General features: G+C 43.9%; 1 long non-coding RNA gene and 1 pseudogene across 1 annotated transcript; one reads left to right on the top strand and one right to left on the bottom strand.

Annotated features, from left to right (window-relative positions):
• Positions 1-25,075: 25,075 nt before the first annotated feature.
• Positions 25,076-53,607, bottom strand: LOC130307856 (uncharacterized). Its single transcript, XR_008857002.1, has 4 exons — positions 53,441-53,607; positions 38,030-38,144; positions 25,526-25,591; positions 25,076-25,149 (listed from the first exon to the last, which is right to left on the bottom strand). It is a non-coding gene; the product is annotated as an uncharacterized LOC130307856 (long non-coding RNA).
• Positions 38,103-40,986, top strand: LOC130307824 (protein spinster homolog 1-like; annotated as a pseudogene).
• Positions 53,608-72,089: the final 18,482 nt, after the last annotated feature.

A 72,089-nucleotide genomic window follows, 5' to 3' on the forward strand; every position in this document is an offset into this window, starting at 1 on the left:
AGTCAAATTTTTTTTTCCCGCTTAATTTACGCAAGTTTTCAGTTTTGACTTGCAGTGGTCAGGAATTTATTAACTGAGACAGTCGCAGTTGCGCAATAAACTGTCGCAACGGCCGTAAAAATTGACTAAATTTACTCCAGCTCCAACATGGAGCAGGAAAAGCTGCTGCCGCCCGGGCTCCGACATACTTTCTCCCCGCTACCCTCACTGCGCTACCGGGGCACTACAGTCACTACAGTGATTTACATCCCACCCCTCTCACCTGCCAGCGCCACACAACTCCCATCTGTCTGCTGTTGCAAGACTACAAGTCCCAGCATGGCCTTACAGTGAGGACACGCTGGGAGTTGTAGTCTTGGAGCAGCGGGAGCTGAGCGGCGCGGGCGGGAGACAAGGGGGGGGGGGGGGTAGCGGGGAGGCCGTGTGAGGAGCCCGGGCGGCTGCACTGTAATGTCAGCCCGGGCTCCTGCCCTGAGAGCCATAGGCTTTGGCTGTCAGGGCATGCTGGGTGTTGTAGTTTTGCAACAGCTGGAGGGCCACAGTTTGCAGACCACTGGTGTGTGGTCTGTACACTGTAGTCCTCCAGCTGTTGCAAAACTAAACAGCTGAAGGGGACCGGCGAAGAAGTTCACTTACCCTTCCGAGGCTCCAGCGACGATCGCTGACGGAGATCGTCGCGCGGCACTGTCGCGCGGCAGTGTCGCGCGGCAGTGTCGTGCAGCGCTGGATCCTACGGAAGCCGGTAAGTTGCGCAAGCTTCCCAACCAGGGTGCCTCCAAATGTTGCAAGACTACAACTCCCAGCATGCCTGGACACCCTTTGGCTGTCCGGGCATGCTGGGAGTTGTAGTTTTGCAACAGCTGGAGGCACCCTTGCTGGGAAACACTGGCCTAAAACAGTGTTTCCCAACCAGGGTGCCTCCAGATGTTGCAAGACTACAACTCCCAGCATGCCTGGACAGCCATTGGCTGTCCGGGCATGCTGGGAGTTGTAGTTTTGCAACAGCTGGAGGCACCCTTGTTGGGAAACACTGGCCTAAAACAGTGTTTCCCAACCAGGGTGCCTCCAGATGTTGCAAGACTACAACTCCCAGCATGCCTGGACAGCCATTGGCTGTCCGGGCATGCTGGGAGTTGTAGTTTTGCAACAGCTGGAGGCACCCTTGTTGGGAAACACTGGCCTAAAACAGTGTTTCCCAACCAGGGTGCCTCCAGATGTTGCAAGACTACAACTCCCAGCATGCCTGGACAGCCATTGGCTGTCCAGGCATGCTGGGAGTTGTAGTTTTGCAACAGCTGGAGGGCCACAGTTTGCAGACCCCTGGTTTGTGGTCTGTAAACTGTAGTCCTCCAGCTGTTGCAAAACTAAACAGCTGAAGGGGACCGGCGAAGAGGTTCACTTACCCTTCCGAGGCTCCAGCGACGATCGCTGTCGGAGATCGTCGCGCGGCACTGTCGCGCGGCAGTGTCGCGCGGCAGTGTCGTGCAGCGCTGGATCCTACGGAAGCCGGTAAGTTGCGCAGGCTTCCCAACCAGGGTGCCTCCAGTTGTTGCAAGACTACAACTCCCAGCATGCCTGGACAGCCTTTGACTGTCCAGGCATGCTGGGGCTTGTAGTTTTGCAACAGCTGGAGGCACCCTGGTTGGGAAACACTGTTTTAGGCCAGTGTTTCCCAGCCAGGTTGCCTCCAGATGTTGCAAAACTACAACTCCCAGCATGCCTAGACAGCCTTTGACTGTCCAGGCATGCTGGGACTTGTAGTTTTGCAACATCTGGAGGCACCCTGGTTGGGAAACACTGTTTTAGGCCAGTGTTTCCCAGCCAGGTTGCCTCCAGATGTTGCAAAACTACAACTCCCAGCATGCCTAGACAGCCTTTGACTGTCCAGGCATGCTGGGACTTGTAGTTTTGCAACATCTGGAGGCACCTTGGTTGGGAAACACTGTTTTATTCCAGTGTTTCCCAGCCAGGTTGCCTCCAGATGTTGCAAAACTACAACACCCAGCATGCCTAGACAGCCTTTGACTGTCCAGGCATGCTGGGACTTGTAGTTTTGCAACATCTGGAGGCACCCTGGTTGGGAAACACTGTTTTAGGCCAGTGTTTCCCAGCCAGGTTGCCTCCAGATGTTGCAAAACTACAACTCCCAGCATGCCTAGACAGCCTTTGACTGTCCAGGCATGCTGGGACTTGTAGTTTTGCAACATCTGGAGGCACCCTGGTTGGGAAACACTGTTTTAGGCCAGTGTTTCCCAGCCAGGTTGCCTCCAGATGTTGCAAAACTACAACTCCCAGCATGCCTAGACAGCCTTTGACTGTCCAGGCATGCTGGGGCTTGTAGTTTTGCAACATCTGGAGGCACCCTGGTTGGGAAACACTGGCCTAAAACAGTGTTTCCCAACCAGGGTGCCTCCAGATGTTGCAAAACTACAAGTCCCAGGTTGGGAAACACTGTGCCCGGCCTCCGCCCCACCTTACTGTAAGGGCATGCTGGGAGTTGTAGTCCTGCAGCTGGGGGCAGGGGACAAGCTTGTCACATTTATTATCACCTGCTCACACATCTCCTGCACCACACAACTACAACTCCCAGCATGTCCTTACTGTAAGGGCATGCTGGCAGTTGTAGTCGTGCGGGGCGGGAGATGTGTGAGCAGGTGATAATAAATGTACTAACCCATTTTTTTTGTTTTCTTCTCATTTCAGATCCGTTTATCCTGTGGACTCCTTCGGATTCGGTGGACTACTTCGATGACCAGCGTTTTTCTTTGTTTGATTTTAATAAAATGGTTAACGAGGGCTTGTGGGGGAGTGTTTTTTGTAATAAAAATTTTTTAAAACCTGTTGTGTTTTTTTCTTACTTTACTAGACAGGCTTAGTAGTGGAAGCTGTCTTATAGACAGAGTCCATTACTAACCTGGGCTTAGCGCTAGCCACAAAAACAGCTAGCGCTAACCCCCTATTATTACCCCGGTACCCAACGCCACAGGGGTGCCGGGAAGAGCCGGTACCAACAGGCCTGGAGCGTCAAAAATGGCGCTCCTGGGCCTAGGCGGTAACAGGCTGGCGTTATTTAGGCTGGGGAGGGCCAGTAACAATGGTCCTCGCCCACCCTGGGAACGTCAGGCTGTTACTGTTTGGTTGGTATTTGGCTGAGAATGAAAATAGGGGGGACCCTATGCGTTTTTTTTTTTTAAATAAATAATTAAATATATTAAAAAAAACGCATAGGGTCCCCCTATTTTTATTCTCAACCAAATATCAACCAAACAGTAAGAGCCTGACGTTACCAGGGTGGGCGAGGACCATTGTTACTGGCCCTCCCCAACCTAAATAACGCCAGCCTGTTACCGCCTAGGCCCAGGAGCGCCATTTTTGACGCTCCGGGCCTGTTGGTACCGGCTCTTCCCGGCACCCCTGTGGTGTTGGGTACCGGGGTAATAATTGGGGGTTAGCGCTAGCTGTTTTTGTGGCTAACGCTAAGCCCGGTTTAGTAATGGACTCAGTCTATAAGACAGCTTCCACTACTAAGCCTGTCTAGTAAAGTAAAATAAAAATAAAACACAACAGGTTTTAAAAAAAATTTATTACAAAAAACACTCCCCCACAAGCCCTCGTTAACCATTTTATTAACATCAAGCAAAGAAAAACGCTGGTCATCGAAGTAGTCCACCGAATCCGAAGGAGTCCACAGGATACACAGATCTGTAGAAGAAGTAACCAAAAAAAAAAAAAGTGTAAGTACATTTAGGGAGAAAAAAACTGTGTTAAAAAAATGTAATAAACACACACACACACACACACACTAAACGCCGTTTACCACTTCTGAGCCATGACTACAATTTACAGTGATCCCTCAACTTACAATGGCCTCAACATACAATAGTTTCAACATACAATGGTCTTTTCTGGACCATCGTAAGTTGAAACCAGACTCAACATACAATGCTACAGACAGTCCAGATCTGTAAAACGTGTCAATGGCTGGAAGAACCAACCAATCAAAATGGGCATTCACTGGTAAAACCCCTGTATTACTGAAGTGTATGCACTGACTGGTATTACATGTTCTGTACACTTTACCTGTATCAGGGTTAGCTGCTCTTTTGGACACCAGGTGAGGGCAACTCCATTACTTGTTTTGGACATTGCCTGTACTGTACAGGACCCCTGAAGAAGCTCCTGTCCTCTACATAGACCAGTGTTTGCCAAGCAGGGTGGCCCCATTTTTTGCAAAACTACAACTCCCAGCATGCCCGGACAGCCTTTGGCTGTCCAGGCATGCTGGGAGTTATAGTTTTGCAACAGCTGGAGGCTCCCTGCTTGGGAAACACTGACATAGACAGTGATTTACAGCTCCCAGCAGATCTTTCTTACTTTTATATGTAAGGATTTGCTTTATCTATATCAGTTATCTACTTATTTTTCTTTGTCACTTTTTCCTATTTTTGGATGACATTTTGGTGCCTTTAGAACCAATTACCCTGTTTCCAGGTCTCAACATACAATGGTTTCAACTTACAATGGTTTTCCTGGAACCAATTAATATTGTAACTTGAGGGACCACTGTAGTTATTGAATTATTTAGATGTGGTGAAAAAGCTAAAAAAAAAAACTCAAAAACAAAAGATCCAGAAGGAAACCTAGCAGCCAAACCTATTCAGACAGCAGGAAAAAGGAACAGACTATTTTTTCTACTACATGAAGTAAATTTCCCACTTTTGCCTATGTGTGCCAAATTTATTAATGCCGTGCAACAATTTAGTAAATTTGTCGCACATAGTCAAAAATGAAGTAGAAAAAAACAGGGTAAAAACCAGACTACATAGTAAAAGATTAGTAAATGCCCCCCTAAATTACCAGCAACTAGAATACAGACTGAGCTGGAGTTATATAGGCACACTCACCTTGCAATTGGATGAAAAGCTTAACTCTTCCGCGCCTGGAAAGGAAAGCACAGAAAAACAGATAATGAATGAAAAACAAGGTCTGAACAGGGCCTAAAACGGAAAAATGCAAAAACAAATAAATGGACATTACAGATCATAGGGAATTCATGTGGTATGATGTACTTGTACCACACAATAGGTGGGTACAATAACCCTGAAGGGCTCCACTGGAATAAGGAACACAGAAATACAAAGTTCACAGGCAGCAGAGCGACACTTAATGTCCAGAGTGTATCCAAATGTACTAATAAGTGACAGTAAGAACACTCAAACGAGTCACTGTATCCCAGGCAAACATAAACTGTCACACACCACATGTTACAGAAATATAATGATATGGCATATTAACACATAGCCACCTTGCAACACTATATGTCAAAGTAGCTGCAGTATAATTAACAATCTAAGATTGCCTACAACACCTTAAAAAAACAGCAGGTCACTCTAGTCAGATTGTATAGTTCAAAAATATGTCACAGCTCAAATGCAGTAATAATGTAATGATTTAAAAAAAATCACCTGCATTCGGAGGGCAATGTATCGTAAAAATAACACAAAAGGCCTGTGAACAAAAACCCAATAAACAAAATCATAGATGAGTGTGTCGAATAAATGTACATGGTTCCCAGTCTGAATGGGCATATTGTACATCACAGAGAACATCTAGTTTTGAGGTGACATGTAAAAATGATAAACCAGAATTAGTACAATGAGAAAGAGAGAGAAAGGATAAATAAAAAACTCAATAGGTCTGATACTTAACCTCTTAAGGACGCAGGGCGTATGGATACGCCCTGCATCCCGAGTCCTTAAAGACGCAGGGCGTATCCACACGCCCGTGGGAATTCCGGTCCCCACCGCTAGCCGGTTGGGGACCGGAGCCGGATGCCTGCTGAAATCCTTCAGCAGGCATCCCGGCATATCGCCCAGGGGGGTCATTATAACCCCCCATGTCGGCGATCGCCGCAGATCGCTGGACAATTCAGTCCAGCGATCTGCGGCGATTCCGGGTCAATCGGGTCTCCAGTGACCCGGTGACCCGGAATTACTGGCTGTTCGGGGCCGTCTCTGACGGCCCCGAACAGCCAGAGCCTGCAGGGGTGAGGTGGCACTGGTGCCACCTCACGATCGCCCTGATTCGTCGGCCGGATTACTGGCCGACTAATCAGGGCGCCTGCTGCGGGCGTCACTCCCGCACCCGCTCCGCCCCTCTTCCGGAGGGCGTGAGCGGGTGCGGGAAGACGACCCCGGGTGCTGGGGACCCCGATCCCCGGCGTCAATGTTGGGATCGGGGTCCCAGGAGCGACGGCGGCGGCGAGGGACAGTCCTGTGATGAAACAGCAGCAGGAGGTGAGTTACAGCCTCCTGCTGTTGCTTAGCAACAGCTCCCAGCATGCAAAAAGGGCATGCTGGGAGCTGTAGTTATGCAACAGCAGGAGGCAGACCACCACAACTCCCAGCATTCCCTTATGGGCATGCTGGGACTTATGGTTTTGCAACAGCTGCAGGCACATTTTTTCTATGGAAAAGTGTACCTTCAGCTGTTGTATAACTACAACTCCCAGCTTGCACAAACAGCTAAAGTGCATGCTGGGAGTTGTAGTGGTGCATCTGCTGGTTGCATAACTACAACTCCCAGCATGCCCGTTGGCTGTCGGTGACTGCTGTGAGTTGTAGTTTTGCAACAGCTGAAGGCACACTGGTTGTGAAACTTAGAGTTTTTTTTTTTTACCTAACTCAGTGTTTCACGACCGGAGTGCCTCCAGCTGTTGCAAACTACAACTCCCAGCAGTCACCTTACACCATGCACCATACATGCTGGGAGTTGTAGTTTTGCAACAGCTGGAGGCACACTGGTTTTGAAACACTGAGTAAGGTCACAAATTCCGTGATACATAACCAGTGTGCCTACAGCTGTTGCAAAACTAAAACTCTCAGCATGTACAGTCTGTCAGCGCATGCTGGGAGTTGTAGTTTTGCAACAGCTGGATGTCCCCCCCAATGTGAATGTACAGGGTACACTCACATGGGCGGAGGCTTACAGTAAGTATCGGGCTGCAAGTTTGAGCTGCAGCAAATTTTCTGCAACAGCTCAAACTGCCAGCGAGAAACTACTGTGAACCCCCCGCCCGTGCGACTGTACCCTAAAAACACTACACTACACTACCACAAAAAATAAAATAAAAAGTAAAAAAACACTACATATACACATACCCCTACACAGCCCCCCTCCCCTCCCCAATAAAAATTAAAGCGTCTGGTACGCCACTGTTTCCAAAACGGAGCCTCCAGCTGTTGCAAAACAACAACTCCCAGTATTGTAGGACAGCCGTTGACTGTCCAGGCATGCTGGGAGTTTTGCAACAGCTGGAGGCACCCTGTTTGGGAATCACTGGCGTAGAATACCCCTATGTCCACCCCTATGCAATCCCTAATTTAGGCCTCAAATGCGCATGGCGCTCTCACTTTGGAGCCCTGTCGTATTTCAAGGCAACAGTTTAGGGTCACATATAGGGTATTGCCGTACTCGGGAGAAATTGGGCTTCAAATTTTGGGGGGCATTTTCTGCTTTTACCCTTTTTAAAAATGTAAAGTTTTTGGCAAAAGAAGCATTTTAGGTAAATTTTTTTTATTTTTTTTACATATGCAATAGTCGTGAAACGCCTGTGGGGTATTAAGGTTCACTTAACCCCTTGTTACATTCCCCGAGGGCTCTAGTTTCCAAAATGGTATGCCATGTGGGCTTTTTTTGCGGTCCTGGCACCATAGGGGCTTCCTAAATGCGGCATGCCCCCAGAGCAAAATTTGCTTTCAAAAAGCCAAATGTGACTCCTTCTCTTCTGAGACCTGTAGTGCGCCAGCAGAGCACTTCTCACCCCCATATGGGGTGTTTTCTGAATCGGGAGAAATTGGGCTTCAAATTTTGGGGGGTATTTTCTGCTTTAACCCTTTGTATAAATGTAAATTTTTTGGGAAACCAAGCATTTTAGGTACATTTTTTTTTTTTTTTTACATATGCAAAAGTCGTGAAACACTTGTAGGGTATTAAGGTTCACTTTACCCCTTGTTACGTTCCCTGAGGGGTCTAGTTTCCAAAATGGTATGCCATGTGTTTTTTTTTGCTGTCCTGGTACCATAGGGGCTTCCTAAATGCGGCATGCCCCCAGAGCAAAATTTCCTTCAAAAAAGCCAAATGTGACTCCTTCTCTTCTGAGACCTGTAGTGCGCCAGCAGAGCACTTTTCACCCCCATATGGGGTGTTTTCTGAATCGGGAGAAATTGGGCTTCAAATTTTGGGGGTATTTTCTGCTTTAACCCTTTGTATAAATGTAAATTTTTTGGGAAACCAAGCATTTTAGGTACATTTTTTTTTTTTTTACATATGCAAAAGTCGTGAATCACCTGTGGGGTATTAAGGTTCACATTACCCCTTGTTACGTTCCCCAAGGGGTCTAGTTTCCAAAATGGTATGCCATGTGGGGTTTTTTGCTGTTCTGGCACCATAGGGGCTTCCTAAAGGTGACATGCCCCCCAAAAACCATTTGACGCTCCTTCCCTTCTGAGCCCTCTACTGAGCCCGCCGAACACTTTACATAGACATATGAGGTATGCGCTTACTCGAGAAAAATTGGGTTTCAAAATTCAAGTAAAAATTTTCTCCTTTTTACATCTTGCAAAAATTAAAAAATTGGGTCTACAAGAACATGCGAGTGTAAAAAATGAAGATTGTGAATTTTCTCCTTCACTTTGCTGCTATTCCTGTGAAACCTGTAAAGGGTTAAAACGCTTACTGAATGTCATTTTGAATACTTTCGGGGGTGCAGTTTTTATAATGGGGTCATTTATGGGGTATTTCTAATATGAAGACCCTTCAAATCCACTTCAAACCTGAACTGGTCCCTGAAAAAAAGCGAGTTTCAAAATTTTGTGAAAAATTTGAAAATTGTTGCGGAACTTTGAAGCCCTCTGGTGTCTTCCAAAAGTAAAAACTCATCAATTTTATGATGCAAATATAAAGTAGACATATTGTATATGTGAATTAAAAAAAATTATTTGGAATATCCATTTTCCTTACAAGCAGAGAGCTTCAAAGTTAGAAAAATGCAAAATTTACAAATTTTTCATCAAATTTGGGGATTTTACACCAAGAAAGGATGCAAGTTACCAAAAAATTTTACCACTACGTTAAAGTAGAATATGTCACAAAAAAACAATCTCGGAATCAGAATGATAACTAAAAGCATTCCAGAGTTATTAATGTTTAAAGTGACAGTGGTCAGATTTGCAAAAAATGGCCGAGTCCTTAAGGTGAAAAAGGGCTCAGTCCTTAAGGGGTTAAAGGGGTACTCCGCCCTTAGGCATCTTATGCCCTATCCAAAGGATAGGGGATAAGATGTCTGATTGCAGGGGTCTCGCAGCTGGGATCCTCCACAGTCTACCTGCAGCACCCCGCGTTTGTTTAGAACGCCTTCTGCGGCGCCAGAGGCTCATGACATTGCGGCCACAACCCCTCGTGACGTCAGGCCCCCCTCAATGCAAGTCTGAAAGGGTCTGAAAACTTTCCCAATGCAGTTATACAATGGACTTCTCTGTGTAAATATTTGTGTACTCATTTTACATAACTATGTATATTTTAGTTGCCAATATATGTTTTTATATGAATAACAGGAAGTGATAAAGATTCATGATATTGTAGTGACGTAAATGGCCCTGCAGTACTATTTTAAAATCTCTTATATTTATAATGTACTGTGTTTTTTATTTTAGTTTTCATGTGTAATATAGTTTTCTATTTTCATAAAATTTACTTTAAAATCTTCAAATGTACTTAAAATCTACATTACTATTAATTGATAGAGGTATACCTTAAAGAGTAACTGTCAACAATCTAAACTTTTAACCCCTTGGGGACGGAGCCCATTATAACCCTATGGACGGGAGCATTTTTTGCAATTCTGACCACTGTCACTTTAAGCATTAATAACTCTGGGATGCTTTTACTTTTCATTCTGATTCTGAGACTGTTTTTTTCGTGACATATTCTACTTTATGTTAGTGGTAAATTTTTGTCGATACTTGCATCATATCTTGGTGAAAAATTCCAAAATTTGATGAAAAAATTGTAAATTTAGCATTTTTCTAACTTTGAAGCCCTCAGCTTGTAAGGAAAATAGACATTCCAAATAAATTATATATTGAGTCACATATACAACATGTCTACTTTGTGTTTGCATCATAAAGTTAACATGTTTTTACTTCTGGAAGACATCAGAGGGCTTCAAAGTTCAGCAGCAATTTTCGAATTTTTCACATTTTCAAAATCGGAATTTTTCAGGGACCAGTTCAGTTTTGAAGGGGATTTGAAGGACCTTCATATTAGAAATACCCCATAAAAGACCCCATTATAAAAACTGCACCCATCAAAGTATTCAAAATGACATTGTTAGTGTGTTAACCCTTAGGTGTTTCACAGGAATAGCAGCAAAGTGAAGGAGAAAATTCAAAAACTTCATTTTTTACACTCTCATGTTCTTGTAGATGCAGTTTTTGAATTTTTACAAGGGATAATAGGAGAAAAAGCCCCCAAAATTTGTAACCCAATTTCTCTCGAGTAAGGAAATACCTCATATGTGTATGTGAAGTGCTCGGCGAGTGCAGTAGAGGGCTCAGAAGGCAAGGAGCAACAATGGGATTTTGGAGAGTGAGTTTTTCTGAAATGGTTTTTGGGGGGCATGTTACATTTAGGAAGCCCCTATGGTGCCAGAACAGCAAAACAAAACAAAACACATGGCATACTATTTTGGAAACTACACCCCTCAAGGCACGTAACAAGGGGTCCAGTGAGCCTTAAAACCCCACAGGTGTTTGACGACTTTTCGTTAAAGTCGGATGTGTACATGAAAAAATTTTTCACTAAAGTGCAGTTTTTCCCCCCAAATCTACCATTTTTACAAAGTGTAATGGGAGAAAATGGCCTCCAAAATTTGTAACCCCATCTCTTCTGAGTATGGAAATACCCCATGTTAGGATGTAAAATTCTCTGCTGGCGAACTAGAATGCTCAGAAGAGAAGGAGTCACATTTGGCTTTTGGAAAGCAAATTTTGCTGAAATGGTTTTTGGGGGGCATGTCACATTTAGGAAGCCCCTATGGTGCCAGAACAACAACAACAAAAAACACATTGCATACTATTTTGGAAACTACACCCCTTACAAGGGGTACAGATAGCCTTAACACGCCACAGGTTATTGACGAACTTTCGTAAAATTGGGACGTAAAAATAAAAAAACAAAAAAAAAATTTAATTAAAATGCTGGTGTTAGCCCAAATTTTTCATTATCACAAGGGTTAATAGGAGAAAAAAAGCCCCCAAAATGTTTTAACGCCATTTCTTCTGAGTATGGAAACACCCCATATGTGGATGTAAAGTGCTCTGCGGGCAAACTACAATGCTCAGAAGAGAAGGAGCGCCATTGGGCTTTTGGTGAGAGAATTTGGTTGGAATGGAAGTCAGGGGCCATGTGTGTTTACAATGCCCCCATGGTGCCAGAACAGTGGACCCCCCCCCCCCCCCCACACACACACACACACATGTGACCCCATTTTGGAAACTACATCCCTCAAAGAATTTAATAAGGGGTACAGTGAGCATTTACACCCCACTGGCATTTGACAGATTACATTACATTTTTCATTTTTACGGACGACTGTTCAAAAAATCTGTCAGACACCTGTGGGGTGTAACTCACTGCACCCCTTGTTACATTCCGTCAGGGGTGTAGTTTCCAAAATGGGGTCACATGTGGGGGGGGTCCACCATGGGGGCTTTGTAAACACACGTGGCCTTCAATTCCAGCCTAATTCTCTCTCAAAAAGCCCAATGGCGCCCCTTCTCTTTGGGGTAACACCAGCATTTCTGGGGGGGAAAAAACACATTTTTTATTTTCATGTCCAACTTTAACAAAAATTTGTCAAAGACCTGTGGGTTGTTAAGGCTCACTATGCTCCTTGTTACGTTCCGTGAGGGGTGTAGTTTCCAAAATGGCATCACATGTGGGTGTGTTTTTTTTTTTTGCGTTCATGTCAGAACCGCTGTAACGATCAGTCCCCCCTGTGCAAATTACCAATTTAGGCCTCAAATGTACATGGCGCTCTCTCACTCCTGAGCCATGTGGTTTGCTTGCAGAGCATTTTATGTACATATATGGGGTATTTCAGTACTCTGAAGAAATTGCGTTAGAAATTTTGGGGGTCTTTTTCCCCTGTTACCTCTTGTGAAAATGAAAAGTATGGGGCAACACCAGCCTGTTAGTGTAAAAATTTTAATATTTTTACACCAACATGCTGGTATAGCCCCCAAATTTACCTTTTCATAAGGGGTAAAAGGAGAAAAATCCCCCCAAAATTTCGCAATTTCTCCTGAGTACGGAAATACCCCATATGTGGCCCTAAACTATCGCTCTGGAATGTGAGAGCGCCATGCGCATTTGAGGCCTAAATAAGGAATTTGCAATAGGGGCGGACCCGGTTAAAAGGATGGGGCTTGTCTCCATCAATACCCTACAGCAGTGTTGGAGCTGGAGGCTCCGTTTAGGAAACACTGCTGTATGAGACCTTTTTCATTTTTATTGGGGGGGAGGGGGGGGATCGTGTAAGGGGGTGTATATCTAGTGTTTTACTTTTTTATATTTGTTAGTGTATTGTAGTGTTTTTAGGGTACATTCACACAGGCGGGGGTTCACAGTAAGTTTTCCGCTGGGAGTTTGAGCTGCGGCTGTAAACCCGCCCCTATGAATGTACCCTGTACATTCACATGGGGGTGTGCCCCAAACCTTCAGCTGTGGCCAAACTACAACTCCCAGAATGCACTGACAGACCATACATGCTTGGAGTTGTAGTTTTACAACAGCTGTAGGCACACTGGTGGGGAACCACTGAGTGAGAAAACAGACCCTATCTAGCTCAGTGATTCCAACCCGTGTGCCTCCAGCTGTTGCAAAACTACAACTCCCAGCATGTACGGTCTGTACATTCTGGGAGTTTAGTTTTGCAACAGCTTGAGGCACACAGGTTGGAATCACTGAGTTAGGAAACAGACTCTAGCTCAGTGTTTCCCAACCAGTGTGCCTCCAGCTGTTGCAAAGCTACAATTCCCAGCATGCACAGACAGTCAGGGATGCTGGGCATGTAGTTCTGCAATATCTGGCCCTTCAGATGTTGTAGAACTACAACTCCCATCATGCCTGGACAGTCTGGGCATGCTAGGAGTTGTAGTTATGCAACAACAGGGGAAGAACAGTTTGGAGACCGCTAAGTAGTGGTCTCCAAACTGTAGCCCTCCAAATGTTGCAAAACAACAACTCCAAGCATGCCCAGACTGTCCAGGCATGCTGGGAGTTGTACTTCTGCAACATCTGAAGGGCCAGATATTGCAGAACTGCATGCCTAGCATCCCTGACTGTCTGGCCATGTTGGGAATTGTACTTTTGCAACATCTGGAGGGCTACAGTTTGGAGACCACCGTAAAGTGGTCTCCAAACTGTGCCACTTTAGATGTTGCAAAACTACAACTCCCAGCATGCCCAGACAGTCAATGCATGCTGAAAGTTGTAGTTTTGCAACATCTGGAGGACCCCAGTTTAGAGACCACTACACAGTGTGACCCTCCAGATGTTGCAAAACTACAACTCCCAGCATGCCCAGACAGCCTTTGGCTGTGTAAGCATGCTGGGAGTTGTAGTTTTGCAGCTTTTAGAAGGCCACAGTGAAGATCACTTACCACGCTGCACCTTCCGGCCGCCCCCCCCCCCGCCACTGCACCGAATTCCATCGGCGGGCAGAGCGGGGAATATGAACTCTAACTCCCCTGCCCCCAACTGCCACTGGTCATTAGCCTGATCGACCAATGGCAGGGGAAAGGAGGAGGTGCCAACACTGCCACCTCGCTCCTGTCCTTTAGGATGGTCGGAGCTGTCTCTGGCAGCTCCGATCATTATTATTTTCTGGGCGATCGGGTCACCAATGACCCGATTGGCCCAGATTGCAGCAAATCGCCGGTCTGAATTGACCGCCGATTTGCGCCGATCGCCAACATCAGGACCCCCCTAGGCATTGCCACGGGATGCCTGCTGATAGATAATAGCAGTCATCCCGGTCCGATCACTGCCCGGCGAGCTGCGGTGATCGTAAATACAGAGGGCGTATGGATACGCCCTCCATCCTTAAGTGACGGGGAGCGAGGGCATATGCATACGCCCTCCGTCCCCAAGGAGTTAATATATTGTTCCTTATGTAATTATTAGACACTTTGCTATTTACTTGCTGTTAAACTAGGTGGCTCTATTCTGTTCCCTGATGCAAGTCCGTTAGTTTGGTCTCCTCCTAGCCTGGAAGGAGACCAAACTCAGGAAATGCGTGCTGGGTATGGTGAGGCACAGCTCTAGCAGGCTTCAGTGACGTCACGCCTGCTGGGGAAAGACCACTTTCTCCTGCCTGTAGCTCACATGATGTGAGCAAGGGGAAAAGTATGATACAACACTTTTAAAAGTTTGGAAACATTTTTTAGAGGCAGGAGAGGTGTTAGGAGTAGTTAGGGAATATAATCTGAGTTAGTTTAGAAAATATGGTTTGATAACAGGTACATCACCAAGCATATAAGTGGTAACACCTTTTATTACCTTTTTTTTATTATTCAAGTACCGTACTTCATTATTCCAGTATCCCTCTGAAGGCAAGGCCAAGACTACTCATATTAGTACTGTTCGAGTGTCTAGAAACATTGTGCAGTGATTCATGTATGTGCAGTAAAGTGAAATAGCTGGGTTACCATATTTTAGTGTAGAGTAGAGACTCCATAATTTCTGCCAGGGGTTTAATCTGAGAATCAGGCTGTCTTGACCCTCCAGCTAAGTAAAGCTTACAAGAAAACTCTATCCAGAGGGCCAGATCTGGACATCCTCTTCAGTGATGTCATGAAAAATGTTAATGCTGCCAAAATGACTGTTTTGCTTAGAGTAAAATTCAGAGGAATATAACAGCTTCTCTTGTCTTATGATCCCAGTTCCAAAAAAAATCCAGGAAACTGTACTCTGCAAACATACACACTGAATATGTTTTTATTTTCTCTTTGAAAGTGATGCCAAGCCAGATGACGCATTAGGCCCTTGCAAACAAATGTCCTTAAAGAAATCCATCTCTATTAATGTGGGCACTTTTATAGATAGAAAAGTCTTATTTTTTGTAGATTTTCTTTGTTCATAAAAACAAATACATCCATGTGATTAATATGTCTAATAAATTCAAACCTTAGTGTCATATGTATGGCCATGTCAATACATCAGTCTTCAGAAATGGTTATACTAAGCTCATATTTAGAGATGAGCGAATTTTTTAAAAATTCGATTCGTCCGATTCGCCGAATTTTCCCCCAAAATTTGTTTCGGTACGAATTTATTCACGGCGAATCGCTATTAAAAATGGCTATTTCTGGCCTACAGAGAGTCTCAATAGAACACTTTGCCTTGCTGTAACACGCATAGGGTTTGTGCTGGGTTAGTAAATTAACATGCAGATCAGAGGCGTTGCTATTAGAATCACTGTGGCAGAACGGCACAATGACAGAGTAAAACATTTACAACGGTGTGCCCTGCTAACATATTTATTTATTAATTTTTTATTGTATATAGATCATCCTTGTGTGTATACATATATGAAGTACTGGTGCACTTTATTGACAAACCCAATTTGGGTGTCAGTACTTAAATACTTCTGGTCACCTGCCCCCCCCCCCCCCTCCTGCATTTTTAAGTTGTCTATTGTCTTGTTTTTATGGGTTTCAGTTGGGGTTTACTTTTTTGTCTCATTGTAAATCATTGTTTTGTGTAATAAAGATTGTCAACTTTGAACTTGATATAGTGCATGTTTTTTCATTGATTGAGGTCCGTTTGTAGGAGTGTGCAGGTATGTACTTTTGCCTGGCCTTTCACAGTATCTAGGCCCTTAAGACTTTAACAAGAACAAAATGGTACACCTCTTAGATGTACGTATGTGGTATGCACTTATGAAGGGAGGACAATGCGCTCTAGTGCCCTTAAAACAGTATTTGTCTACAGCACCAGCAGGTGTGTACTTTTGGCTGGCCTTTCACAGTATCTAAGCCCTTTAAGACTTTAACATGAACAAAATGGTACACCACTTATATGTACACACAGGTTACACTTAATAGAGGACATTATGCTTTAAGTGCTCTGTTCACCCTAACTGGCTGGCTACTATTAGCTTTTCAGTTGTTGTACACACCAGTGCTGTAGCACACAGTTGCTGTGTACTACACCCAAAATTGCACTTTCTCTCTCAATCTCACTCCTTACCCTATCAGTGCTTCTAGGCTGGATTTGGGCTTGAGGTAAATTGCTGCTGTAAAAAAAAAGTTTTTTTGTACAAACCACTGCTCTTTGTCCCTCTCTGCAACGCTGATGTGACTGGAAGGTGAATCGATGCTGCAAAAATGCTTTTCTGTGCAACACACACTTCTGTCTGTCCTCTCTCTCTCTCTCCTTCTCCCTGCAATAAAAGGCTGAAGTGACTGGCTGCAAGATGGCTGACGATTATATAGGGCTGTGACATCACAGGGATGGCTGGCTGCTGATATTCTGCATGTTGCATGTGATTCATGGTCATCCAGCCAACCCTTGTTCCCACCTTCCCAGGATTCCTTGCCCCATGTCCTTACATATGGATCTGCCATTTTAGATGCTCTGGAGCCTGGACCGCACTAAATGGACTTTAATGAAGTGATTCGCATGATTGAATCGCGGCAATGTTCGCATTCGTTGCAAATCGAATCTTTCCTGAAATTCGGAACAAATTCGGATTCGTCAGATTCGATTTGCTCATCGCTACTCATATTCTCACAATCTCTACTGCACTGCAATGGTTTTTTTTGCAGTTTATTGTACTGGTGTCTTTACAGATGTGATTGAGTCAAGAAATTGTGTTATATGATAATAAGGGGAGGAGCAGTAATCATTTACATCTACTTTTAGGACCCTGCTGTACGTCAATTGTACAAAATACATTATATGAAGCATCTATTTTGCTCCCTTTTTCTGCTTACACATGCAAATAATAAGCTTGAAATGCTGGACCTTCAGAACTCTGCTGTACTGCAAGTGTTATAAAGACATCATAGGAAGCATCAATTTTCCCCTCTCCTTCTGCTAATACAGTGAGTGAAATAAGTATTGAACATTGAAAAGTGATATTGCCATGAAATTTTCACCATATGTTGGTAACAACCCAAGTAATCCATACATACAAAGAAACCAAAACAAATAAACTCAGAAATTACATTATGTATAATAATGTAAATTGACACAGGGAAATAGACAACAGCTGATATCTATTGAAAAAGCAATCCAACCCCATTTCAGTGCAAATTAATATCAGCTGGTTTAGTCTCAACTGATGGCCTACAAAAATGTATCATTGCCAAAGTGTCACACAAGACACAAATAAAGGAGGATGTTTCTAAAGTTGGTATTGATTCCCCCCAATTGATACCTCATGTCATGTCCAATATAGGATCACGTGATATTGCCCAGAGTGATCCTATTGTTGTTGACAACCCTACAATACATAATAAGAACAAGAGTTTGATTGTCCCTACATATAGTGAGACAGTACAGAATATAAAGAGTAAACCTGGCACCACAATGGATGTTTCTGAATTCAATTCATCTCTTTTTACAGTTCATGATACTCAACCTAATTCATTATCAGACTCTGAGATTACAGTAATAGCATCAGGGTTAAATACCACCAATACATCAGCCATATCTGCAGATTTTTTAGACTCCCGTCCTGTCCCGATTCACAGTGCTATCAAGGCACCTGTGAGATCGGCAAAACCACAGACGATCCCACATTATTTTGCAGCAGGACAAATGATAATTCCGAAATTACACGTATCGGGAATACGTTACCCCAAATGAACCCCTCATCATTTAAAAAACACCAAAAGAAAAATCGACCACGAGGAAGTAGATGGGCCGTCAGAAAAGAACCAAAATTAACCAGCAGCCCTATCACCCAGTAAAGATTTTAAATGTATCATCTTATATTTTATCTGAAAATAAATTTTTACTAATATCCAAAGGTTTATAGTTTTGTCCCTCTACCCCCCCTAAAACTTTTCAACTATTCCTTGATTTGAATGAATACACCAGAAAATTAACCCTTGAAAGTTTTTTTACCACTACGGAGAATAAGAAAGGTGTACTTTTATCAACTGAGGTACATTCAACTGCTGATGAATGTCTTGAGAATGATATTATTAAGCATGTGGATGTACAAAAAAAAAAAATCTATGTTTTATCCTCTTGGACACAGAGGAAATTTTGTGGAAACTTTTCACTCCATGGTTTGTGATGAATTTCGGAAATTAGATGAGACCCCTGTAAGATCTAATTGTGATAACCTGACTATTGCAGAAAGAACGGATCTCAAATCCCTGAAAAATAATAGTCCTATTATTATTATTATTATTATTATTATTATTATTAAACCTGCGGAAAAAGGAGGGGGGCGGGCTGTAATCCTTGATCGGTCTGGTTATATTGGATATATTAGAGAAGCGCTTAATATTTTATCTGACTCTGAGTATTATTTATAACCATCAACTGATCCTTCCCCTGAGTTTTTTTTAGAACTTATAACCAGCTTATACAAGATGCTATGGATTCTAATATTTTAAATAAAAAAGAGGGGGATTTTTTAAATATAAAAAATTACCAATTACCTACTTTCTATCACCTGCCGAAGGTACGTATGAGTAAGTATGAGAAAACACCTCCTGGCAGGCCCATCATTTCGGGGGTACGATCAATTAGTTGTCATTTGTCCCACTATATTGATCTTTTTCTTCAGCAGTATGTAATGAACTTAGGGTTTCTACTCACCTCATTCAGGAGCTTGATGCTTTTTCTTGTGACACTGATTTTCTGTTAATCTCCCTTGATGTCGGTGCTATTTACTCTAACATTTTGGAGGAAAAGGGCATTGAATCAGTTAAATATTATTTGGATATTGATAATGATATGAATGAGTAACAAATTATATTTTTGATCGATTCTATTAAATTTATTTAGCAACATAATGTATTTCTCGGTCGCTCTTCATTGGGGGACACCTAACTGATGGGGTATATGCTCTTGACACTAGGAGGCGCTGACACTAGGAAAAAGAAAAGTCGGCTCCTCTCTGGCAGGATATACCCGCCCTCCTGCAGTGAGGTAACCAGTTTTAGCTAGTGTCACTTAGGAGTTAGACACACAGGTCTGGAGCTCTCCAGACCTGGTCTTTTTTATTATTTTCTAGTAAGGGCTGTTTAGTCAGGTTCTTTACTCCTTTTTGTTTCCCCTTTTCAGGTGGGGGCTCAGGAGCATGGCGCTACCTGTTCCCCCATATGCGGCTAAGGGGCACGGGTCATTGACGAAGATTCCAATGCACCGTTAACCCCTTCCCGCCAACGGCCAGCGCCTGGGATTGCACCGTGGGTCTAGGTCCCCCTATTTTCCCTGCTCGTCTTGGGCTGTAGCAGCATGACGTGATGCAGGTGTTTAAAATGCTGGCTGAAGACGTCTCTAGGTGAGTATGTGAAGATAGGTGAGTATGTAAAGCTGGTCGGGTGAGTATGTTCCCTCCCCACTCCCCCCCTCCCCCCCCTCCCTGCAGAGGACTTAAGGGGTTAATATTTTCCTTGTAAACTGACTTTTGTGGGGGCGGTTTAAGGGGTCATGGGCCGGATTTTTATTGGGGTCTGGGCTCTCTCTGTTAGTCCTTGTCCTTAATGTCTGGGCAGCCACCGGCTTTTTCGACAGCGCCCTTTAGTCTTGCTCTACAGCCAGGCTCCAGCTTCTCCGGCGCTGTGATGGCTGGCGGCGGGAGCCATAATGGAGGTGGTAGGTCCGCCCCCCTTCTTGAGTTCAGACGTGGGAATTCTCTGGGCGCGGGAGTCCACCTCACTCCAGCGCTGCCTTCAGAGTGCTGACAGGGGAGAGAGATTCTCTGCCTCTCCTTACGGGGCTTAGCTCCACCCCTCCCCTCCCCACAGCGAGCTCGTGCTGCGGGGTTTTTTAGTTTGCCAGGGATGTCAGAGGGGTATGTCCTCTGACTCCCTGGTTCAGGACTAGTCTTTACGCTGGTGGGGGTTGAGGCCGGTGCAACTCTCCGTTCCGGCTCCCCCTTCAGCGGAGTTTAGCTCCAACCCTTCGTCATGCGGGTCGGCGGTGCTCTAGAGCAGAGCAGCTCCGTCGGCCTCCATGAGTTGCGGCCCCGCGGGAACCCCCCGCCTCCAGGCCCATTCCCCTACTTAACCCCTGAGCAGTGCGGTGGCTTAGTAGGCGTTTCGGCGCACTTCTCCGCCGTGGCTGCTCCAGGGGGCCGCCGCATGATGGGCTGTCTGTGAGACGCCTCACGCTTCTGTGCACAATAGCTCAGCTATAGTGCTGCCACCCCAGATGCCGGGGTCTGGGGTTCAAATTCTCTTCAGTTCAAACCTCTATTCAACCTCTATTTCACAGGGCAGCATGGTGGCTCAGAGGTTAGCACTCCTGCCCTGCAACGGTTGGGTTCTGGCTCAAATTCCACAAAGGGCAAAATGTTCACCATATTCAATTACACTCTCTACAATAAGACAAAGGAATAATTTCCTTCCCAAATGTCCCTATCACAATGTAAGCCGCCATAGCATAGTCATACTTCACTTTACATGGGTTCTTGCTCCCCCTGGTAGAAATCTCACCCTACTGCAGCTATGTGTGTGTTACTTTCTATTTTACCAGGCAGCCTTGGAGAGGGAGTTTGGTGCTCTCTTGTAGCCAAATTTTGGTATTGCACCCTAATTCCCTTACAACCTTGGCCGGTCGGCAATTTTTGCAGTCCTGAGTCTGCATTCAGGGCTGTTTTCCTTGTTTTCAGTCACCCTAGATGGTGACCTTACATACGTTATCCATGAGCTACCTCTGACGTCACTGTTTCTGCTTTGTTGCCCACCATCGTGGTGCATATTGCACCACCATAGCAGGTTATAATCCAGGGATGCGTGGTCCCTTGAAAGATATCTGTTCCTTCCTAACCTTGTGAAAGGGCGTTCCTGACGGACATTTGGTTGCCTTTGGGCTTTCTTATCTGTAATGTCTGCCAGCCACCCATCCTAGGGGGTTCTTAGCATACTATGTGCTCCCTTCTCCACAGGCTATGCATCTAGTGCTCCGGAGCCTCTCATCCAGTGCTAGGTTTACAGGGCAATATCCCTGTGTGGACAGGTTTTACACCTCGTATCTCCGTGCCGAATAGTGGCCTCGACTGTCTCTCCTTCCCCTGCTGCCACCTTAACGGCTGGCGCTCCGGTACCCCTCTGCTGGTGCGAGGTGTCCGAAAGCAGAACCTTTCTCTACTAGGGACCCATACCAGTCAGTCAGACAGTGGTCTGCATGGTTTCCTCTGCCACCTGGCATCCACCTGTCCCACATCACTTGATCGAGGTTTCTGCGTTTGAGTTCCGGTACCTCAGTGCGAGGTGTCCGATGGCATGTCTCATTTGCTCCGGACCTATACCAGTAAGCCAGACAAGGCTCTGCATGTTTTCCTCTGCCTTTTGTCACACGACTCGTGTCGGTTGTGTTTGTGGCTACAGTTCCGATACCCCACTGCTGAGTGCGGTATATTGAGAACTGACCTGATGTGTCTTCAGGTCCATACCAGTAAGCCAGCCAGTGGTCTGCATGGTTTCCTCTGCCTTTTGTCCCACGAATCACGGCAGTTGTGTTTGTGGCTGCAGTTTTGATACCCCACTGCTGAGTGCGGTATAAGGAGGACTGACCCGTTGTGTCTTCAGGACGCATACAAGTAAGCCAGACAGTGGTCTGCTTGGTCTCCCCGGCTGATGTATTTGTTGCTGCAGTTCCGACACCCCACTGCTGGGTGTGGCATATGAGAACTGACCCGATGTGTCTTCTGGACCCATGCCAGCCTCATGGCTGATGTTTCTGTGGCGGCAGTTCCGATACCCCTCTGCTGGGTGTGGTATGTGGAGAACTGCCCTGATGTGCCTTAAGGACCCTAAGGCTCGTTGTCTACTACGGACCCATTCCAGTAAGCCGGACAGGGGTCTGCATGGTTTACTACATCGCCTGTCACGCAATTCACGGCTGCTGTATCTGTGACTGGAGTTCCGGTTCCTCACTACTGAGCGGGTTGCCGATGTTATGAATAGTTGTCTTCTGTGGATCCATGTTAGTAAGCCGGACAAAGGTCTACATGGTGCCTGCACCGCCTGTCATACATCATACGGCTGATATGTCCGCGTCTGGAGTTCCAGTCCCTCACTCCTGGGCAAGCCACCGATGGCATGCATAGCTGTCTTCTGTGCGTCCATGCCAGTAAGCCAGACAGTGGTCTGCATGGTTGCCTGGCATACATCAAATGTCTGGTGTATCTGCACCTGGGGTTCCGGTTGCTCACTACTGAGCGAGGTGCCGATGGTATGCATAGTTGTCTTCTGTGGATCCATACCAATGAGCCAGACAGTGTCTGAGTGGTGGCCTACACCATCTGTGGTACTTCCAGCGGCTGATGTGTGTTGCGGCTTGAGTTCCGGTACCTCACTCCTGGGTGAGGTGCCGATGGGATGCATCATTGTCTTTTTGGATACCGGTCAGCCAGTCATTGGTCGGCAGGGTTATCTACACCGCCTGTTCTACATCAAACAGCTGGTGTATCTGCCTCTACGGCTGGAGTCTGGTACCTCACTACTGAGCTAGGTGCCCATGAAGGGACTCGTCCCCATGGTCCTCTACCTGTAAGCCAGGTAGTGGTCTGCCAGGTAGAGGTTTCCTGCTCCACCTGTTACACATCACGTGGCTGGTGTCTCTGCGCCTGGTCTTCCGGTACCTCACTTCCGTACGAGGTTTCCGAGGGAATCACTCGCTGTCCCCTAGGGACCCGGGCCGGTAAGCCAGACAGTTGCCTGCATGTCTTCTTCTGCCGACAGTCACACGGTGGATGTTTTTGCGGCTGGAGTTCCACCCCACTGTTGTGTGTGGTATACTGGCCCTGACCCGGTGTGTCTCACAAACGCTCTACAGGATGTCAGGGATGCTTTACACGGCCCCTCTGGTTCCCTCTCTATTCTGGGGGCGGGGTTTCTTGGCCTCCTTGCCCTTCCACCTTCGGGTCATCTATCAGGCATTGTCACCCCGTTGACGGAAGTTTACCACTGCCATTGTAGGTTACATGTGAGCCTCTCCGAGTTGCCCATGTGTCTTGTACAATGCACTACATACTGGTTTCCGGGGTTTTCCCGCTTGGCCAGGTCCCTCTCTGCATGCCTGCTACTCTGCCTACTGGATGGTATCTCTCACCACTGTGTGTTTCCATGCGGGACTCGACGTGGCCAGTCTGTGTCCACTTGGTGTTCTTCCACCTGGTCACCTTCCCCATTCAGCTGCTACCGCAGCTGTAGTCCGGTGTCTCTCTTCCAGGTGCAGTCCCGCAGAGTGTGTGCATGTGGGTTCTTGGGACCTTTCTTCTTCCATTTGCATCAACAGTAGCATCGCCCTGTTCTCCTTTCTTTGGTTACACTGTTCTCCTTTTTCTGCTGCTCCCTTGGAGGTCTGCGTGTTCACCGTGCCTGCAGTCTTGGTATGCCACTGTTATCGTGGGCTCCCCAGGTCTGTGTTCCTACATATGCTTGGACCGCTTTGTAGGAGTAGTTCACTCCTTCTTTTGGCTCTGTGGGGTGCGCCCAAGGGTTTTCCGGTGATTCATTCCGACGGTTCCAAGGCGGTTGCGCACCCTGTTCTGCCATGGGGCCTGCTGGGGCACCTGTCGGTTCAGCCCCTCCCTGTTTTTTTGGGTGTTCCCTTCCGGGGTCCCTGTACAGAGTGACTCAGTTCCTTACTGGTCACTCTCTGGAAATGGCTCTCTCCGCCTCTTTTATTTGTTGCCCAGCTTCAGTGTGCGGGGTTCCGATCCCTCCTGGGACGCAGGTGGCTCCTCCACGTGCCTAGGGTTGCCTCTGGAGCCTGGGGGCTTTGTCCACTCAGTCTTTGCATTTCCCTGCTCCTTCAGCGCCCAGCGCGCTTGCCAATCCCCTTTTCACAAGGGGTGCGGGGACCAGGGTGCTTGTCGTGGGTCTGTGTTTGGGTTGTTGTCTCGACCTCCCTTGTTTTTCCCTCCTATGGAGGGACTATTTTGCTTTTTTACTGAGGTACATTCCACAGTTATCTTTCCTGCCTCGGCTTGGGTGCTTTCTGTCTACTCATATACACAAAGATCCCCCATGGGGTACCCGGGGTATTTAATTAATAAATTCCAATTCCCTTCAGGGTTAGCAACCCCTCCGGGACTAAGACCCCCGACTAGGGTCAACTTCACTTTTATTTATTATTTGTTAAGATCAAAATGAGGTGCAAAAAATAATACAAAAGAAGGTGTTTAAAAACACAATATATAGGAATTGGATTGGTCCATTACTGGTTCCACTGATTCTATTTCCACTGAGGCTTCTATGTTAGGGACTCTTTTATTCCAATATTCTGGATCCTAAGACTCCAATCTTTATAGTCCACTAACATACAACCTCCTCTATTTAATTTACCAATTCCTATTATTGCTATTTAAAATGTGTTCCCTAGCATCCCCCCTGGGGATTAACGGTCCCAACGTTCTAAACGGCAATTATCCAATTAAGCCTGCAGTTTTATGAATGCAAAATGTTCCCACGGCAATTACTATGCATGTCATTGACCTACTATAACCCATTTCTGAAAAAAGGGAGTGGAATTTGAAAATGAATTAAAAAGCTTTGCGCATGTTTGCCAAAGTGTGCCTCCGGCTGTTGCAAAACTGCAACTCCCAGCATGCCCAGACAGCCTTTGGCTGTCAGGGCATGCTGCGTGGGTGTTGTAGTTTTGCAACAGCTGGAGGCACCCTGGTAACAGTAACAGTGTTAGCGCAAGTGACATGACATTTTATACATAAATCACCCAACAATCAAACACATCGATAAAACACATCAATCATTCATTATGTATTAATAATAAATCACATAAAATTATATTATCTTACCTGTCTTCCAACGTTCCAATCTCTGCGGCTGCCCTCTTTTCCTGCACACACACACTCCCGATAATGGTTTCCTGCTTAAAAAAAGATTTACCCGAATGTACCCGAATACCAAATGCATCCGAAAGAAAATAAAAACCTGAATACCGAATGTATCTGAAAAATCCAACCAAACACCCGAATACCGAATGTATCCGAAAAATCTAAACCGAAAATATTATCGAACCGAAAATTTTATCCAAAACGAAAAATCGAAACAAAAATTTTTCTTGTGCACAAGTCTAATAACTTGCACTTTGTGTAATATTTCCCACCTGTGAGGTTTTCTTGTTTTGGGGTGTATGTATTTTTAGTGCGGGTCGTTTTATAGGAGGGCTATCTGCTTTTGTATTGTCATAATTCTCATAAAGATTTTTGTATAGTTTACATGAATTGACCATGTATTAGTCTTACCTCTCTGTTTGGATCCTTGTGGCAGCATGATCCTAGCTTCCAGTTTACAGTTTCTTTGTGTGAATCCTGTTTACACAAGACACATGTCATGATGGGTAAAAGGAAAGAGCCTTTTCAAGATCTTCGCAGCCTAATTTTTGCAAAACATAACAATGGCACTGGTATTTCTAAGCTGCTGAATATTCCAGTGAGCACTGTTGGGACCATAATAGGAACAAAAAAAAGACAATCATTTTATCATAAATTTGCCTCGACCAAGTGCTCCTCACAAGATTTCTGACAGAGGAGTGAAAAGAATATTCAGAAGAGTTGTTCAAGAGCCAATAATCACTTATGGAGAGCTTCCTAAAAGATCTGGTATTAGCAGAAATTGTTTCCTGAAAGAAAACAGTAAGTCATGCACTCTGCTGCCATGGCCTGTATGCATGCTCATCACGCAAGACTCCATTGCTGAGTAAAAAGCATGTTGCAGCTTGTTTTCAGTTTGCTGCACAACATTTGGAAAAGCTAGTGAAATACTGAAAGATTATAGTGTGGTTGGATGAAAGCAAAACTGAACTTTTGGATACCATAATAAAAACCATGTTTGGAGGAGAAATGGCACTGCACATCACCCTAAAAACACCATACAACAGAGGCCACAGGAGCCATGCATATCAGGCACCAGGTAGTGTGGTGACTTTGGAGCTCTTGTTTATTTAAAATCCTCAAAACATTAATTGGAATTATAAACTTTACAATTTTTGTCACAAGAAATATCTGTCTAGTCAGGAAGTGGACTTAAGAAAAGACTTCTACAAAGAGAGAATGGTACACCCATATTGATCATTGTATCTTGATGGAATATGGAAAATATAGGATGGGCGATAGGCAAAGGATACTTAAGGAATACCTTTAAAAAAGTGTATCTATGTTTCCCCTACGTTTGACACTGTTCCCTATGTTTTTTTTGTTTTGTTTTTTTTTAACAACTCCTCTGAGCTGTAGGATTTTCCAGAACCCAAATCCATCACATTCTGAGGAAACATTAGTAAATATGTTGATTATGATTTTTTCGGAAATGTTGAGGCCGCGCCCTTTTTGGTGGCGACATCCCTCTTTTCAAAGTGGGCACGTCCACTTTTCAAAAGGTAAAATGGAGAGTTGGTCGGGCTTTTGAATTTTTTTGGGGCAAATTTTGGCGCAGACACAATTTGTGGAGCAAATTCTGGCATACAACCCGACAAAACAAGTCGGGTTTACAATAGTAAATCAGGGCCATTATTTATCTTTATTCTGTTGGTCAATGCGATTAAAATGATACCAAATTTATATAATTTTTCTAATAAAGTACTATTTTAAAAAATATGCAAACTTTTTTTTTAACTAAATGAGTATGCATAAAATTGTCCTTATCTGACCTCTATAACTTTTTTATTTTTCAGTATACGGGCTTGTATGAGGGCTAATTTTTTGCATCGTGATCTGTAGTTTTTGCTTAGTACAATATATGCTTTGATGGGACTTTTTTCTTGATTTTTTATTAAAAAAAAATTCTCATATATGATCTGAATAAAAAATCAGTATTTTTGGTGTTTGGTATTTCTTAAATTTTTTCCTGTTTACCGTGCATGGTCATAAACATTATATTTTCATAGTTTGAACATTTACACACATGGCAATATCAAATATGTTATGTTTGTTTTTTTTTTTATTTTTTATTTTTTTTTGGAAAGGAGAAAATAAGGGTGATTTTATTTTTTGTTTTAACATGTGCTGCACTCTTCCCCACCCCCTCAGCCCAACCCTATATAAGCAGTAGTTAGCTGAACATGGGCCATTTCTTTCCTAGCAGCCTCCCAGTCTGACTGGGAGAGCATGGTAAGTGAGCTATTACATCCCTGTTCACACTGGTGTGGTGCTGTGCGGTGTCCGTTGCTGCCGTGGCGCCGTGTCTGTGGGGGGGTGCGGCCCATAGACTGGTTTGAGTGGCATTGGGGCCGCTCTGCCGGTGGGTCGTTCCCCCCCGTGGGCACTGGTGTCGCGGCAGTGGTGGTCGCCGCCCAGTGCTACGCCATTTTATGCTAGGGACGTTAGGGACCCACTCTGGATAGGTGGCCTTGACGTGGCGAGTGGGCTTGTACTTTTTGATCAAAAATGTATACTAACAACCTGTTAGTTTTTGATATTATGCTGAGAAGCAATCAGATCATTATACAAGATTGTAGATGTGCACTATGTCTGTTTTTCTACCCGAATTCACACTTTATTTTTTATTAGGCGGGGTTTTATATAATTTTTTGAGAGACATTTTATTTTTATTTTTTTTGCACTTAAGGACCCGGGGTTTTTCCATTTTTGCATTTTCGTTTTTTCCTCCTTACCTTTAAAAAATCATAACTCATTCAATTCTGCACCTAAAAATTCTACTTTGTAATGATGTTAGTCATTTTACTCAAAAATCTACGGCAAAACGGGAAAAGAATCATTGTAAGACAAAATTGAAAAAAAAAGTCATTTGTAAATTTTGGGGGCTTCCGTTTCTACACAGTACATTTTTTGGTAAAAATGATACCTTCTCTTTATTCTGATTAAAATGATGCCCTACTTATGTAGGTTTGATTTTGTCGTACTTCTGGAAAAAATCATAACTACATGCAGGAAAATCTTCTGACCCCTATAACTTTTCTATTTTTCCGTTATTCATTTTTTCATGATATAAAAAATGACCAAAAACACACGATTTTGGACTTTGCAATTTTTTTGCGCATACGGCATTGACCGTGCGGTTTAATTAACGATATCTTTTTATAATTCGGACATTTCCGCACACGGCAATACCACATATGTTTATTTTTATTTTTTATTGTTATTTATTTTTATTGTTTTATTTTTTTTTAAATGGGAAAAGGGGGGTGATTCAAACTTTTATTAGGGAAGGGGTTAAATGATCTTTAAGTCATCATTGCAAAAGTCGCATGTAAGCAAATAAAAGTTGCAAATCCCCTTCAAAAAGTTGCAAGTGTAAGCAAGGTCAGACCTGGCTTACAAAGTTGCCTATGACAACATTTTCATAAAAGTCACACAAAATGTTGCACGTGAGACTTTTTGTGCGACTTTTTACTTTCATTTTCACAGGCATGGTGGGAGATGTACAGGAGGGGGACAAGCTTGTCACCCGCCCGCACATCTCCCACCCATGCAACACTACTACAACTCCCAGCATGTCCTTACTGTAAGGACATGCTAGGAATTGTAGTTGTGCGGCATCGGGGGAGTGTGTTAGATGGGTGGGCAGATGACAAGCTTGTCACTAGAGATGAGCGAACTTACAGTAATTCGATTTGTCACAAAACTTCTCGGCTCGGCAGTTGCTGACTTTAGCCTGCATAAATGAGTTCAGCTTTCAGGTGCTCCGGTGAGCTGGAGACTCTCTCCTAGGACTGTATTCACCTTTTCCAGCCCACCGGAGCACCTGAAAGCTGAACTAATTTATGCAGGCTAAAGTCAGCAACTGCCGAGCCGAGAAGTTTGTGACGAATCGAATTACTGTAAGTTCACTCATCTCTACTTGTCACCCACCCCCGCCACATGACTACAACTCCCAGCATGTCCTTACTGTAAGGGCATGCTGGAAGTTGTAGTCATGCAGTGGGGGCAGGTGACAAGCTTGTCTGCTGACCTCTGCTGTCCATTTTAGGAACTTTCCAGAGCAGGAGAAGATCCCCATAGCAAACATATGCTGCTCTGGACAGTTCCTAAAATGGACAGCAGAGGTCAGCAGAGAGCACTGTGGTCATGACATCAGAGGAAATGCATTTCTTTTTTGGATTTCTCTTTAATATACAGCCCCTAAAAAGTACTGGAAGGATTAAGATTTTTTAATAGAAGTGATTTACAAATCTGTTTAACTTTCTGGCACCAGTTGATTTAAAAAAAAAAAGTTTTCCACAGGAGTACCCCTTTAAGTTGCGGCTGCTAGTTAAAAGTTACTCTATAGCCACTCCCATTCTGACGTTTCGTCAGCTCACGCTGACTTTTTCAAGGGAGTGGGTCTAATAGCCAGGGACTTCAATCGTCTCCTTATAAAATCTCAGTTAGTGATGTCTAACACTGCATCATTAATGTGTGCATCCCATGTGAGCCAATCAGCAAGCTACATGTCACAGTGCACACCGCATCATCTAAGCGTCTGGACGCTGCCTATACCTTAGCTCTGCACGTGACATTGAACTTAGTAGCAATATGATCACCGGGCATGCACCTAGATTGTGAGAGCACTGTGCAACCGCGCAGGGGCGAACACAGACAACAGAGGGCCCCTGTGCAAAGAATATGCCTGCCCCCCCCCCTCACCCAGGTAATATGTTTGCTAGGTAAGCAGGTAGTACTTTTGCAAGTAGTAAATTAGGTAAGTAGAACATTCTCTAAGTAGGTAGGCAAGTAGTAAGTTTGCAAGTTATTTAGGCACGTAGTAAGTTCAGTTGGTAGGAAGGCAAGTGAAAGGTTTGCCGCTAGGTAGGTAGGTTACCGTATATACTCGAGTATAAGCTGACCCGAATATAAGCCGAGGCCCCTAATTTCACCCCAAAATCCCAGGAAAAGTTATTGACTCGAGTATAAGCCTAGGGTGGGAAATACATCATCCCCCCCCTGTCATCATCCAGACCCCCGTCATTAACACCCTCATCATCATCACCCTGTCATCATCCCCCCTTCATCATCCCCCCTTCATCATCACCGCCTGTCATCATCCCCCCTTCATCATCCCACACCCCCCTTCATCATCTCCTTGTCATCATCCCCACCCCCTTCATCATCCCCTTGTCATCATCCCACACACCCCCTTCATCATCCCCTTGTCATCATCACCACATGTCATCATCATCACCGCTTGTCAATGTCTGATACAGTGGTCTTCAACCTGCGTACCTCCAGATGTTTCAAAACTACAACTCCCAGCAAGCCCGGGCAGCCATCGGCTGTCCGGGCTTGCTGGGAGTTGTAGTTTTGAAACCTCTGGAGGTCCGCAGGTTGAATACCACTGCGGCCTTCGACATCATCCAGCCCCCTCTCACCCCCTTTAGTTCTGTACTCACCTCCGCTCGGCGCTGGCCCGGTGCTGCAGGACTGTCCGGTGGGGAGGTCGTCCGGTGGGATAGTGGTTCCGAGCTGCCATCTTCACCGGGGGGCCTCTTCTCCGCGCTTCGGGCCCGGAATAGAGGCGTTGCCTTGACGATGACGCAGAGGGACGTTGGTAATGAACGTACCTCTGCGTCGTCGTCAAGGCAACGTGACTATTCCGGGCCCGAAGCGCGGAGAATGATGAAGATGGCAGCCCGGAACCACTATCCCACCGGACGACCTCCCCACCGGACAGTCCTGCTGCACCGGGCCAGCGCCGAGCGGAGGTGAGTACAGAACTAAAGGGGGTGAGAGGGGCTGGATGATGTCGAAGGCCGCAGTGGTCTTCAACCTGCGGACCTCCAGAGGTTTCAAAACTACAACTCCCAGCAAGCCCGGACAGCCGATGGCTGCCCGGGCTTGCTGGGAGTTGAAGTTTTGAAACCTCTGGAGGTCCGCAGGTTGAAGACCACTGAGGGCGGATAGTTCACTCGAGTATAAGCCAAGGGGGGTGTTTTCAGCACAAAAAATCGTGCTTAAAAACTCGGCTTATACTCAAGTATATACGGTATACGTTTGTTAGGTAGGCAGGAAAAGCATTTGCTAGGTAGGTAATATGTTTGGTTGGTAGGTGGGTGGCCACGTTACATTTGGTAGGTAGGCCCTTTGTCCAGTGTTTTCCAAACAGGCTTTGGCTGTTTGGGCATGCTGGGAGTTGTAGTTTTGCAACAGTTGGAGGCACTCAGGTTGGGAAACACTGGACTAAGGGCCCAACTACCCACCAAAATGCCACCTTCTGCTGCAAAATTCTAACTTCCAGCTTAAGACTGTCCGAGCATGCTGGGAGTTGTAGTTTTGCAACAGATGGAGAGACAATGTTTCGAAAACACTGCCGTAGTTAGTGTTTCCCAACCTGGGGGCCTCCAGCTGTTGCAAAACTACAACTCCCAGCATGCCCGGACAGTCTTAAGCTGGGAGTTAGAGTTTTTCAACAGCTGGAGGCACCCAGGTTGGAAAACAATGGACTAAGGACCTACCTACCAAACCTGAGTGTCTCCAGCTGTTGCAGAACTATAACTCCCAGCATGCCTGGACAGCTAAAGACTGTCAGGGGAATGCTGGGAGTTGTAGTTTTGCAACAGCTGGAAGTCCCCAGGTTGGAAAATACTGACTAAGGCAGTGTTTTCAAAACAGTGTCTCTCCAGGTGGTCCAAAACTACAACTCCCAGCATTCCCGGACAGTCTCTAGCTGTCAAGGCATGCTGGAAGTTATAGTTTTGCAACAGCTGGAGGCACACTTATTTGTAAACACTGGTGTAACACTGGAGGCACACTGTTTTGTAAAACTGGTGCTGAAACAATGATGACACTGAGCGCACCGTGATTCACTGACCTGCAGGAAAAGCAGAAGGCGGCGAACAGAGAATGGGACACCAATATTGGAGCAACGAGGGAGCATAGACAGTTGAGTTAGTTTCTTTTGGAATAATTTTCATCCCTGGCACAGTGGATAAAACTAAAATAAAATACTAAAAAAGCCAGCAAGTAGAAGTAAAACGTCCATCTTTATTCAGGGTTCTTCCTTAAAAGCCTTCACGGTGGCAGACAAACCGTGAACATATCAAAAATATGAAATATTGCACAAACAGGGGGGGTCCCAAGCATGGCTGACGCGTTTCTGATCTATCGATCCTTGCTCATAGCCTGTAGATCCTCAAATGAGGCACCCTTATATACTCCAGGGCATATTCCCCATTCCCACAGGAAGGGGAGGGACAGGTCCACATCACATGTGCGCGTGATTAAAACCAAAACATGGGACCAAACACAGATAAATTATTCGGAGACATATCAGTAATGTAATATTAAATCTGTTTTGCTATTTAGACCATGGGGTTGAATGCAATTCAAAAGATAAATCCACATGATTTCCCTATTGTGGAGGGATCGAATATGGTCACCTCCCCTTTTATTTAGGTTCACCTTCTCAATGCCTGAGAACCTGAGGGAAGTGGTGTCTGAATTATGATATATTAGAAAATGTTTAGATACTTTAGAAATGTTCGAGCTTAAAGGGCCAGCAGCATGTCTAATGTGCTCTTGCATGCGTTTTTTAAGGGACCTTTTGGTGGACCCCACATATGTTAAGTGACATTGTGTGCACATGATTTTATATAAAACAAAAGTGCTATCACAGTTTATAAAGTTGTGAATGACATGGCATTTGCCATCCACCGTACCTTCTATTTTCTGGCATTTTTCGGCAAAGGGACATACCACACACCGCGATTTACCGCACTTGTGGAAGCCCTTGGTGCTAATCCACTGGGTGGTAACACTAGCCGTGTCCACAATACTGGGAACAAGGAGATTGGATAGAGTAGGTGCCCGCCTCGCTGCAAATCTCACACCTGACTTTATAATCTCCCCTACCGTGGGATCTGTTGATAGCAAAGGTAAGTGTTTAATTACAATGCGTTTGATGTCATTAAATTCTGGACTGTAAGTGGTGACAAATGTAGGACAATCTTGTGATTCAGTTGGTTGCTTACTTGTAAAAAGGGATTTTCGATCCATAGGATCCACTCTCGAGCCGCCAGGCGTGTGCATGCTGCATCAGCTTCCCTGCGGTACACCTCGGCGGAAGAACTGTTCCGCTTAATTCGTATAAGTTCACCTACTGGTATGGCTCTTACTGTTTGTTTGGAATGGCATGAATTTGCCCTTAGGATGGTATTGCCTGATATCTTTTTTCTGTAAGGATCAACCTCAATTTTATTTGTATCAGGGTTGCCACGTAATATGACATCCAAAATGGGGGTTTTACTTTTACACCATGTGTGGGTAAACGTAAGATTGAACCGATTATTATTGATATATGTCATGAATGCATCAACGGTCAGATGGTCAGACGACCAAATGATGACCACATCGTCTACATACCTCCCATACCATGCGAGGCATGTGGAAAATGGATTGGTGTCAGAAAAAATTAACTGCTCCTCCCACCAAAAAACAAAAAGCTTAGCCCGAGCTGGTGATGACTTTGCTCCCATTGAAGCACCCGTGCGCTTCAAATAAAAATTGTTACCAAACATAAAACCACCTCAATAATGTAATGTCTCAAATCCACAGAATATTTAGAAAATCTCATCAGTATATCCGAGATAGCTGATAATGCCAGGTTTTGCGGAATACTGGAATAGAGCGATTCAATGTCGCAAGTAAACCACGACAGAGAATCGCTCCATGTGAATTCATCCATGATTTTTAGCAAGTGTTTAGTGTCCTTGATATAACTTGGGCATTGCATAACCAGAGGTTGCAGTACTGAGTCCAACCACTCGCATAGGTGCTCGTTAAGGGATCCGATCCCCGACACGATCGGACGCATCGGCGGCGGGAATCGGTCCTTATGCAGCTTGGGTAGCGAGTGGAAGATAGGAATAATTGGAGCAGGCACGAAAATATAATCCACTTCTTTTTGGGTCAAAATAGATCTGGCTTTCCCCTCTTCCAACAGAGTCAACAGTTCTTTTTTAAAAGGTTCAGTGGGATCCCCACAAAGTTTAAGGTAAGTTTTATCATCACATAGTAGATTTTCATTTGAATTGATATACAGTCCCGTGTCCATACATACTACCGAGCCGCCTTTATCGGCGGATCGGATCGTCAAATTTTTGTTTTTCTTTAATTTCTTTATGGCAGCAGCCTCCTTTTTATTCAAATTAGGACGAGTTGTATTGGACATTACTTTTGATTGTAGATTAACCAAATCTTTCATGATAAGGTCCTGGAACCAATCAAAAATTGCTGGTCTGGTCTGTATGGGGTAAAAATTTTGGTTTTTAGTGGAGAAGGTATGTGCAGTATTCACTTCATTACAAATTGATATCCCACTATTTTCAAGGAGACAGAGATCTCTAAAAGCAATTTGTTCTGCTAACGTATGCATTAGTGGTAAATCAGGGTTTATAGAAAGTTGAGGTGGGTCCGATGGTTCATCAGCATTTTCCACAAAAAAATGTTTCTTAACTGTTAAAGTTCTCACAAATTTATTTATATCCAAAATTGTCCGATAAACATCAAAATGATGTGTAGGAGAGAAACCCAGTCCTTTCCACAGGACCGAGGTTTCTTCATCTGTAATGATTTGTGCAGAAATGTTAATGACTTGAAAATCCTCTTTTATTACTTTTTCCATTTGTCCTTGTTACGCTACGAAGCTCTTCTTCCTATGTCTTCTCGCATTGCGATTCTTGTGAGTGTTCACATATTGCGGTTCTGAGTCCCCGCTAGTGTCCGTGGTATCTGAACAATGTGAATTTTCAGTAAACTCCTGGTCAGAAGAACTAAATTCACATGGAGCGATTCTCTGTCGTGGCTTACTTGCGACATTGAATCGCTCTATTCCAGTATTCCATAAAACCTGGCATTATCAGCTATCTCGGATATACTGATGAGATTTTCTAAATATTCTGTGGATTTGAGACATTACATTATTGAGGTGGTAGATTTTGTGTTAAAACACAATTATTTTATGTTTGGTAACAATTTTTATTTGCAGCGCACGGGTGCTTTTTGTTTTTTGGTGGGAGGAGCAGTTAATTTTTTCTGACACCAATCCATTTTCCACATGTCTCGCATGGTATGGGAGGTATGTAGACGATGTGGTCATCATTTGGTCGTCCGACCATCTGACCGTTGATGCATTCATGACATATATCAATAATAATCGGTTCAATCTTAACCCCTTAAGGACTCAGCCCATTTTGGCCTTAAGGACTCAGACAATTTAATTTTTACGTTTTCATTTTTTCCTCCTCGCCTTCTAAAAATCATAACTCTTTTATATTTTCATCCACAGACTAGTATGAGGGCTTGTTTTTTGCGCGAACAGTTGTCCTTTGTAATAACATCACTCATTATATCATAAAATGTATGGCGCAACCAAAAAACACTATTTTTGTGGGGAAATTAAAACGAAAAAAGCAATTTTGCTAATTTTGGAAGGTTTTGTTTTCACGCCGTACAATTTATGGTAAAAATGACATGTGTTCTTTATTCTGAGGGTCAATACGATTAAAATGATACCCATTATTATATACTTTTATATTATTGTTGCGCTTAAAAAAAATCACAAACTTTTTAACCAAATTAGTACGTTTATAATCCCTTTATTTTGATGACCTCTAACTTTTTTATTTTTCCGTATAAGCGGCGGTATGGGGGCTCATTTTTTGCGCCATGATCTATCCTTTTTTTTGATACCACATTTGCATATAAAAAACTTTTAATACATTTTTAATAATTTTTTTTTTAATAAAATGTATTCAAAAAGTAGGAATTTTGGACTTTTTTAATTTTTTTTCGTTCACACCGTTCACCGTACAGGATCATTAACATTTTATTTTAATAGTTCGGACATTTACGCATGCGGCAATACCAAATATGTCTATAAAAATGTTTTTTACGCTTTTTGGGGGTAAAATAGGAAAAAACGGACGTTTTACTTTTTTATTAGGGGAGGGGATTTTTCACTTTTTTTTTACTTTTACTTTTACATTTTTTTACATTTTTTTTTACACTTGAATAGTCCCCATAGGGGACTATTCATAGCAATACCATGATTGCTAATACTGATCTGTTCTATGTATAGGACATAGAACAGATCAGTATTATCGGTCATCTCCTGCTCTGGTCTGCTCGATCACAGACCAGAGCAGGAGACGCCGGGAGCCGCACGGAGGAAGGAGAGGGGACCTCCGTGCGGTGTTATGAATGATCGGATCCCCGCAGCAGCACTGCGGGCGATCCGATCGTTCATTTAAATCGCGAACTGCCGCAGATGCCGGGATCTGTATTGATCCCGGCACCTGAGGGGTTAATGGCGGACGCCCGCGAGATCGCGGGCGTCGGCCATTGCCGGCGGGTCCCTGGCTGCGATCAGCAGCCGGGATCAGCCGCGCATGACACGGGCATCGCTCCGATGCCCGCGGTTATGCTTAGGACGTAAATGTACGTCCTGGTGCGTTAAGTACCACCTCACCAGGACGTACATTTAAGTCCTGCGTCCTTAAGGGGTTAAAGGGGTATTCCAGGCAAAAACTTTTAATATATATATATCAACTGGCTCCAGAAAGTTAAACAGATTTGTAAATTACTTCTATTAAAAAATCTTAACCCTTTCAGTACTTATGAGCTTCTGAAGTTAAGGTTGTTATTTTCTGTCTAAGTGCTCTCTGATGACACCTGTCTCGGGAAACGCCCAGTTTAGAAGAGGTTTGCTATGGGGATTTACTTCTAAACTGGGCGTTGCCCGAGACAGGTGTCATCAGAGAGCACTTAGACAGAAAAAAACAACCTTAACTTCAGAAGGTCATAAGTACTGAAAGGATTAAGATTTTTTAATAGAAGTAATTTACAAATCTGTTTAACTTTCTGGAGCCAGTTGATATATAAAAAAAAAAAGTTTTGGCCTGGAATACCCCTTTAAGTCCCAGGATGCCCTTGGTCCTAGTGGGGTTAAAAGGTCAAAAGATTAAAATATATAAACTAAGAAGACACTGTGAAGTACGGGGATATACTCGGCAGGCCTGGAGAAATATTTTTCTAAAAGATGTTTTTATGTACTTGATGTATTTCTAGGTGTATATTAATATATATATATATATATATATATATATATATATATGTCAAAGAAGAAAGCAGCACTCCTAAAGCGTGAGTAGGTGCCTCCAGCTAGGATCCGGGTCCAGGATCCTGCATACGTAGTTCCAAGGAAAATGCTGTGGCACTCAAGGTATGGTGAAAAAATGAAAACTATTTATTCATCCCAAATGTGCAAAGAGCGATGTTTCAATGGTCTCACACCATCATTATCAAGTGGCTTGATAATGATGGTGTGAGACCATTGAGACTTTGCTCTTTGCACATTTGGGATGAATAAATAGTTTTCATTTTTTCACCATACCTTGAGTGCCACAGCATTTTCCTTGGAACTACGTATGCAGGATCCTGGACCCAGATCCTAGCTGGAGGCACCTACTCACGCTTGGAACTATATATATATATATATATATATATATATATATATATATATATATATATATATATATAGATATATATATATATACACACAAATTAAAAAATATGTTGCAGTCTCTTGTAATACCTTTTTTATTGGACTAACAGAATTTTGTAGAGACAAGCTTTCAGGATTCCTCCCTTTATCAAGTCCAATAGACAAGGACTAATGATCAAAGGACTTTATAAATTATCAGGGAGGAATCCCAAAACTTTGTCTCTACAAAATTCTGTTAGTTCAATAAAAAAGGTATTACAATCTGCATCACTGGACTAATACGGCTACTCACATTTACTATACAGATATACACATACCTGAAGATGGTTTAGAACCCTGTGATGTCACATATGCTTGTGATGATGTCACCGTAAGCTGTACAAGGAGGTGCGCGCCGGCTGCAGTCTCTTCAGTGTGTTTTGCATTCACAACCTGTGGTGCAAAGTGTTTGTTAGAGAGTTTCTATTTGCGATAGAGAATTCAAGATTTTGACCGTTCCTTGTCTGAAGAGAGAACCACAAGGTAAGTCTCAGCCTCTTCTATTCATACATACACAGGGCTTTTTGTTTGACAGTTTTTTTTTTTATTGTTGTTGCTTTTTTTTTTTAGCAAAAAAAACCCAAGAAATTAATTTCCAAAAGAAATAACAAAAGTTATATTTCTCATGGCATTGTGACAATACTTGGCTTAGGCATTAAACATAATAAAACGCACAGATAGTATCATGACCAGAGCTTTTTCTTGCAAAACTGCTAAAATGCAATTATGCCCAAAAAAGCCCCCAAGAAAAAGAGTCCTAATTCATGATGTTCTAAAAGATATAAGTCTATGAGAAAGATTTGGTGGTGTAGTAAAAGAATAACAGAAAGATTAGGGCAGAAATATAATATTATATAATAGAATTCTGTGTGTACTAACAATAGAAATATTCTGGGTACTCCGAAAGGGAACATTTTCAAATCAACTAGTGGCAGAAAGTCATATAGGGGATGGATAGATCCTAATGAGGTGGGGTAGGTTCATTATTAGTAAATGTATATAGCAGGATAGCCCAATTGTATCTACAGTATGAAGTTCACATGGCCCAGTGACCATACAGCCAAGCCCTTATAATCCGCCATTACTAGGACAGATTCAGGGTTATCAGATATTACTAAGACTGGAGAGGTTCAGGGTTATCAGATATTACTAGGACCGGACGGGTTCAGGGTTATCAGATATTACTAGGACCGGACAGGTTCAGGGTTATCAGATATTACTAGGACTGGACAGGTTCAGGGTTATCAGATATTACTAGGACCGGACAGGTTTAGGGTTATCAGATATTACTAGGACCGGACAGGTTCAGGGTTATCAGATATTACTAGGACTGGACAGGTTCAGGGTTATCAGATATTACTAGGACCGGACAGGTTCAGGGTTATCAGATATTACTAGGACCGGACAGGTTCAGGGTTATCAGATATTACTAGGACCGGACAGGTTCAGGGTTATCAGACATTGGTAACCTCAGGGAAGATGTCTCCATATAAAACACTTATAGAGAAGCGTCTTCTTCTGAGGCTGCGATGGTCTTAGTGTTATCTTGTGGTTCTGTGCTGGACATTTCTGCTCTTCTGTATGAAGGATCTATTGTATAATAACAGGAATGATGACATGTTGTCTAATGTGTTCACTTATCTCTCTCTCTCTAGTGTTTTCAGGCTCTGACCTGTGACCATGGCCTCTCCACAAGACCCATTGCTGAAGGAGGAGGAAGAAGCAATGGAGGACCATAGGGATATGGATGTAGAAAAGGGCGATATCCCTGAGAGGCAGAACCTGCCATCTCTAAGCGTGATGTCCACCGCACGTTCCATCATCACCGTAGTGATCCTCGCCTTTGTTAATTTGCTCATCTATGCAAATCGCTCCAGCGTGGCGGGGGTGCTGCCTTATATACAGAAAGCATATGACACCAATGCTAGTCTGTCCGGCTTATTGAATACATTGTTCATTGGAAGCTACGTGCTGGTCGCACCAATTGCCGGATATTTGGGCGACCACTGTAATAAGAAATATACTGTTTGCGCAGGAGTCATCGTTTGGCTGAGCATGACACTTACCCTGTCATTCATCCCTGACGGGTACTTCCTGCTCTTCCTGCTGACGAGTGGACTGGTTGGAGCCGGAGAGGCGACTTTCTGCACCATCGCCCCCTCCATCATTGCAGACCTTTTTACAAGTGACCAGCGGACCCGCATGCTGAACGTGTTTTACTCCGTCATACCTGTAGGCTGCGGACTAGGATATATCATCGGGCCCAAAGTGACTGATGCAGCAAGGGGCGATTGGCACTGGGCATTTCGGGTCACCCCTGGCCTGGGCCTCATAGCTGTGGCTTTGATGATTTTGGTCACAAAGGAGCTTCCAAGAACGACTACAAACGGGAAGAAGAACAACAAATCCCAGAAGTTTGCCAAATGGGCGACAGATCTGAAAAAACTATTTAAAAATCAAAGCTTCATGTTAACCACCATGGGATCGACGGCTGTATCCTTCATAGTGGGAGCCATAGGTGTATGGGGTCCGTCATACCTGACCCACGCACGAACACTACCTACAAGAGAAGGACCCTTGCCGTGCTGAACCGTGTGACTATCACGACATCCTAATATTTGGTGTGGTTACAGTCGTTTCCGGCATTCTGGGAGTTGTAGCAGGGACGGAGATAAGTAAAAGATATCGCAAATCCAACCCACGGGCGGACCCGCTTGTGTGTGGATGCGCGATGGTGCTCTCCGCCCCTTTTCTTCTGTTGGCATTGACTTTTGGCAACATCAGCCTCGTTGCCACCAACATCTTCATCTTCATCGGAGAGACGCTTCTGTCAGTAAATTTCACCCTCATATCTGACATTATACTAAAAGTAGTAACTCCGTGGAGGAGATCTTCAGCCCTGGCTGTGCAGATGACAATCTATCACCTCCTAGGTGACGCCGGCAGCCCGTACCTCATCGGCCTGATATCTGACACCTACGAACGAGGATATGCCAAATCCCCTCTTCTGAAATACCGCAGCCTGGAGTATGCCCTCATGACCTGCACCATAATGGCAGTCATCGGAGGGGCCTTCTTCATGGCCACGGCCCTATATATAGAGAGGGATGAAAAAGAAGCAGAGATGGAATCAGAACCTCCGTCATCCTCCTCCTCCTCACTGCTTCCTGCCGATGAGGACCGCGCTTCAGACTGAGGAAAAGTCATTGCTTACCTTTATCTCATTTACTTCATTAAAAAAAAATTAAGAAAAAAATAACTGCATTTGTTCTATGTTCCACTTTACCCCTTATTCTCTACCCAGGGGCGGACACAGACAGCAGAGGGCCCTTGTGCAAAGAATGTGCCTGTGCCCCCCCCCCCCCAAAACATCAATTGTTCAGCACCCCCCCTCCATGTGTCACTTACTCAGGTGGACCCCCATATGTCACTTGCTGTATAAGTTTCTAATTATTTATTAAGGCCTCCCATATGCCGCAGCTCAATCAAGCCCCCCACATTAGTTAGCATAGATTCCCAACATTAGGTAGCATAGATTCCCCACATTAGGTAGCATAGTTTCCTCACATTAGGTACCATAGTTTCCCCACATTAGGTAGCATAGATTCCCTACATTAGGTAGCAGTTTCCCCACATTAGGTAGCATAGTTTGCCCACATTAGGTAGCATAGTTTCCCCACATTAGGTAGCATAGTTTCCCCACAATAGGTAGCACAGATTCCCCACATTAGGTAACATAGTTTCCCCACATTAGGTAGCATAGTTTCTCCACATTAGATAGCACAGATTCCCCACATTAGGTAACATAGTTTCCCCACGTTAGGTAGCATAGTTTCCCCACATTAGGTAGCACATATTCCCCACATCAGGTAACATAGTTTCCCCACATTAGGTAACATAGTTTCCCCACATTAGGTAGCATAGTTTGCCCACATTAGGTAGCACAGATTCCCCACATTAGGTAACATAGTTTCCCCACATTAGGTAGCATAGTTTCCCCACATTAGGTAGCACAGATTCCCCACATCAGGTAACATAGTTCCCCCACATTAGGTAACATAGTTTCCCCACATTAGGTAGCACAGATTCCCCACATTAGGTAACATATTTTCCCCACATTAGGTAGCATAGCTTCCCCACATTAGGTAGCATACTTTCTCCACATTAGGTAGCATAGTTTCCCCACATTAGGTAGCACAGATTCCCCACATTAGGTAACATAGTTTCCCCACATTAGGTAGCATGGATTCCTCACATTAGGTAGCCATAGCCCCCCCAAACACACAGACAGACACAGACACACACAGAGACACACTTACCTGCCCTGCACAGCGCTTCTCCTCTCCAGCAGCGGCCTGACGAGTGACGTCACTGACGTCCTCCTGAGCGGGTCTGCAGAAGTACGTCACTTGTGCGGCGTCCCTCGTCAGACCCCGGTCGGCCGGAGGCAGACTCACTGTCTAAAGTGCCCGCTGCTCTATTATACCCCTTTAGAACAGTGAGCAGCGGCGGCGCCAACCCTACCATGAACCTACTAGGCACAAAAAAAAAGGGGGCAGCAAAATGCCGCCCCTGAAAGTGCCACCTGGGACTTATGGTCCCATCGGGTCCCATGGTAGGGCCGACCAGAGGCGGCTCTAGACTTTGTGAGGCCTTAGGCGAAACTTGAACATGAGGCCCTGCTTTATTTTCTGCTGAAATTACATGGTGGTCCAGCTGTGAGATGGTTAAACTGTGACATCACTGTGTATTATCCCTATACTGTGACATCACTGTGTATTATCTCTGTACTGTGCCATCACTCTGTGTATTATCCCTGCAATGTGACATCACTGTGTATTAACTCTGTACTGTGCCATCACTGTGTATTATCCCTGTACTGTGACGTCACTGTGTATTATCTCTGTATTGTGCCATCACTCTGTGTATTATCCCTGTACTGTGACATCACTGTGTGTATTATCCCTGTACTGTGACATCACTGTGTATTATCCCTGTACTGTGACATCACTGTGTGTATTATCCCTGTGCTGTGACATCACTGTGTATTATCTCTGTACTGTGCCATCACTCTGTGTATTATCCCTGTAATGTGACATCACTGTGTATTAACTCTGTACTGTGCCATCACTGTGTATTATCCCTGTACTGTGACGTCACTGTGTATTATCTCTGTTCTGTGCCATCACTCTGTGTATTATCCCTGTACTGTGACATCACTGTGTGTATTATCCCTGTACTGTGACATCAATGTGTATTATCCCTGTACTGTGACATAACTGTGTATTATCTCTGTACTGTGACATCACTGTGTATTTTCCCTGTACTGTGACATCACTGTGTGTATTATCCCTGTAATGTGACATCACTGTGTATTATCCCTGCACTGTGACATCACTCTGTATATTATCCCTGTACTGTGACATCACTCTGTATATTATCCCTGTACTGTGACATCACTGTGTGTATTATCCCTGTACTGTGACATCACTGTGTATTATCCTTGTACTGTGACATCACTGTGTATTATCTCTGTACTGTGACATCACTGTGTATTATCCCTGTACTGTGACATCACTCTGTATATTATCCCTGTACTGTGACATCACTCTGTATATTATCCCTGTACTGTGACATCACTGTGTATTATTCCTGTACTGTGACATCACTGTGTATTATTCCTGGACTGTGACATCACTGTGTATTATTCCTGTACTGTGACATCACTGTGTGTATTATCTGTGTACTGTGACATCACTGTGTATTATCCCTGTACTGTGACGTCACTGTGTATTATCCCTGTACTGTGACGTCACTGTGTATTATCCCTGTACTATGACATCACTGTGTATATTATCCCTCCCTGTACTGTGACATCACTATGTGTATTATCTATGTACTGTGACATCACTGTGTATTATCCCTGTACTGTGACATCGCTGTGTGTATTATCCCTGTACTGTGACATCACTGTGTGTATTATCTCTGTACTGTGACATCACTGTGTGTATTATCTCTGTACTGTGACATCACTGTGTGTATTATCCCTGTACTGTGACATCACTGTGTATTATCCCTGTACTGTGACATCACTGTGTATTATCCGTGTACTGTGACATCACTGTGTATTATCCCTGTACTGTGACATCACTGTGTATTATCCCTGTACTGTGACATCACTGTGTATTATGCCTGTACTGTGACATCACTGTGTATTATCCCTGTACTGTAACATCACTGTGTATATTATCCCTGTACTGTGACATCACTGTGTGTATTATCCCTGTACTGTGACATCACTGTGTATATTATACCTGTACTGTGACATCACTATGTGTATTATCCCTGTACTGTGACATCACTGTGTATATTATCCCTGTACTGTGACATCACTGTGTGTATTATCCCTGTACTGTGACCTCACTGTGTGTATTATCCCTGTACTGTGACATCACAGTGTGTATTATCTCAGTACTGTGACATCACTCTGTATATAATCCCTGTACTTTGACATCACTCTGTATATTATCCCTGTACTGTGACATCACTGTGTATTATTCCTGTACTGTGACATCACTGTGTATTATTCCTGTACTGTGACATCACTGTGCATTATTCCTGTACTGTGACATCACTGTGTATTATTCCTGTACTGTGACATCACTGTGTGTATTATCTCTGTACTGTCACATCACTGTGTATTATCCCTGTACTGTCACATCACTGTGTATTATCCCTGTACTGTGACGCCACTGTGTATTATCCCTGTACTATGACATCACTGTGTATATTATCCCTCCCTGTACTGTGACATCACTGTGTGTATTATCTCTGTACTGTGACATCACTGTGTATTAACCCTGTACTGTGACATCACTGTGTGTATTATCTCTGTACTGTGACATCACTGTGTATTATCTCTGTACTGTGACATCACTGTGTGTATTATCCCTGTACTGTGACATCACTGTGTATTATCCCTGTACTGTGACATCACTGTGTATTATCCCTGTACTGTGACATCACTGTGAATATTATCCCTGTACTGTGACATCACTGTGTATATTATCCCTGTACTGTGACATCACTGTGTGTATTATCCCTGTACTGTGACATCACTGTGTGTATCCCTGTACTGTGACATCACTGTGTATATTATCTCTGAACTATAACATCACTGTGTGTTATCTCTATACTGCAACATCACTGTTGATACTTACACTGCACTGTGACATCACTGTATATATTAAGCCTGTATACCCTAATGCCACTGTACATATTTACCTTGCACTGCGAGTGACAATACAGGGTAAATATGCACAGTGACATCACAGTTCAGAGTTAATATAAACAGTAATGTCTCTGTACAGGGACAATAAACAGTTTTGCCACTACAGGGTTAATAAACGCAGTGTTGTCACAGTAGAGGGTAACTATACAGTGATGTCATTGTACTGGGAAAATATACACAGTGAAGTCAGCATTCAAGAATAATAAACTGTGATGTCACTACAGGGTTGTTATACACAGTGACATCAAATTACAGGAATGAAGGCACAGTGATGTCACAGTTTATTATGAAGCACAGTGATGTCAGTTTATTATGAAGCACAGTGATGTCACAGTTTATTATGAAGCACAGTGATGTCACAGTTTATTATGAAGCACAGTGATGTCACAGTTTATTATGAAGCACAGTGATGTCACAGTTTATTATGAAGCACAGTGATGTCACAGGTTTATTATGAAGCACAGTGATGTCACAGTTTATTATGAAGCACAGTGATGTCACAGTTTATTATGAAGCACAGTGATGTCAGTTTATTATGAAGCACAGTGATGTCACAGTTTATTATGAAGCAGTGATGTCACAGTTTATTATGAAGCACAGTGATGTCACAGTTTATTATGAAGCACAGTGATGTCAGTTTATTATGAAGCAACAGTGATGTCACAGTTTATTATGAAGCACAGTGATGTCACAGTTTATTATGAAGCACAGTGATGTCACAGTTTATTAGAAGCACAGTGATGTCACAGTTTATTATGAAGCACAGTGATGTCACAGTTTATTATGAAGCACAGTGATGTCACAGTTTATTATGAAGCACAGTGATGTCAGTTTCTTATGAAGCACAGTGATGTCACAGTTTATTATGAAGCACAGTGATGTCACAGTTTATTATGAAGCACAGTGATGTCACAGTTTATTATGAAGCACAGTGATGTCACAGTTTATTATGAAGCACAGTGATGTCACAGTTTATTATGAAGCACAGTGATGTCACAGTTTATTATGAAGCACAGTGATGTCAGTTTATTATGAAGCACAGTGATGTCAGTTTATTATGAAGCACAGTGATGTCACAGTTTATTATGAAGCACAGTGATGTCACAGTTTATTATGAAGCACAGTGATGTCAGTTTATTATGAAGCACAGTGATGTCACAGTTTATTATGAAGCACAGTGATGTCACAGTTTATTATGAAGCACAGTGATGTCACAGTTTATTATGAAGCACAGTGATGTCACAGTTTATTATGAAGCACAGTGATGTCACAGTTTATTATGAAGCACAGTGATGTCACAGTTTATTATGAAGCACAGTGATGTCACAGTTTATTATGAAGCACAGTGATGTCAGTTTATTATGAAGCACAGTGATGTCACAGTTTATTATGAAGCACAGTGATGTCACAGTTTATTATGAAGCACAGTGATGTCACAGTTTATTATGAAGCACAGTGATGTCACAGTTTATTATGAAGCACAGTGATGTCACAGTTTATTATGAAGCACAGTGATGTCACAGTTTATTATGAAGCACAGTGATGTCACAATTTATTATGAAGCACAGTGATGTCACAGTTTATTATGAAGCACAGTGATGTCACAGTTTATGATGAAGCACAGTGATGTCACAGTTTATTATGAAACACAGTGATGTCACAGAGACTACAGAATGTACAACTGTACGTATGATGAAGATGGCGGGATGCTATCGAAACGTCACACATACATGGGGGAATAAAACACTTTGTTTTTGCACCTTATCTGGGACTGCCGCTGGATCTTTAGTTTTGTAGATAGATAGATAGATGATATATAGATAGATAGATAATAGATATGAGATAGATAGATAGATAGATAGGAGATAGATGGATAGATAGATAGATGATTGATAGATAGATAGAGCAGTGTATCCCAACCAGGGGGCCTCTAGCTATTGCAAAAAGACAACTCCAAGCATGTCTTTGGCTTTATGAGCATACTGGGAGTTGTAGTTTTGCAACAGCTGGAGGCCCCCTGGTTGGGAAACACTGCTCTATCTATCTATCAATCATCTATCTATCCATCTATCTCCTATCTATCTATCTATCTATCTATCTATCTATATCACATCTATCATCTATCTATCTATATCATATCTATCATCTATCTATCTATCATCTATTAATCTATCTTTCTATCTATCTCATATCTATCTATATATCTATATATCATCTATCTATCTATCTCTCATATCTATCTATCTTTCATCTATCTCTCATCTATCTGAGATAGATATGAGATAGATAGATAAATAGAAAGATAGATAGATACATAGGATAAATGCAGGCAGCACACCAATAATAGTGCTAAATCAAAGTGCTTTTATTCCAAGGAACAAGACAACGTTTCGGCGATCTCACACCGCCATTTTCAAGTGGTTTACAAGTGATATATGTGGGGTTTAAATACACTCCCCAATCAGTGACATCACAATCATTTACAAATCACATGACATTCTGACATGGAAATAAAGTGAAAAATTTCTCATATAATGCATAATTTATGCAATCCAAACAGTGTATTATACTGTGATAAACATATATTTTATGTCCAATCTTTAATATTCATAAAAAATAAGATAAACGTGCTATCTATGTAAGTGTCAAAAGTGACGTAGTGTAATAATTAAAAACATTACCGGGTCAAGCAGTCCCGTCTCCACACTGGCCTGCTAATAAGCACGCCATATACCGCAAGCCCGAGTCTCACATGGGACGCCGGGACTTACTTCCGGTTTCCCGGAATTCAACCAATCAAAGTGACAGCGTCCCGTAGTTATGGAAACCACTTAGACTATCAGTCCGGTGGTAACGTATGCAGCGCGGCCAAGCTCCGTGGCACCCAGCGCATGTTCAGTAGCAGCTAGTGATCCAAAAGCGCCATCTTTAATAAGGGTAATTGTAGATTGCATTTAATTGTAAGGTACTGGCAAAGTACGTTACTAAAATTATATAATCCTCCACAGTATCACCCTGCTGTCATAACACATTTATGGGGCTTAGACACTGCACTCTGTTATTTAAAGACAGTCCTGGGTGCGTCTCCTAGAATCCATAGGACCCCAGAGCACGCATATCCCACTCAAAACAGGTGAGTCCTCACCTTCTGTTGATCGGGGTTATACACCAGGCTGTATTTTGTGTACAGAGGTGTCAAAACAGCTCCCCTTCACGCAAATTCCATTCATACCAGGGTGTACCTGTGGGAGTTTTAAACACTATATCAAAATTATGAGTAATTATCCATTATATATTTCGGGCGCTGTCACTATGATGGTGAAAAAAGTGAAAAAACTCATTATATTAGACAAAATAATAACCATTAGACTAAAAAAATATTTGCGGTTCTTGGCTTTGGTCCTCTTTTTTTGTGTGTGTCTCTTAAGGGCTGCTTGTCCGGAATGTAGCATCTTAATTGATCTATAAAACAAAGAAGAAAAGAGAATAATATTAACATCACTCATAAAAGATTCAAAATACCTCTGTTTACAGATCTGACACTTGGGAACACAAGCATAGTTACATCATTATTTTAGGAGAAACCACAAACTCCACGTTAAGACCATTGGGTTTCAGAGAGTTGAGGTCATAGATCCATCTCAACTCTCTTTTTTGTAGTGTGGCAACCCTATCACCGCCCCTTTTCAGTGGCGGAATATGGTCCACCACCATGCATTTTAAATCATGTTCCCGGTGGCCGGCCTCCAAGAAATGCTTGGAGACTGGTAAGTCAATCCTATTTTTGCGTATAGAATATCTATGTTGACCAAGTCTCACTTTAAACTCGCATTTCGTTTCGCCAATGTAAATGAGTTTACAAGGACACCATAAAATGTAGACCACATAGTTGCTTTCACAGTTCAAATAGTATTTTATTGGGTATGTTTTCCCTGTTTGGGGGTGCGTGAATGTATTCCCTTTCTGGAGGTACTTGCAATTCACGCACCTCCTACAGGGGAAGCACCCCTTAACACCCACAGAAGCATATTTTTGTGTCTGCACTCCTTTAGACACGTCTGCTTTCACAAGTGTATCTTTCAGATTCCTAGATCTACGGTAAGACATTAACGGGAATTCTTTCAACTCTGGAATTTTAGGATAACTCTGGCTAATCAGGTGCCAATGTTTTTTAACTTTTTGAGCAATTTTGTTTGACACTTCATTATATGTTGTGATGAATGGAATACGTGTCGATTGGTCTTTTTTACACCTATGGTTTCTCTGTCCGTTAGAACATAGTCATGAGAGACTTTGAGGAGAGATATGTCTATGTGGCCCACCACTCCAGGAATATCCTGGGGTGGTGGCGCTACATAGATGATATTTTCTTAATTTGGAGTGGCACAGGGGAGGAACTAGAGGACTTTCAAACATACTTAAATAATGTTGATACGGACTTACAGTTTACACTCACTTACTCACGTGACAAGATACAATTTTTGGATACGGAGATATCCATCATGGGACAGAAACTATCGACCGACTTATACAGTAAGCCGACTGACTGTAACACTCTACTTAAGTTTAATTCCTGTCACCCTAGACCAATGGTTGCTAGTTTACCCTATAGCCAATTCCTACGGGCAAGTAGAATTGTGGACGATGATGAAAAGTTGGAACGTGCTATCAATAAGATGACAGCACAATTTGTAGTGAGAGGCTACCCACCTCCACTGATTGAGAGGCAGAAACAGCGACTATATGAAGAACGAAACGGACAGAGAAACCATAGGTGTAAAAAAGACCAATCGACACGTATTCCATTCATCACAACATATAATGAAGTGTCAAACAAAATTGCTCAAAAAGTTAAAAAACATTGGCACCTGATTAGCCAGAGTTATCCTAAAATTCCAGAGTTGAAAGAATTCCCGTTAATGTCTTACCGTAGATCTAGGAATCTGAAAGATACACTTGTGAAAGCAGACGTGTCTAAAGGAGTGCAGACACAAAAATATGCTTCTGTGGGTGTTAAGGGGTGCTTCCCCTGTAGGAGGTGCGTGAATTGCAAGTACCTCCAGAAAGGGAATACATTCACGCACCCCCAAACAGGGAAAACATACCCAATAAAATACTATTTGAACTGTGAAAGCAACTATGTGGTCTACATTTTATGGTGTCCTTGTAAACTCATTTACATTGGCGAAACGAAATGCGAGTTTAAAGTGAGACTTGGTCAACATAGATATTCTATATGCAAAAATAGGATTGACTTACCAGTCTCCAAGCATTTCTTGGAGGCCGGCCACCGGGAACATGATTTAAAATGCATGGTGGTGGACCATATTCCGCCACTGAAAAGGGGCGGTGATAGGGTTGCCACACTACAAAAAAGAGAGTTGAGATGGATCTATGACCTCAACTCTCTGAAACCCAATGGTCTTAACGTGGAGTTTGTGGTTTCTCCTAAAATAATGATGTAACTATGCTTGTGTTCCTAAGTGTTAGATCTGTAAACAGAGGTATTTTGAATCTTTTATGAGTGATGTTAATATTATTCTCTTTTCTTCTTTGTTTTATAGATCAATTAAGATGCTACATTCCGGACAAGCAGCCCTTAAGAGACACACACAAAAAAAGAGGACCAAAGCCAAGAACCGCAAATATTTTTTTAGTCTAATGGTTATTATTTTGTCTAATATAATGAGTTTTTTCACTTTTTTCACCATCATAGTGACAGCGCCCGAAATATATAATGGATAATTACTCATAATTTTGATATAGTGTTTACAACTCCCACAGGTACACCCTGGTATGAATGGAATTTGCGTGAAGGGGAGCTGTTTTGACACCTCTGTACACAAAATACAGCCTGGTGTATAACCCCGATCAACAGAAGGTGAGGACTCACCTGTTTTGAGTGGGATATGCGTGCTCTGGGGTCCTATGGATTCTAGGAGACGCACCCAGGACTGTCTTTAAATAACAGAGTGCAGTGTCTAAGCCCCATAAATGTGTTATGACAGCAGGGTGATACTGTGGAGGATTATATAATTTTAGTAACGTACTTTGCCAGTACCTTACAATTAAATGCAATCTACAATTACCCTTATTAAAGATGGCGCTTTTGGATCACTAGCTGCTACTGAACATGCGCTGGGTGCCACGGAGCTTGGCCGCGCTGCATACGTTACCACCGGACTGATAGTCTAAGTGGTTTCCATAACTACGGGACGCTGTCACTGTGATTGGTTGAATTCCGGGAAACCGGAAGTAAGTCCCGGCGTCCCATGTGAGACTCGGGCTTGCGGTATATGGCGTGCTTATTAGCAGGTCAGTGTGGAGACGGGACTGCTTGACCCGGTAATGTTTTTAATTATTACACTACGTCACTTTTGACACTTACATAGATAGCACGTTTATCTTATTTTTTATGAATATTAAAGATTGGACATAAAATATATGTTTATCACAGTATAATACACTGTTTGGATTGCCTAAATTATGCATTATATGAGAAATTTTTCACTTTATTTCCATGTCAGAATGTCATGTGATTTGTAAATGATTGTGATGTCACTGATTGGGGAGTGTATTTAAACCCCACATATATCACTTGTAAACCACTTGAAAATGGCGGTGTGAGATCGCCGAAACGTTGTCTTGTTCCTTGGAATAAAAGCACTTTGATTTAGCACTATTATTGGTGAGCTGCCTGCATTTATCCTATTGAAAAACGGACCGGAGCACCGAGGTCTAAGGGCTGGCACCCATTCAGAACAGGAATTCGGAGGTGCCGCTTTATTTTGGACTGTTTATTTAGATAGATACATAAATAGATGTATATAGATAGATGGATAGATAGATATGATATAGATACATATGAGATAGATAGATATGAGATAGATAGGAGATCGATAGATATGAGATAGATAGATAGATAGGAGATAGATTGATAGATAAATAGATAGATAGGAGATAGATAGATATGAGATAGATAGATAGATAGATAGATAGATATGAGATAGATAGATAGATAGATAGATAGATAGGAGATAGATGGATAGATAGATTAAAAAAAAAACTCCAGAAAAGCAGCACAACAAAATGAAGAAAACCAATGCAATGGTGCACGCTGGGTGTGGACCTTGGTGAGAGGTCACTTGTACTAGAAAAAAGCAAGAGACCAGCAGCACACAGAAAAATTAGTGCAAAAAAGGTGGAGATTTATTGCATTATCCCAGTGTACAAAAGAAGCGCCGTTTCAGTGGCCTCTTCAAGCTCCTTGAGAACGGCGACGAGAGGTCGCTGAAACGTCGCTTCTTTTGTACACTGGGATAATGCAATAAATCTCCACCTTTTTTGCACTAATTTTTCTGTGTGCTGCTGGTCTCTTGATTTTTTTTTTTGGATAGATAGATAGATAATAGATAGATGATTGATATAGATCAGTGTTTCCCAACTAGGGGGGCCTCCAGCTGTTGCAAAACTACAACTCCCAGTATGCTCATAAAGCCAAAGGAATGCTGGGAGTTGTAGTTTTGCAACAGCTGGAGGCCCCCTGGTTGGGAAACTGATCTATCTATCTATATCATCTAAATGCATCTATATCATATCCATCTATCTATATCATATCCATCTATCTCCTATCTATCTATCTAATCTATCTATCTATCTGTCTATATCATATCTATCTATCATCTATCTATATTATATCTATGTATCTATCATCTATCTATCCATCTATTTATGTATCTTTCTATATATCATCTCTCTATCTATATATCATCTATTTATCTATCTTTCTATCTATCTCATATCTATATATATATATATATTTTTTTTTTTTATGTATCTATCTATATATCATCCATCTACCTATCTATCTCTCATATCTATTTATCTATCTATCTCTCATCTATCTGAGTTAGATAGATAGATAGATAGATAGATAGATAGATAGATAGATAGATAGATAGATATGAGATAGATAGATATGAGATAGATAGATAGATAGATATGAGATAGATAGATAGATATGAGATAGATATGAGGATAGAAAGATAGATAGATATGAGAAAGATAGATAGATAGATAGATAGATAGATGCATAAATAGATGGATATAGATGGATGGATAGATGGATAGATATGAGATAGATAGATAGATAGATAGATAGATAGATAGATAGGAGATAGATGTATAATAGATTGATAGATAGATAGATAGATCAGTGTTTCCCAACCTGGGGGCCTCCAGCTGTTGCAAAACTACAACTCCCAGTATGCTCATAAAGCCAAAGGAATGCTGGGAGTTGTAGTTTTGCAACAGCTGGAGGCCCCCTGGTTGGGAAACACTGAACTACCTCCCACTGTCTCCTACAACGTTCCCCCTCTCCCCCAAGCAAGTTACTTACTTTAAAAGGGCAGCATCAGCAGTGGGCACTGGGCAGGTAAGTCTTCCATACTGGTGGTGTCCGGGCCTGTATACACACAGCGGGCCTGCTCCACAAGGTCCAGCATACAGGGGAGTGAGAGAGGGGGAGGAGCTTCCTGTCTGCTCTTCCCAGTCTGCATAGCGCGGCCCCTGCGTGGTGACAGGGCTGCTGGCTGAAGATTTATTTAAAAAAAGGATGCCAAAGTAGATGGCTCCGGGGGCGGGGGGTGCAGCGGGGGCTCGGGCCCCTTACTGGTGGCCATGAGAGCTGCTATTGACCTACTGCTGCTAGGGGGTGCACAAGGGGGGGGGGGGGCAATCATGATGTAGGGAGGGCCGTGGCCCCCTCTGGCCCCCCTAACCCCCCCCCCCCCCCCCCCCAGAGACGCCACTGGCTGCAGGGGTGGTTGAACGCAGCGTCCACCCGGGTGCTGTCAAACTTGCTGTGGTCGGGGAGTATGCGGTGGTATGTGGCCTAATGCTCGCCTCTGGGGCCGGACCTGCAGAGGGCAGCGGGCCCCCTCTCACGCTGGGCCCCTGTGCAGCTGAACCGGCTGCACAGGCGATATGTCCGCCCCTGCTACCGTGCATGGGTACAAACTTACTTGATAGAGCTAATGTGCATGTCATTGAACTTATATGATTCTCCAAGGCGCTATGCTTACTGAGCATGTGTCTTCACCACAGAGGCACTGCACTGCCGTGCATGTGCGGAAACCTACCCAGTGGCTCTGCTGACTACAAAGCTACCTAGTATCAGTAAGCACATCACTGCTGTGTATGATTGCGAACTTGTGCAGAATATGAAAGCGCTAAATTTACTTAATATACAGTAACCCCCCCCCCCCCCCCCAACATGCGATGGCCCCGACATATGATCAAATCGACATACGATGGCCTCTCAGGGGCCATCGCATATAGATGTCAGCATCGACATACGATGCTTTTATATGTCGGGGTCATCGCATTAACTGCTATCCAACAGCGCAAAATGCTTAAGCTGCTGTCGGATAGCAGTTTGAGCATCACTGAAAGGTTCACTTACCTATCCCCGATGCTCCAGGTCCACTTCACGATCCTCCAGCGTTTTCTGCATCTTCTCCGGGGTCCGGGCCTCGCTTTCCGGTGTTGTTATTACGTCGCTGCCCACGTCGTCCCGGCGCTGCAACGTAATAACGTCATCAGAAAGCGAGGCCCAGACACCGGAGAAGATGCGGAAAAAGCCGGAGGATCCCGAAGAAGACGCCGGAGCAGCGGGACAGCATCGGGAGCCCCTGGGGCAGCATCGGGAGCGGTGAGGACGCGGTCCTGAGCGGCGGGGACAGGTGAGTATAACTTCCTATACTTTACATTGCACAAATCCCTCAACATACGATGGATTCGACAAACGATGGGTCGTTTGGAATGAATTGCCATTGTATGTTGAGGGACCACTGTGTGTTTTAAATTAAATTAAGGCATCACGCTAACACATTTGCGCTAGAGATTAAGGAGCATTCTACATAAGAGGTCCATTCGTTGGCTGTGAGAGCATACATCCTCCGACCTCTAGACCCCGAGACAGCTGTGATATGAAGAAAAAGGAATTAGTTACAAGATTGGTAGGATAGTAGATAGTAATGTGTAGTTTAAAACTGTAACAACCTATCGTACCATTCGGTGCTTTATGGACTTTTCCTGGGGTTTACAATGTGAGGGCCATCCAGGAGGCCTGGCGCCTTATGAACTGTTTTATGAACTGATCCATAGCCTGCTTAGAGACTATTTCATCTTGGACAGTCCGGATGTCGATGAAGAAGAGGACTAACTTTTCTCACATTATGAGTTGCAACTCTTTATTCTAATGAATTAGCAGCAAAATGAGCTAGTCAATCGGAACAGGGCCTAGGTGATATAAGGTGATGATCCGCCGGACTGTTCCTCTTTCTTTGCTGCCTGTAGAAAAGAAAAGCGCTTCTGTCATTGTAATAAAATCCGCCTTTTTTTTCTTTATTTTTTCTTTATTTAATTATTCTCATTATTATTTCATAATTTATTTTTATGTATTTGTATTTTATTGTATTATTTTATATTATACTTGTTTCTATATACTTATTTATATTTAACTATTTATTATTATTGAGATATATATATATATATATATATATATATATATTCCATTTCCTCTGTAATATTTTTCTCTTATTGACTTCTCTCTGTTCCTTTCATCGTTTTCATTACCTGGTTTGATGTTTGTTCATGCTTATTTTTTACTGCATATCTCCCTGCTGCCATCTTTCCCCTGTTCTGTCAGTGATCGGCCTTTCACAGCTCGCGCTGTGCTTTGTGCAGCTGTAATTCATTTTGGCATTACCGCCCATTCTCCTCACAGCAGCGTCTTCCATCAGTGTCACTTCGGCTCCCCTCAGTGGCCCATCGCTGTTATTCTTATTATCGGCATCCATAGCTAAATTTCCTCCTGCACTTTAGCCATCTTTTGGCTTACACCACCACCTGTGGACTCCTTTTAGGTAATACAGCTCCATCTTGAATAAATTATCTAACTTATATATATTCCATTCATCCATTAAATCATATGTAATTTTTCCTATAGGTGTCCCCCCCCCCTTTTCCCCTCATTCAGTTGTTACATTATTATTTTTATCACAACTTAGATTAGAAAAAGCTGGCCGGCACTGCCAAGCTTCCCGTGACTCCTATGTGAACCAGGTCAGTCCCAAAACAGTTAGTGGTGCTCAATTCCTTATGAAAATGAAGAGTATCCAGAATCCCATATGCAAAGAAAGGAGGAATGGCACTCACCGCTTACTGTAATTTCTTTCTTTTATTCTCCATAAAGTGCAGGTGCTTTAAAAAGGCATTTCACCCAGCCGGGTGTGGACGCCAGTGCGCGTGCTACAGGTAACAATTGTTTCGCTCTGGCTTGAGCTTCAACAGACCTTCCCTTTCCCATGCTCCTTCATTCCTTATAACACGTCATGAAGGATCCACGGGGCGGGGATTACAAGCACAATAGGTTTAAAAAACAGTGTAAAGTGCAAAAAACACATACATTTAAAACCAAAAACTAAGTAACTACAAAAATAATCCTAAATCAATCCTGTCATTTAATCCTCCTAATTCTTGTGCACCAGTTTTCAAAATCCACTTTGCCTCGATCTCGCGGAGGATTTTTTCATTATCTTTACCTTGAGTACAAATTAACCTTTTAATGCCCATAAATTTCAGGACGCTTGCATCTCCATTGTGTGCCGAATTAATATGTTCTATTAATCTTGGGGAACCTTTTCCTGATTTTATTGACCAGGTGTGTTCCCGAAAACGTGTATTTAGTGCACGAATAGTGCTTCCTATATAAAATCTCCCGCAGGTGCAAATTAATGCATACACTGCAAAGGAAGTTTTACAACAAATGAATTCGGTAATATTTTTTGTTTGGCCACCAATGGAGATGCATTTTCCTGGTTGGAAATATGCGCACCAATTGCATCGTCCACACTTATGATTCCCGACTACTGCGTTTTTTTCTAGCCATGTTTTGTTACTTTCCTTTTCTTTATATTTGCTACGTACTAATTCATCTTTTAGATTTTTTGTACGTTTAAAAGTAACTATTGGTTTATTTTTTCTAACATTCCCCATAAGCGGGTCTCTCTCAATTAAATGCCAGTTGGAAAAAATAGCACTTTTTATTATTTCTGCCACTGGACTATATTTAAAGGAGAAACAAAACCTGTCATTTTCGGGATTTTTAATTTTTCGTTTGTTAGTTTTTTTATGGAGTAGAGTTTTTCTATCTAATTTTCTAGCTCTAATTAATGCTTCAGTTAACACGGTCTGAGGGTATCCCCTTAACAAAAAGCGCTTCGTTAGGGTCTCGGCTTGTTGCTCAAATGTTTCATCCGAGCTGTTAATCCTCCTTAATCGTAAATATTGGCTATATGGGATTGCGTTCCTGGTATGGGATGGGTGATAGCTCTGGTAATGTAAATATGAATTTGACGCTGTTTCCTTTCTATAACCTTCTGTTTCCAGAGTACCATTTTTTGCTATCACACGTACATCCAGGAACTCCAATTCCTCTTTACTCCATTTACATGTGAAGAACATGTTCATGTCATTGTTATTTAACAAGGACATGAACCCTTTGAAATCCTCCACAGACCCGTTCCAAAGTAGGAAAACATCATCTACAAAACGAAAATAACAACGTATAAATTTAAGAAATGGATTTCTCAAACAAAAAACATATTTTTCCTCAAAATAGGCAAGAAAAAGGTTAGCCAGGGTACATGCTACCGGGGTCCCCATCGCGGTCCCCCGGTTTTGGCTGTACCACTGGCTACCGAACTTAAATACATTATTACCTAAGATGAATGAAAGAGATTCTCCGACAAATTTAATATAGGCTTCACTTTTTCCTGCTTTTCCCAAGATTTCCTCAATGCACTGGACGGCCAGCCCCTGGGGGATCCTGGTGTAGAGACTCTCCACGTCTATGGATACTATTAGGAAATCATCCTGCCAGGGGATGCCATCCAGAGCAGTGAGGAAATCATTGGTGTCTTTTACGAGGGAGGGAACATTCTGTAATAAAGGTCTAAGTAACCAATCCATATATTTCGATAGAGATTCCGTTAGAGACCCCACCCCGGAGACAATCGGTCTCCCGGGTGGGTTCTCCAGTGTTTTATGTATTTTCGGCAAAAAATACCAATTGGCCTCTTTTGGTGTTTCGGGAAATAATCGTTTTGCCAAATTCTCTGAGAGAATTCCCATTTCTACCTGTTTTCGTAAAAAAGACTGTAATTTAGATGTCAGTATTTTCATGGGATTTTTTTCTAATTTTGTATAGGTGATCGGATCATTTAATTGGCGCAATGCCTCTTTTTCATAATAATCTCTAGATAATATCACCGCGTTACCCCCCTTATCTGCCTTCTTTATAATAATTTCGTCATGATTCTTTAGCCATTTCAAGGCATCTAATTCTTCTTTGGCAAGATTAGGGGGGACGCGGGGATAAATTAGAGCTCGTACTTCAGCTAATACTTTTTGTTGGAAAATATCAATGTTCCCTCCAGGAGTCAACTGGGGTGAGAACCTTGACTTATTTCCACCTCTAAATTCTGCAATCTCAATAGTATCGATCTCTTCTTTATCTAGAATATTTGATTCTTCACCCATTAAATCTAGAAGTGCTCTAAGACCTTCCTTTTCTATATCATTTATCTCTCCCATAATACTAAAGCCCAAAGGGCCTATCACAGTTGGTACCTCTCCCTCCCTCCTTTTTTCCTCTTTTTCTACTTTATTTTTATCTGAAAAAAATCTCTTTAAGTTTAATTTTCGTATACTTCGGAACAGGTCAATTTCAAAACCTTCAAAATCAAATTTTTCTGTCAAACAAAAATTTAAGCCTTTTTTAAGTAGCGATTCAACTCCGGATTTCAATGCAATACCAGACAGATTTATTACGCTTGCAGCGTCCCTTGAGGTAGAATCAGAGTTCTTGTCCATAAGTCCGGGACTTGGATCTCCATATTCTAGTCCTGCTGCCAAGAGACCCACTTCCTTTTGTGTTTCAAGGAGCTTTTTCTTTTTCCTTCCTCCTCTCCGTATCCTTCTTTTTTCTTTTGTATATTTTTCTCTGCTTCCCCGTTTTTTGATGAACCTTGGGGTTTATTCACATTATCTTCTCTCTGTATCCTTTTATTTTCCAAATCTTCTGAGCTACTCGAGTCAGATTCGGTAGTCCAGGTATCAGAGAATTTTTTATTTTTATTTTTATTTCCTTTCTTTTTGTAGAAATTTCTACCTCCTTTTTTTACATTTTCATTTCTTTTTTGAAAAATATTGCCACTTTCGTAATCTTCGCGATCGCGCAAAAATTTATCCCTTTTTGTATCCTTTAATATCTTTTGTAGATTTATTAATCTTTTTTCCAATTTTTTCATAAAATCGTTATAGGTTTGTTCAGACACACGTTTCTTGAGTTCCAACTTGGCTGTTACGCCGAGCGCTCCGGGTTCCCGCTCCTCCCCGGAGCGCTCGCTTCACCTCCTCCGCTGCAGCGCCCCGGTCACGTCCTCTGACCCGGGGCGCTGCGATCCTGCTGCTAGCCGGGATGCGATTCGCGATGCGGGTAGCGCCCGCTCGCGATGCGCACCCCGGCTCTCCTACCTGACTCGCTCCCCGTCTGTTCTGTCCCGGCGCGCGCGGCCCCGCTCCCTAGGGCGCGCGCGCGCCGGGTCTCTGCGATTTAAAGGGCCACTGCGCCGCTGATTGGCGCAGTGGTTCCAATTAGAGTTATCACCTGTGCACTCCCTATATTACCTCACTTCCCTTGCACTCCCTTGCCGGATCTTGTTGCCTTAGTGCCAGTGAAAGCGTTCCTTGTGTGTCCCTTGCCAGTGTTTCCAGACCTTCTGCCGTTGCCCCTGACTACGATCCTTGCTGCCTGCCCCGACCTTCTGCTACGTCCGACCTTGCTTCTGCCTACTCCCTTGTACCGCGCCTATCTTCAGCAGCCAGAGAGGTGAGCCGTTGCTAGTGGATACGACCTGGTCACTACCGCCGCAGCAAGACCATCCCGCTTTGCGGCGGGCTCTGGTGAAAACCAGTAGTGGCTTAGAACCGGTCCACTAGCACGGTCCACGCCAATCCCTCTCTGGCACAGAGGGTCCACTACCTGCCAGCCGGCATCGTGACAGTAGATCCGGCCATGGATCCCGCTGAAGTTCCTCTGCCAGTTGTCGCTGACCTCACCACGGTGGTCGCCCAGCAGTCACAACAGATTGCGCAACAAGGCCAACAGCTGTCTCAACTGACCGTTATGCTACAACAGTTGCTACCACAGCTTCAGCAGTCATCTCCTCCGCCAGCTCCTGCACCTCCTCCGCAGCGAGTGGCCGCTCCTGGGATACGCTTATCCTTGCCGGATAAGTTTGATGGGGACTCTAAGTTTTGCCGTGGCTTCCTTTCCCAATGTTCCCTGCATCTGGAGATGATGTCGGACCTGTTTCCCACTGAAAGGTCTAAGGTGGCTTTCGTAGTCAGTCTTCTGTCCGGAAAAGCCCTGTCATGGGCCACACCGCTCTGGGACCGCAATGACCCCGTCACTGCCTCAGTACACTCCTTCTTCTCGGAAATCCGAAGTGTCTTTGAGGAACCTGCCCGAGCCTCTTCTGCTGAGACTGCCCTGTTGAACCTGGTCCAGGGTAATTCTTCCGTTGGCGAGTATGCCGTACAATTCCGTACACTTGCTTCAGAATTGTCCTGGAATAATGAGGCCCTCTGCGCGACCTTCAAAAAAGGCCTATCCAGCAACATTAAAGATGTTCTGGCCGCACGAGAAATTCCTGCTAATCTACATGAACTTATTCACCTAGCCACTCGCATTGACATGCGTTTTTCTGAAAGGCGTCAGGAACTCCGCCAAGATATGGACTCTGTTCGCACGAGGCGTTTCGTCTCCTCGGCTCCTCTCTCCTCTGGTCCCCTGCAATCTGTTCCTGTGCCTCCCGCCGTGGAGGCTATGCAGGTCGACCGGTCTCGCCTGACACCTCAAGAGAGGACACGACGCCGTATGGAGAACCTCTGCCTGTACTGTGCTAGTACCGAACACTTCCTGAGGGATTGTCCTATCCGTCCTCCCCGCCTGGAAAGACGTACGCTGACTCCGCACAAAGGTGAGACAGTCCTTGATGTCTACTCTGCTTCTCCACGTCTTACTGTGCCTGTGCGGATGTCTGCTTCTGCCTTCTCCTTCTCTACAGTGGCCTTCTTGGACTCTGGTTCTGCAGGAAATTTTATTTTGGCCTCTCTCGTCAACAGGTTCAACATCCCTGTGACCAGTCTCGCCAGACCCCTCTACATCAATTGTGTAAATAATGAAAGATTGGACTGTACCATACGTTTCCGCACGGAGCCCCTTCTTATGAGCATCGGATCTCATCATGAGAGGATTGAACTTTTGGTCCTTCCCAATTGCACCTCGGAGATTCTCCTTGGACTTCCCTGGCTTCAACTTCATTCCCCAACCCTGGATTGGTCCACTGGGGAGATCAAGAGTTGGGGGTCCTCTTGTTCCAAGAACTGTCTAAAACCGGTTCCCAGTAACCCTTGCCGTAACTCTGTGGTTCCTCCAGTAACCGGTCTCCCCAAGGCCTATATGGACTTCGCGGATGTTTTCTGCAAAAAACAAGCTGAGACTCTACCTCCTCACAGGCCTTATGATTGCCCTATCGACCTCCTCCCGGGTACTACTCCACCCCGGGGCAGAATTTATCCTCTCTCTGCCCCAGAGACTCTTGCCATGTCCGAATACGTCCAGGAGAATCTAAAAAGGGGCTTTATCCGTAAATCCTCCTCTCCTGCCGGAGCCGGATTTTTCTTTGTCTCCAAAAAAGATGGCTCCCTACGTCCTTGCATTGACTACCGCGGTCTTAATAAAATCACGGTTAAGAACCGCTACCCCTTACCCCTCATCTCTGAACTCTTTGATCGCCTCCAAGGTGCCCACATCTTCACTAAATTGGACTTAAGAGGCGCCTATAACCTCATCCGCATCAGAGAGGGGGACGAGTGGAAAACGGCATTTAACACCAGAGATGGACACTTTGAGTATCTGGTCATGCCCTTTGGACTGTGCAATGCCCCTGCCGTCTTTCAAGACTTTGTCAATGAAATTTTTCGTGATCTATTATACTCCTGTGTTGTGGTATATCTGGACGATATCCTAATTTTTTCTGCCAATCTAGAGGAACACCGCCGGCATGTCCGTATGGTTCTTCAGAGACTTCGTGACAACCAACTCTATGCCAAAATTGAGAAATGTCTGTTTGAATGCCAATCTCTTCCTTTTCTAGGATATTTGGTCTCTGGCCAGGGACTACAGATGGATCCAGACAAACTCTCTGCCGTCTTAAATTGGCCACGCCCCTCCGGACTCCGTGCTATCCAACGCTTTTTGGGGTTCGCCAATTATTACAGGCAATTTATTCCACATTTTTCTACCATTGTGGCTCCTATCGTGGCTTTAACCAAGAAAAATGCTGATCCCAAGTCCTGGCCTCCTCAAGCAGAAGACTCCTTTAAACAACTCAAGTCTGCCTTTTCTTCGGCTCCCGTGCTCTCCAGACCTGACCCTTCCAAACCCTTCCTATTGGAGGTTGATGCCTCCTCAGTAGGAGCTGGAGCTGTTCTTCTACAAAAAAATCCTTCCGGGCATGCTGTCACTTGTGGTTTTTTCTCTAGGACCTTCTCTCCAGCGGAGAGGAACTACTCCATCGGGGATCGAGAACTTCTAGCCATTAAATTAGCACTTGAGGAATGGAGGCATCTGCTGGAGGGATCAAGATTTCCTGTTATTATCTACACCGACCACAAGAACCTCTCCTACCTCCAGTCGGCCCAACGGCTGAATCCTCGCCAGGCCCGGTGGTCTCTGTTCTTTGCCCGATTTAATTTTGAGATTCACTTTCGTCCTGCCGATAAGAACATTAGAGCCGATGCTCTCTCTCGTTCCTCGGATGCCTCAGAAGTTGATCTCCCTCCGCAACACATCATTCCACCTGACTGCCTGATCTCCACTTCTCCTGCCTCCATCAGACAGACTCCTCCAGGAAAGACCTTTGTTTCTCCACGCCAACGCCTCGGAATCCTCAAATGGGGTCACTCCTCCCATCTCGCAGGTCATGCGGGCATCAAGAAATCTGTGCAACTCATCTCCCGCTTCTATTGGTGGCCAACTCTGGAGACGGATGTTGGGGACTTTGTGCGAGCCTGCACTATCTGTGCCCGGGATAAGACTCCTCGCCAGAAGCCCGCTGGTTTTCTTCATCCTCTGCCTGTCCCCGAACAGCCTTGGTCTCTGATTGGTATGGATTTTATTACTGATTTACCCCCTTCCCGTGGCAACACCGTTATTTGGGTGGTCGTTGATCGATTCTCCAAAATGGCACATTTCATTCCTCTTCCTGGTCTTCCTTCTGCGCCTCAGTTGGCTAAACAATTTTTTGTACACATTTTTCGTCTTCACGGGTTGCCTACGCAGATTGTCTCGGATAGAGGGGTCCAATTCGTGTCTAAATTCTGGAGAGCTCTCTGTAAACAACTCAAGATTAAATTAAATTTTTCCTCTGCATATCATCCCCAGTCCAATGGACAAGTAGAAAGAATTAACCAGATCCTGGGTGATTATTTGCGACATTTTGTTTCCTCCCGCCAGGATGACTGGGCAGATCTCCTTCCATGGGCCGAATTCTCGTATAACTTCAGGGTCTCTGAATCTTCCTCCAAATCCCCATTTTTCGTGGTGTACGGCCGTCACCCTCTTCCCCCCCTCCCTACCCCCCTTGCCCTCTGGTCTGCCCGCTGTGGATGAAATTTCTCGTGACCTTTCCATTATATGGAGAGAGACCCAAAATTCTCTCTTACAGGCTTCTTCACGCATGAAGAGGTTCGCGGATAAGAAAAGAAGAGCTCCCCCCGTTTTTTCCCCTGGAGACAAGGTATGGCTCTCCGCTAAATATGTCCGCTTCCGTGTCCCTAGCTACAAGTTGGGACCACGCTATCTTGGTCCTTTCAAAATTCTGTGTCAAATTAATCCTGTCTCTTATAAACTTCTTCTTCCTCCTTCTCTTCGTATCCCTAATGCCTTTCACGTCTCTCTTCTCAAACCACTCATCCTCAACCGTTTTTCTCCCAAATCTGTTCCTCCCACTCCTGTTTCCGGCTCCTCGGACGTCTTCTCGGTCAAGGAGATTTTGGCTGCCAAAAAGGTCAGAGGAAAAAATTTTTTTTTAGTAGACTGGGAGGGTTGTGGTCCTGAAGAGAGATCCTGGGAACCTGAGGACAACATCCTTGACAAAAGTCTGCTCCTCAGGTTCTCAGGCTCCAAGAAGAGGGGGAGACCCAAGGGGGGGGGTACTGTTACGCCGAGCGCTCCGGGTTCCCGCTCCTCCCCGGAGCGCTCGCTTCACCTCCTCCGCTGCAGCGCCCCGGTCACGTCCTCTGACCCGGGGCGCTGCGATCCTGCTGCTAGCCGGGATGCGATTCGCGATGCGGGTAGCGCCCGCTCGCGATGCGCACCCCGGCTCTCCTACCTGACTCGCTCCCCGTCTGTTCTGTCCCGGCGCGCGCGGCCCCGCTCCCTAGGGCGCGCGCGCGCCGGGTCTCTGCGATTTAAAGGGCCACTGCGCCGCTGATTGGCGCAGTGGTTCCAATTAGAGTTATCACCTGTGCACTCCCTATATTACCTCACTTCCCTTGCACTCCCTTGCCGGATCTTGTTGCCTTAGTGCCAGTGAAAGCGTTCCTTGTGTGTCCCTTGCCAGTGTTTCCAGACCTTCTGCCGTTGCCCCTGACTACGATCCTTGCTGCCTGCCCCGACCTTCTGCTACGTCCGACCTTGCTTCTGCCTACTCCCTTGTACCGCGCCTATCTTCAGCAGCCAGAGAGGTGAGCCGTTGCTAGTGGATACGACCTGGTCACTACCGCCGCAGCAAGACCATCCCGCTTTGCGGCGGGCTCTGGTGAAAACCAGTAGTGGCTTAGAACCGGTCCACTAGCACGGTCCACGCCAATCCCTCTCTGGCACAGAGGGTCCACTACCTGCCAGCCGGCATCGTGACATTGGCTGCTTTTAATTCAGCTGTTACTCGATTATATTCTTCAGTGTTTCTTTCTAACACTAGATTTAATATGCCAAGGGAATAAGATTTATGCAGTTCTATCCATTTCAACATAAAAGTGGGATCATTTGCAAATTGGGACGCTTCCTTATAACCTCTAAGTCCTCTTGGGACCCTTTCGCAGTCCTGATATGATTCCAGGGAATTTATAGTCCAAAAGAGGCGCGTCTCTTTTTCTGCAAGGTTTGAGATTTTATACTCAAGTGTTTTGGTGCTCATGAATTGACATGGATCTTTAGTGTTACAAAGTTTAAAAAACGCACTGGCGTCCTGCCTACCTGCTCGCAATGATGACTCTGGTTCTTCTTTATCCTGCACCGGCAATGCAGTTTCCATTTCCATTCTCAAGTGAACAGTAAGTCACGGTTTCTATTGAAATCACAAGCTTTCTCAGGCGTGCTCAGGTCAAAAGAGAGCAAAGTTCTGATAATCACAACTTAGATTAGAAAAAGCTGGCCGGCACTGCCAAGCTTCCCGTGACTCCTATGTGAACCAGGTCAGTCCCAAAACAGTTAGTGGTGCTCAATTCCTTATGAAAATGAAGAGTATCCAGAATCCCATATGCAAAGAAAGGAGGAATGGCACTCACCGCTTACTGTAATTTCTTTCTTTTATTCTCCATAAAGTGCAGGTGCTTTAAAAAGGCATTTCACCCAGCCGGGTGTGGACGCCAGTGCGCGTGCTACAGGTAACAATTGTTTCGCTCTGGCTTGAGCTTCAACAGACCTTCCCTTTCCCATGCTCCTTCATTCCTTATAACACGTCATGAAGGATCCACGGGGCGGGGATTACAAGCACAATAGGTTTAAAAAACAGTGTAAAGTGCAAAAAACACATACATTTAAAACCAAAAACTAAGTAACTACAAAAATAATCCTAAATCAATCCTGTCATTTAATCCTCCTAATTCTTGTGCACCAGTTTTCAAAATCCACTTTGCCTCGATCTCGCGGAGGATTTTTTCATTATCTTTACCTTGAGTACAAATTAACCTTTTAATGCCCATAAATTTCAGGACGCTTGCATCTCCATTGTGTGCCGAATTAATATGTTCTATTAATCTTGGGGAACCTTTTCCTGATTTTATTGACCAGGTGTGTTCCCGAAAACGTGTATTTAGTGCACGAATAGTGCTTCCTATATAAAATCTCCCGCAGGTGCAAATTAATGCATACACTGCAAAGGAAGTTTTACAACAAATGAATTCGGTAATATTTTTTGTTTGGCCACCAATGGAGATGCATTTTCCTGGTTGGAAATATGCGCACCAATTGCATCGTCCACACTTATGATTCCCGACTACTGCGTTTTTTTCTAGCCATGTTTTGTTACTTTCCTTTTCTTTATATTTGCTACGTACTAATTCATCTTTTAGATTTTTTGTACGTTTAAAAGTAACTATTGGTTTATTTTTTCTAACATTCCCCATAAGCGGGTCTCTCTCAATTAAATGCCAGTTGGAAAAAATAGCACTTTTTATTATTTCTGCCACTGGACTATATTTAAAGGAGAAACAAAACCTGTCATTTTCGGGATTTTTAATTTTTCGTTTGTTAGTTTTTTTATGGAGTAGAGTTTTTCTATCTAATTAGCTGAAGTACGAGCTCTAATTCAGTATTAGCTGAAGTACGAGCTCTAATTTATCCCCGCGTCCCCCCTAATCTTGCCAAAGAAGAATTAGATGCCTTGAAATGGCTAAAGAATCATGACGAAATTATTATAAAGAAGGCAGATAAGGGGGGTAACGCGGTGATATTATCTAGAGATTATTATGAAAAAGAGGCATTGCGCCAATTAAATGATCCGATCACCTATACAAAATTAGAAAAAAATCCCATGAAAATACTGACATCTAAATTACAGTCTTTTTTACGAAAACAGGTAGAAATGGGAATTCTCTCAGAGAATTTGGCAAAACGATTATTTCCCGAAACACCAAAAGAGGCCAATTGGTATTTTTTGCCGAAAATACATAAAACACTGGAGAACCCACCCGGGAGACCGATTGTCTCCGGGGTGGGGTCTCTAACGGAATCTCTATCGAAATATATGGATTGGTTACTTAGACCTTTATTACAGAATGTTCCCTCCCTCGTAAAAGACACCAATGATTTCCTCACTGCTCTGGATGGCATCCCCTGGCAGGATGATTTCCTAATAGTATCCATAGACGTGGAGAGTCTCTACACCAGGATCCCCCAGGGGCTGGCCGTCCAGTGCATTGAGGAAATCTTGGGAAAAGCAGGAAAAAGTGAAGCCTATATTAAATTTGTCGGAGAATCTCTTTCATTCATCTTAGGTAATAATGTATTTAAGTTCGGTAGCCAGTGGTACAGCCAAAACCGGGGGACCGCGATGGGGACCCCGGTAGCATGTACCCTGGCTAACCTTTTTCTTGCCTATTTTGAGGAAAAATATGTTTTTTGTTTGAGAAATCCATTTCTTAAATTTATACGTTGTTATTTTCGTTTTGTAGATGATGTTTTCCTACTTTGGAACGGGTCTGTGGAGGATTTCAAAGGGTTCATGTCCTTGTTAAATAACAATGACATGAACATGTTCTTCACATGTAAATGGAGTAAAGAGGAATTGGAGTTCCTGGATGTACGTGTGATAGCAAAAAATGGTACTCTGGAAACAGAAGGTTATAGAAAGGAAACAGCGTCAAATTCATATTTACATTACCAGAGCTATCACCCATCCCATACCAGGAACGCAATCCCATATAGCCAATATTTACGATTAAGGAGGATTAACAGCTCGGATGAAACATTTGAGCAACAAGCCGAGACCCTAACGAAGCGCTTTTTGTTAAGGGGATACCCTCAGACCGTGTTAACTGAAGCATTAATTAGAGCTAGAAAATTAGATAGAAAAACTCTACTCCATAAAAAAACTAACAAACGAAAAATTAAAAATCCCGAAAATGACAGGTTTTGTTTCTCCTTTAAATATAGTCCAGTGGCAGAAATAATAAAAAGTGCTATTTTTTCCAACTGGCATTTAATTGAGAGAGACCCGCTTATGGGGAATGTTAGAAAAAATAAACCAATAGTTACTTTTAAACGTACAAAAAATCTAAAAGATGAATTAGTACGTAGCAAATATAAAGAAAAGGAAAGTAACAAAACATGGCTAGAAAAAAACGCAGTAGTCGGGAATCATAAGTGTGGACGATGCAATTGGTGCGCATATTTCCAACCAGGAAAATGCATCTCCATTGGTGGCCAAACAAAAAATATTACCGAATTCATTTGTTGTAAAACTTCCTTTGCAGTGTATGCATTAATTTGCACCTGCGGGAGATTTTATATAGGAAGCACTATTCGTGCACTAAATACACGTTTTCGGGAACACACCTGGTCAATAAAATCAGGAAAAGGTTCCCCAAGATTAATAGAACATATTAATTCGGCACACAATGGAGATGCAAGCGTCCTGAAATTTATGGGCATTAAAAGGTTAATTTGTACTCAAGGTAAAGATAATGAAAAAATCCTCCGCGAGATCGAGGCAAAGTGGATTTTGAAAACTGGTGCACAAGAATTAGGAGGATTAAATGACAGGATTGATTTAGGATTATTTTTGTAGTTACTTAGTTTTTGGTTTTAAATGTATGTGTTTTTTGCACTTTACACTGTTTTTTAAACCTATTGTGCTTGTAATCCCCGCCCCGTGGATCCTTCATGACGTGTTATAAGGAATGAAGGAGCATGGGAAAGGGAAGGTCTGTTGAAGCTCAAGCCAGAGCGAAACAATTGTTACCTGTAGCACGCGCACTGGCGTCCACACCCGGCTGGGTGAAATGCCTTTTTAAAGCACCTGCACTTTATGGAGAATAAAAGAAAGAAATTACAGTAAGCGGTGAGTGCCATTCCTCCTTTCTTTGCATATGGGATTATTATTTTTATTCTTCCTATTATTATTTATTATATTGAATTAAAATATTTTATATCACTATGTCCACACAAGATAAATCATCTTCCAATAACATGGATTACATGATTAGAGATCAAATCCAATCCCTAGGGAATAATTCTATATCATGCTCTGTACAAGCGGCTATGGTATCCATGCAGGAGTACATAGCCAGATATGTAGCACTTGCTATCACACAGGCTACGTCACAGAGATCTCCTAAGATTATTCCACCGACCCCATCAGACCATTTTTGGTCTGCAGAGGACACTGCTGCGCATTCCTCTAAGGGTCGTAAGCATATGAGTAAATCAATTAAGAGACATCTTCAATTCGACGACCATACTTCCTCTAAGCATAGAAAATTACATGCAAAAGGAACTGGTCAAGAATGTTTTGACAACTCACAACAAGTTTGCAGCCATGATGCAGGTGTCAATTTATCACGCCCAAGACCCTCCGCCCGTGAGGAAGCAAGTAGTAAATGTGCTCGGAAAAGCTCTAGTAGAGCCAAACCTGACTCCGATATGGAGTCCTCTAGTGACTCCTCCTTTGTAGATTCCGATATGTCGGATCATCAAAATTCTTCTCAATTCCAAGACATTTCAGAAGAATGTGACTCTAACCATCCAGATTTAGATAAATCGGATGATGTCATCTTTGATTGTAATGGGATTCCATTCTTTGATCCCTCTCAAATTTAACATCCAAGATAAGGGAAATGGGTCCCCCCATCCCCAGGTTTCTAAATTTCTTAATCTGCGGATTAGAAAAGGCTTGGACAAAAAGGCAAGAAACAAATTAAGAGCCGAGTGTCAACGACCTTCATTGCCCTTAAAGACTGCTTCTACACCCAAAATTGATCCCATTTTAATTAAATACCTTTTAAAGTCAGGTAAAAACCCTAAAAAGGGTTTAGATAGATCCTTCAAGATATGCCAGGACAAGTTCCTGGATTAACGTGGTCCTCTTGCTAAAATTTTGGACCTCTCAGAGGGGGTGTCAGCTACTGGTAATCCGGTAGATGCTGCTATTTTAAAAGGTTGGGCCCAAAGAGCTATTTGCTTATTTGGGAACACCAATGCAGCTTTCTGTGTGGAGCGTCCCTGCTCGATTTTGATGAAGTTGGATCCCCAACTTTCTCATTTAGCCACGTCTGAGATGAACGCTCCCACTGAAGGTCTGTTGTTTGGTGATTCCTTCGTAAACGAAATCTCAAAATTTGTAGGGCTCTTTTCTTTCCTAAACAAAGCTCAGACCTCCCTGAACAAAGTTTTCCCCTCTAGGGTTTTTGTTAGGGCTGGGAGAAGCAGGGGCCGCTTTCCCAGCTGTACATTCTACTCTAGACAAACACAAAAAGTCCCTTCCCAAACTGATAGGAATTCATACCCCTCATCCTCCACACAACCAACCCCGTTCTTTCCCAATAGAGGAAGATCATGGAGATCCAGAGGGCATCACGGCTTTGTTAGATCCAGACCCTCTTCAGGTAAGTCAACAATGTCTATTTTCTTACCACATACCATTAGGAGGAAGACTTACAAATTTTTTCCACAATTGGAGTATTCTAACCTCAGATGCATGGATTCTTAACACGGTTTCAGAATATCAGTGTTACGACGAGCGCTCCGGGTCCCTGTTCCTCCCCGGAGCGCTCGCGGCGTTCTCCCTTCTGCAGCGCCCCGGTCAGACCCGCTGACCGGGAGCGCTGCACTGACATTCGCGATGGGGATGCGATTCGCATAGCGGGACGCGCCCACTCGCGAATCGCATCCCAAGCAACTTACCCGTCCCGGTCCCCGGCTGTCATGTTCTGGTGCGCGCGGCTCCGCTCACTAGGGCGCGCGCGCGCCAGCGCTCTAAGATTTAAATGGCCAGCGCACCAGTGATTGGTGCCTGGCCCAATCAGTCTAATTAGCTTCCACCTGCTCCCTGTGTATATTACCTCACTTCCCCTGCACTTCCTTGCCGGATCTTGTCGCCTTGTGCCAGAGAAAGCGTTAGTGTTGTCCAAAGCCTGTGTTCCAGATCTTCTGCTATCCACATTGACTACGAACCTTGCCACCTGCCCCGACCTTCTGCTACGTCTAACCTTGCCTCTGTCTAGTCCTTCTGTCCCACGTCTTCTCAGCAGTCAGCGAGGTGTAGCCATTGCCGGTGGATACGACCTGGTTGCTACCGCCGCAGCAAGACCATCCCGCTTTGCGGCGGGCTCTGGTGAAAACCAGTAGCAACCCTAGAACCGGTCCACCGACATGGTCCACGCCAATCCCTCGCTGACACAGTGGATCCACATCCAGCTAGCCGAATCATAACAGTAGATCCGGCCATGGATCCCGCTGAGGTGCCGCTGCCAAGTCTCGCTGACCTATCCACGGTGGTCGCCCAGCAATCGCAGCAAATTGCCCAACAAGGACAGCAGCTGTCGCAGTTGACCGCCACGTTACAGCAACTTCTGCCACCAGAGCCCGCCGCAAAGCGGGATGGTCTTGCAGCGGCGGTAGCAACCAGGTCGTATCCACCAGCAACGGCTCAACCTCTCTGACTGCTGAAGATAGGCGCGGTACAAGGGAGTAGACAAGAGCAAGGTCGGACGTAGCAGAAGGTCAGGGCAGGCAGCAAGGATCGTAGTCAGGGGCAACGGCAGGAGGTCTGGAACACAGGCTAGGAACACACAAGGAAACGCTTTCACTGGCACAATGGCAACAAGATCCGGCGAGGGAGTGCAGGGGAAGTGAGGTATAAGTAGGGAGTGCACAGGTGAACACACTGATTAAGCCTGCTGCGCCAATCAGTGGCGCAGTGGCCCTTTAAATTGCAGAGACCCGGCGCGCGCAGAGACCTAAGGAGCGGGGCCGCGCGCGCCGGGACAAGACAGACGGGGAACGAGTCAGGTACGGGAGCCGGGATGCGCATCGCGAGCAGGTCTGACCGGGGCGCTGCATATGCGAGGATGCTGCGAGCGCTCCGGGGAGGAGCGGGGACCCGGAGCGCTCGGCGTAACAGATACATCTC

This window comes from Hyla sarda, chromosome 1 (assembly GCF_029499605.1).
Source record: "Hyla sarda isolate aHylSar1 chromosome 1, aHylSar1.hap1, whole genome shotgun sequence".
Taxonomy (NCBI): Eukaryota; Metazoa; Chordata; class Amphibia; order Anura; family Hylidae; genus Hyla; species Hyla sarda.